Source organism: Thermobia domestica, unplaced genomic scaffold, assembly GCF_964235325.1.
Source record: "Thermobia domestica unplaced genomic scaffold, izTheDome1.hap1.1 HAP1_SCAFFOLD_275, whole genome shotgun sequence".
Taxonomy (NCBI): Eukaryota; Metazoa; Arthropoda; class Insecta; order Zygentoma; family Lepismatidae; genus Thermobia; species Thermobia domestica.
The window spans coordinates 124190-196278 of record NW_027655990.1 but is presented as its reverse complement, the minus strand read 5'-3'; the positions used below and the strand labels follow the sequence as shown (position 1 = coordinate 196278).

At 38.6% G+C, this 72089-nt stretch overlaps 2 protein-coding genes across 2 annotated transcripts; both read left to right on the top strand.

Moving 5' to 3' along the window:
- The first annotated feature begins 47161 nt into the window (after positions 1-47161).
- On the top strand, positions 47162-47788 carry LOC145676663 (uncharacterized). The gene has a single exon (XM_081747507.1). It carries the CDS (start codon positions 47162-47164, stop codon positions 47786-47788), a length of 627 nt encoding a protein of 208 aa, XP_081603633.1.
- Positions 47789-48501: 713 nt separating this feature from the next.
- LOC145676662 (uncharacterized) lies at positions 48502-48846 on the top strand. Its single transcript, XM_081747506.1, has one exon. The coding sequence runs from the start codon at positions 48502-48504 to the stop codon at positions 48844-48846; it is 345 nt and encodes a 114-aa protein (XP_081603632.1).
- Positions 48847-72089: the final 23243 nt, after the last annotated feature.

Sequence of the window (72089 nt, the reverse complement as noted above, 5' to 3'; positions counted from 1 at the left end):
TTCTATATTCGTCGCTGTTCAATACCCCATTATCTTTCCATCTAACTTCACAGACGCCTACCAAATCTAAATTATTTTGTTTCATTTCTTCTTTAAGATTTTCTAATTTTCCTCCCTGTAACATAGTACGTACGTTCCAGGTCCCTATCCTAAACCTTTTGCTCTTCCCTGTCTTCCTTTCTCTGTCTGTCTTCCCCCCATTATTACTTTCTCGTCCAATAGTCCTTCCCAAGCCATCCCCCTCCCGGATATCCGAATGGGGGATATTTTACCTCCGGAACTACATTTTGACCTGCGAAAGACCATTGTTCATATGTTCTACTTTTGCTGCCAGCAAACTAGGGAAAATAGAGTGGTGGTTTCCCGATGCCTTCGACCCCGCAGTATCCTAGCTGTTAAAGTCACTATGACCACGCCTGGGACTAATGTCCAAGTTGCCGTACCAATCACTATGATTTCCGCCAACTTGGCTACTGGAGAACTGCTGCCTTCTCCCAGCAAATAATGTAATTTCACAATATTATTTTATACGAGCATAATTGTTTAAATCTGGGAAATGAGCGAAGTGCATCTGGTTATCTGTTCTCAGCGGTGCTACCCTTTATTGACAATGATGGGAATTAAGCCTTGTGTTTACAGACCTGTTCCGAAGGTAAATCACTCTGAAATTTGCAGGTAAGAGGTAGGTTAAGAAACATAACTTAACCTATAAGAACCTTTAATATTCATTTATATCGTGAATGAATGCCTCAATATTATCAAAGATTCAAAAAAGAATTTCCAGTATCGTACAGGGATACGAAAGGGCCATTTTATTCTTATAAATCTTTCTTTTTACGGAAAAGCCTAACCTTAAAATTTACTTTACAATGAAGTTCTATGCTGAAAAGTGTTCTAAGTTGACTAATATATAGTATCTACAGTACAAACAAGTCAGAAGTTTTAATGTTTAAATTTATCACGGACCAAATAAATCGGTTATTTTTCGATAGACCTCGAAATTGAAACCTTTAAAAATATGAAAGAAAAATATGTGCTACATTTCATGTGGAAATTTATTGTTTTATACTTAAAAGAATATATATATATATATATTTACATCAGCTAATGCTTCTGGCAACAAATACTATTCGAAGCTTTCTTGCACCCACTGGAAAACATGAAGTATATTAATATTTATTTGCATATATTGTTATTGTAGACTGTTCCCATAATGCCCACCGACTTCGATTTTACAAAATTTGAGAAATAAATTTCACTTTTTATTTAGTGGTCAATTTGAAGGCATTTTGTTATACTACCATTAAGAAACCCGTACACATCATATTACCAATCAATTATTATGGAACAATCTCATGTATGACAGGCAACAGTGGTACCAATCTTTGAAAGTTTCATTTACAACTTTTTTCTTTTTTCTTTTTTAACTGATTTTGTGAGTAATGGTGCATTCAGTATAAAGGTACAACAAGATATTCTCTTTCTCTCTCTCTGTCCCTGTGTGTGTGTGTGTGTGTGTTTGTTTCTAGTTTCCGGCGTAAGCGTGTGGATACTACCAGGTATACTTTCGTGTGTACAAATGCTAGTGTGTGTGTGTGTGGCGCGGGTATATGAACTATTAATTGGGATCGCGTAGTGGAACTTATCAATATTAGTACGTACATACAAACGGCTGTTACTTCACACGATAACTTTGGACGAATGCGAATTTTTAAATTCTGCTTTTTGCAATAAATAAGTAGAGTGATTCCTCTCGAGGGAGTTACCCTAAATGGTAGCCCCTACCATGTCCAATTAAATCACAAATTGCCGCAATCGTTTGTACATTGTTTGTACAGAAATGTACAGGCCAAATTTTCGTTTGTACACTATTAGGGGCGCCGCCAGAACGAAAACAAATTGGGGCTGTTTAACTGGTACCCCCCCCCCCACCAACATGTTCTATTCAATCACTAATTATCGCAATCGTTTGTACTTCGTTTGTACAGAAATGTGCAGGCGAAATTTTCGTTTGTACACAATTAGGGGCGCCGTCAGAACAGAAAAAAATGGGGGCTGTCGAAGTGGTAGCCCCCCACCATGTCCAATTGAATCACAAATTGCCGCAATTGTTTGTACTTCGTTTGTACAGAAATGTGCAAGCGAAATGTATGTTCGCACGCAATTAGGGGCGCCGCCAGAACGAAAAAAATTGGGGGTTGTCTAAGTGGTAGCCCCCGACCATGTCCTATTCAATCACAAATTGTCGCAATCGTTTGTACTTCGTTTGTACAGAAATGTGCACCCGAAATTTTCGTTTGTACATAATTAAGGGCGCCGCCAGAACAGAAAAAATGGGGGCTGTCTAAGTTGTAGCCCCCCCCACCATGTCCAATTCAATCACAAGTTGCCGCATTCGTTTGTGCATCGTTTGTACAGAAATGTGCAGGCGAAATGTTTGTTTGAACAAACTTAGGGGCGCCGCCAGAACGAAAACAAAGTGGGGAGCTGTCTGAGTGGTAGCCCCCCCCCCACGATGTCCAATTGAATCACAAAGTATCGCAATCGTTTGTACATTGTTTGTACAGAAATGTGGAGGCCAAATTTTCGTTTGTACACTATTAGGGGCGACGCCAGAACGAAAACAAATTGGGGGCTGTCTAGTTGGTAGCCCCCCCACCAACATGTCCTATTCAATTACAAATTATAGCAATCGTTTGTACTTCGTTTGTACAGAAACGTGCAGGCGAAATTTTTGTTTGTACACAATTAGGGGCGCCTCCAGAACAGAAAAAAATGGGGGCTGTCTAAGTGGTAGCCCCCCCCCCACCATGTCCAATTGAATCACAAATTGTCGCAATTGTTTGTACTTCATTTGTACAGAAATGTGCAGGCGAAATGTATGTTCGCACGCAATTAGGGGCGCCGCCAGAACGAAAAAAATTGGGGGCTGTCTAAGTGGTAGCCCCCGACCATGTCCTATTCAATCACAAATTGTCGCAATCGTTTGTACTTCGTTTGTACAGAAAAGTGCACGCGAAATTTTCGTTTGTACATAATTAAGGGTGCCGCCAGAACAGAAAAAAATTGGGGGCTGTCTAAGTGGTAGCCCCCCCACCATGTCCAATTCAATCACAAATTATCGCAATCGTTTGTACTTCGTTTGTACAGAAACGGGCAGGCGAAATGTTTGTTTGTTCACAATTAGGGGCGCCGCCAGAACGAAAACAAAGTGGTGGCTGTCTAAGTGGTAGCCCCCGACCATGTCCAATTCAATCAGAAATAGTCGCATTCGTTTGTACGTCGTTTGTACATAAATGTGCAGGCGAAATGTTTGTTTGTACACAATTAGGGACGCCGCCAGAACGAAAACAAAGTAGGGTGCTTTCTAAGTAATACCTCCCCACCATGTCCAATTGAATCACAAATTGTCGGAATCGTTTGTACTTCGTTTGTACAGAAACGAGCAGGCGAAATGTTTGTTTGTACACAATTAGGGGCGCCGCCAGAACGAAAACTAAGTGGGGCTGTCTAAGTGGTAGCCCCCGACCATGTCCAATTCAATCACAAATTGTCGCAATCGTTTGTACGTCGTTTTTACAGAAATGTTCAGGCAAAATTTTCGTTTGTATACAATTAGGGGCGCCGCCAGAACGAAAACAAACTGGGGGCTCTCTAAGTGGTAGCTTCCCACCAACATGTCCAATTGAATCACAAATTTTCGTAATAGTTTGTACATCGTTTGTACAGAAATATGCATGCGTAATTTTCGTTTGTACACAATTAATGGCGCCGCCAGAACGAAAACAAAGTGGGGCTGTCTAAATGGTAGCCCCCACCATATCCAATTCAATTTCAAATTATATGAATCGCTTGTACATCATTTGCACAGAAATGTGCAGGCGAAATTTTCGTTTGTACTCTATTAGGGGCACCGCCAAAACGAAAAAAATTTAATGGTTTGTATAAATGGTAGAAGCATTAAAAAAATGTGTCACATTTATGGAGTATTTTTCTAACAGGACTTTGTTCACACTATTGTGTGGTTTGGTTTGTTCACACTATCGTGTGATTCACTATATTGATCTTATCCTAACGATGATGGAATTAAATGTTTTTTTTGTTTTTTTATATTTATATTTATACTTACAATCATTATTGCTGAGTTAGTTTTTCACTCCTCGGCTCTTATTATTAAACTTATTCATTATTTCTTACGTGAACTGAATCCTTATGAGAAAAATTTATTTCTTTTTTTCTTTCTATCTTGCGCAGAAACCGTTATTCTCATCTCGTACAGGAAATTGATAAGTGGAAGATATAACAAATGCACAAAGTAGACTGTTAAAGGGAAAATTATAACACAGTATTTTGTTTTATTTGATCATCTTCATTAAACTCATTTTGCAGAAACTATAGAATGCATGGTGAAATATTTTGGTGCATTCAGCATTCTGATTTACGAGTAGAGTTGCTAACTGGCCGGTATTTGCTGTAATTTTGATTAAGGCCGGTGACCGGTACAAACTTCTTATTAGCACCCTTCTGACCGGTATTTTGGAATCTGCAATCCAGAATATAACATTGAACATCGAAATTTTTCAACACTGCCTTTACAAACACAAATTTCCGTTGTATTATACATTATCGATATTTTTTAACGTATGGCAGTTTTTTTTTATTTATTTAACATAACAAATTTGATAACACTCATATTTTATTGTAAAAGAATTTTATTCATTTATTGAGAGTAGAAAATGACTTTTTAAAGCAATTTCCTTTGTTTGAAGTGAAGTTTATAGAATAAATTTCATTTTATGAATCAACTATTGTTACATAAAGATTAATATCCAGTATTATTCATCTGTTTCGATAATTTTAAACAAGTGGCAATTGCTGGTAAATACAATAACGATCAATACAGTCTTCAGTTTCTCATTTGTACAGAGAATTTTGAGGGTGTGCCGGTAATTTTGTTTTCCTGAGTTGGCAACCTATTTACGAGGTTTTGTTTCAACTCTGCTACGTAGTGGCTCCGTACTGACACTCCGCATGCAAATAAGTATGTAAGGCTACCATACGCCCCGGTTTCTTAAAAGTTGTCCCGGTGTGCAGAAATTTTCCTTCTTGTCCTGTTTTTTTCTTTATTATTATTATTAATTACATATCAAAATTTCTGAAAAGATAATAAAATCGACTTATTCCTTTTGCTTTCAATTCCGACAATACTATAGGAACAATTTCATTCTAATCTTTATTATTATTGCAATCGCTGCTTCCCCGGATATAACATGCAATGTTTAAATCCTCCTAAGTAGCACTCTTATCACTAAAAGTAAGAATGTATACCCCGAGGTGGCAACAAATTCTTGTGACGTTGCAGACCAGCCCCGAAAACACATTTTTTTCTGTTTCAGAAAAACAATTATGCAAATTGCTTTCTTTTAGTTCGCATTTTAGGTTAACAAAAATAAATCAGCCTATTGAAATTTTGAAACAACTTCATAAATCTGGATATTTTTCTTTATAGACATGTAGAGCATGTAAAGGTGGTATGCGTAATAATATTGAAAATATAATTTTTGCCTAAATATTGTATGTTCACTGATTGCGTTTATATTGTATAACAGCTTCTAGCTTCTATAATAATTTTTAGCACTGTTGATTAAGTATGGACAGTGGGGTATTTACGATTTTGTTTCGGGAGGGGCTTTGCTAACTTCCGGGGGTGCTTTGCCTGAAAATATGAAAATTCTGCAAGATATTTCATATACTTTACTATAGTAAGTAAGATTTCGGTGGGGGGCTTGAGCCCGGAAGCCCTCCCCCTAAATACGCCACTGAGTATGGACTATATTAATACATTATTTTAAGTTGTATAACTAGTGCGATACTGTAGTAAAATTCGAAAGATAAAATTAATACAAAATGCAATATTTACTACTAATTTGTAAGATGTCCCGTTTTTTCTGTTTTCAAAAAGTATGGTAGCCTTAAAGTATGCTAAACCATACAAAATAAATTGTACTGTAAATAGTACCCCTCTGATAGTGCTCTCAAACGGGTCGGGTTGTCGGGTCGGGTCAGTCGGGTTAGCTCGTGTCGGGTCACTCGGGTCGGGTCGTCACATTCTTCACTTATTTTCTATACGGAATACTATAAAGAGCTTTGTTGTGGAATTCAATTCGAAGTTGGTGAATGAATGATAAATGTGACTAATTGAAGGTGAAATAGTAATAAAATTTTAATTTTACCTTATATTAACTAATTGGTATTGTAATTGTAATTAATATTACTACTGACTTTTTTCCTTTCTGCGTTTCTATGTCAAGTTAAATGTCACATTAAGTGAAAGTGAAAGGAAATATCTAGTTAACGTCCCACGTTATGCACCAACGCTAAGAAAGACAGTGATGATGAGAAATAATTGAAGTGATTGAATGAAGAAAGTGGGAGGAAATGGGAGAACACCGAGAAAACCCATGCACATGGGGTTTGTCCACCAGAAAACTTACTTGGTACGAGCTGGAATAATACCCATGGACCTTCGGGTCAAACATCTGCCTTTGGGCAGGACACATTATTATTATTATTATTATTATTATTATTATTATTATTATTATTATTATTATTATTATTATTATTATTATTATTATTATTATTATTATTATAACTTTAAGAGTGCCCAAGAAAGTTCCGCCGCCTTTTCACCAACACCTTCGAACATTGGTATGTAACCTAAGACGTACCTGGAATATCAAAAATCGTCTCCATCAGCCTAGACGACCTTCTGAAAACGTTCTGGAAGGCCATGGATTCCATCGCAGTCGAACTTGGTGGGACGTGAAGTGAAGAAGGTATCAAGTGCATATTGAACCTCTACTAGCTGTTTGAATTGGCGTTCTCTAAGGTGATTGTCCAAGGAATGGAACAGGTGATAATCGGACGGTACAATGTCCGTGGAGTATGGCGGATCCAATAGTGCTTTCCATCCAAGGCGTAGAATGATGTACTGGGTCATTTTAGCCACGTGGGGCTTAGCGTTGCCTTGTAACAAGAGGACCCCTTTGCGATTCAGAACTGCTGGATCCAGACAGTACACAGTGACAGTACACAGTTGCATTGATGATCTGACCAGCTGGTAGCAGTTCCCGATGGACGATGCCTCGAGCAGTCCACAAAATGCACAAGAGAACCTTATTCTGGTGTAGTGCTGGCTTGGGCTGTTTTTGAACCGGTTCATGGGATGCTAACCAACAATGACGGCGCCGTGGAGCTTCGTACAGGACCCACTTCCCATCACATGTCAACACCCTGTTCAGAAATTGCTCCTTCCTCAGACGAGACACCAAAGAAACACAGGTGTCTGCTCGCGTTGCTTTCTGGCTCCAAGTCAAATCATGTAGGACCTATCAACCCAACTTGCAGTGCTTCTCAAGTTGATGGTGGTGGTGCCGAATGGTTTCTCCACTTACACTGAAAGGTAGTACCAGTTCCTCACATGTCTGTCTTCGCCTCAATTGCTGCCCGAAGATCTTTATTTTGAACATCTGTTTGTCTTCCGGCACGTGGTGCGTCTTCGAGTGTTTCGTCACCGTCCTTAAACCGTCATACCACTGCACTCTCCGCGTAGTCACGACACCCTCACCAAAGGCCTGTCATATCTTCCGCTCCGCGGAGCAGCAATTTGAACTCGTACAGCAAACAAGCCCTTATGACGCTCTGTGAAGGCCCCATGTTCACTCAGTCCTTACGCACGTTCACGGTGTATCTGAACAGCCACAACCAAGTAGTATGTTGGATATACTTACTAGTGTTGCTCACGAGACCTGGTTTGGGGCATTCTCGTTTCGATAATGTGTCGTGAAGGTAGTCTCGTCTGGAAAAGTGCATATGTTTCTATTGAAAGAGCTCTGTCTCATCTCGTACCCTTTCATGAAAATTCTGTCTCGTCTCGTCTCGTCTCGTCCAACAACTGACCTTCACCTTATATCCATTCGCATTCAACTCACGGTGTGAGGGCCAATTGAACACAGACCTCCACAAAGAGACAGAACTTTCTTGGTCACCTTCAGATTATTATTATTATTATTATTATTATTATTATTATTATTATTATTATTATTATTATTATTATTATTATTATTATTATTATTATTATTATTATTATTATTGCTGATTTGACTTTCTCCGCAATAAAATACTTGTTAATTTTATATAACGTTGCAAATATCTTCTAGATAAATTTATCAAGAAAAAATAAAAGGTAATTCCCTACAGAATGATATTTCAGTGCAATTAGTACCTTATGATTCTATGAAACAGCAACGCTGTTTTTAAATAGAAAAATCGGAATGTTAACGTGATGAAATTGTTGTTTGTTACACAGCAAAAAATATTAAAAGAAGTTCTATATACATTCCTTACTAGAAAATAATGTTGTCTTCAGAACTTTTATTCTTTTAGCCTTCAGAACTTGTCTTCAGAACTCAGTCAAATTTTATTTTGACTTTCGAACTTGATTGCCTAAATTTTAACCTTGGAAATTTGGATGTGGAGTAAAATAAAGAAGGTTAGCAGGGTAGAGAGGAAAACGAATTAGGAAATGCTGAAAAAATGCAAGAGACGAGAGCAATATTAGACGATATAAGGAAGCGAAAAATGGACGGATCACAAGATTTGATCTTGCTAAGGGATTGCATTCTGAGGGATGTAGTAAAGGGGGTGATATCAGGAGAGCGAGAGTGTGTAAGAAGGTTGGAATTGATAGATTGTAATAAGGAGGGTGGTACTTTATGTTGGGTTGCGAGGCAGATATTAGCAGGAAATCGCAAAAATGGAAGCTTCTTACCTAATTCACGGAAACTGGCCTGTTTATTAATGGGAGAACACTGAGGAGGAGGAGGAGGATAATTATACTACAAGTAAAAAAAGCCGAAACAATGGTTTATGCATAAGAATTAGTCAGCATTTTTTTTCTGGTGGCAGTTTTGTAAAGTTCTAGCTCTCTCAAACTGGTTAGATTGTAAGGTCAAGTCACTCGGGTCGGTTGTCGGGTTAAGTCACCTCGGGTTGGTTCACTCGGGTCACTTTGGGTCGGGCCAATCGGGTCAGCTCGGGTCGGGTTGTCGGGTCGGGTCAGTCAATTTGGGTCACGGGTGGGGTCGGGTCGGTCTTCAACACATACAATTTCCACGAAAATTACAATATACCACGGTTTATACCTCATTGGACTTCCAATAAAACGTTTTCAATGATGTGTACACCATGTCACCATTTTTGTATGAGGGAATGTCTAGAGGGATTTTGTGGGGATTTTATGGAGTGTAGATTCCTGTGTGTGTGTGTGTGTGTGTGTGTGTGTGTGTGTGTGTGTGTGTGTGTGTGTGTGTGTGTGTGTGTGTGTGTGTATGTATGTATGTATGTATGTATGTATGTATGTATGTATGTATGTATGTATGTATGTATGTGTGTGATACCTTACAGGATACAAGATGTCGAGGAAGTGTGTAAATAAACCGGACAATGTCTGTTATGTATGTGGGGAGCTGATATTTAAATCACAACGTCGATGTTTTACTCCACTTGTGAGGAAGTGTTATCAGTTATATTTTGGTTGCTGTGTAGGAGACCAGGATAAGAACTGGGTTCCTCACTACATTTGTTGTACTTGCGTGAAACGTCTGACTGGGTGGGCAAATGGTGGACGAAACATGAACTTCGCAGTACCGATGATCGGGAGGGAACCAAAAGATCATTCTTCAGACTGCTACTTTTGTATGACACAGATAAAAGAAATAAGCAGTAAATCTAACCACACAGTACAGTACCCTAATTTGCATCAGCAATTAGGCCAGTTCCACACAGTGCAGAATTACCTGTACCGGTACCTCCTCCTCATCTTACGGTAAATGAGGATTACGTACTTGAGGCAACTATTGAAGTTCCAAATGAAGATGATGATCCTACTTATGTAGTGTTACCATCTCAAGTCGCCGATAACCCTGATAGCCGGGTTTCGATTCTGTTGTGTGGAGTGGGAGCTAGGGGCGGTGACATAGTGACAGGAGACAGGGGAGAAAAATATCCTTTCGGGAACGATTTATTTAAAACTCTGCCTGGCTAAGCTGTGTTCCTGGCCCCTGTTGGCTGTAAGACCGCAGAGCAGCGAACAGAATTATAAAAGACAAAGCAAAGAGGGTCTTGTGCCATTCATGATGGCAGAACGGAATCCAGTTGTAAAGAAAGAACAAGAAAACCCTAAATATATAGATAATAAAATAATAAATCTCAATAGACATATGGTTTCGCCGCGTGGTGTATAGCCTAGCATGGGTTAGTACCATAGTTGGCCGCTAGGGCAACGGCAATGTTAGTTGTACTCTGCTTCCTGCCACGTGTCGACTCCTGCCCACGCGCTCCTTGAAAGGTGCTGGATTGACCTTGGCTATCTGCCCACACACTCCTTCAAGGTGAAATAGAGGTCGTAAAGACAATAGAAAGAAGCTAGATTGGCCTTGACTATCCGCCCACGCGTGGTGCAATGTGGTGCAATATGGTGCAATAAGGTGAAATACGGGAAGTGGTGCAATCGGATGAAACACGGTGAAATCTGATGCAATAGCCACCGCCCCGAGAGTATAAAAGAGGTGAGTTCGACCTTGCCGAGATCCTGTTTTGGCAGGAGCGATAACATGCCAAGAAAAGCTAAAGGGTTACGCAAGTATTAACACCTTACTTGCTGCTCGAGTCCAGGTATTTCTTAAATCTCTTTTCTTTTTCTTCTCTTCACATTTTTACAATATGTAGAAGTTTCGCAAACTGAGGAGCAGTCTATAGGCTAGTAACATATATGTAAGATGGAGTAATGTCAGTTAAACTATAAATAGTCTGGTCACGCTGTATGTAACTCGATTGTACTTCTTTTCTTTTTGATTTCTTTTGTAATAAATACTTTATTATGGAATTCTTATTTATTTATTTATTGGACTCATTTAATGATTTAGGTGCAAGCCAAGAATCCTCACATTTGTACTGGGCGATTCAGGTACAGTCTCAAAATTAAGCCTCTGAGTTACGAACTTCGATGCTACTTCTCTTTCATTAAGGTACCAGTTACTTAATTCCAGACTAGCGGCCGAAGAGAACGCTCAGTTCGAGGTTAATCGCGGATTAATACAGAATCCGTCAGCTAGGAGGAAGAATACGAGAGAGAAGTATAGGTTCATTCCATCGAACCTATCCTGTGCGTATGTTGCACAGGTGGTGGAGCCCCCAAACCAAACTCACACACCAACTTACAAGCAATAAATGTAACAGATTTTGGTGGAGGTGCCTTGGGTACAATATTTTTGGTTTGTATAGTCCTTACATTTACCTTGGCTTGCTTGGTTATGTTATCGCAGGAAATGTAGTTTCTCTTTCTTTTCGTAAATTACTTAGTGCTAATATTATAAGTTGTGCTTCGGAAACTATAGAAATAGACAGTGTTGTTGCGCTAGTTAAAAAAAATATAGCGGAGAAATTTTTTCTTTTTGCGAATAGTCAACGTACTTAGTAGCATGTAATCCCGTGTTTAGTTGAGTGCGTTCCGTGACAGTGTTCAGCCTACTAGCCTTTTAGCGAATTAATATCGGCGTAATTTGAGATACTTATCAGACATTAAAATTTGATAAAAAATAAAAGAAGATAAAATAAAACAGAGCATTAAATTTGGTTTTAAAAATAAGAGGAATATCAATATACTACGTAAATCTTACATTTTTTTAAAGGAATAAAAATATACAGGAAGAAGGAAGTGTGTCTATTATGATAAATTCAATCTAGAATTATTTTTTATTTCTGTACGATTGAAGGAAATAACGCAATGAACCACAACATTTTTGTCTTCTTCCTGTCATTGCTAAAATAAGAAGTAGGTCAACAAGGGCATTGTCACGGACGAGTACTCGCTGAACTGAAAATTGTAAACAAACATGAGTTTTTCGCAGAAATTAAAAACAAAATTGCGGGACATAGGCAAATCACATTGTCCTAAGTCACCAGCGCATGATGGAAAGCATAATTATATTATAGATAGATGGCTAAATGTCTTTTGTACAAATTGCCACAAAATGAAATCGCCAGGATATGGTCCTCCTGAATATCCTCCCCCTCCATTTAATCCGGGGAAATAAATACTTCAGGAGATCTGAATGTTAGTGCCGATAGAACTCTATATCTTGACCCTCCTAGTATTAAGATAGAGGAACCGCCTTCTTCTGGCTGCGTAATGACGCCACTGGCAACATCCAGTCCGGTAGGGACTGAACCAATCCCTGCGACGGTCAACGCAGGAACATGTGAGAAACCGCAACCTTTTCCTAGAGCTTTGTTTACTGAGGCGGAAATGAATGAGACCCCACCGGGAGTCGATCCGAAGACTTTAGCAAACGAATTAAACTTAGCAGAAGAGTTAAAAAGAGCAGAATTAATCGTTGCAGGTCAAATAGAACCTCGCGGGACTATTGAATTAGAATCTATTTCAGGTGTCGTTCCCAATACCGAATCGAACTTAGTTCAGGGAAGTGAAACAGAAATAGAAGTTCTAGAAAATAAGTCAATCGCAGTTGAATCGAGCACTAATAGCGACAAAGAACAAATTTCTTCACACGGGCCTGAGGGCATAGAAATAATTTATTTCCCAATTAAGTATGAACCGTCAGAGATTCCTGACCAGTCTGTTCCCGAACAGTCTGGGCTGGAACCCGTATATGCTAATACTAGTTGTGAACCTTTAGACGCGGATATGAATGAAGAACCTATTTATGCGAGTATTGACGTGGAAAATGAAAAAGAGAGTAAGATAAGTGACTCGATTTCTTTGAGTCAGAGTAGGGATGATGAAATTGTAGACCAAGTTAGAAAATCATTAGAGACAGGATTTTCACCAGTGGTAGGGACCTTAGTTCGACCCTGGGTTAAGCAAATGAGAAATAAGAAAATACAAGTTACAGTATTGCGTCGTCCAGACGTGGGTGATGAGAAAATAGGTCTTGTCTTTCAAACCGATCCTTCAACTGTTATAGAGGGCTTACGCTCTACAGACTTAGTGTTAGGAAAATTTGACGTAGATATACAAACTGAAGCCTTGCCAAAAAGAGATGTTAGTATACAGACAGACTATAGGTTCCCTAAGATGATCCGCATTGAAACGGATCCGGATCTTAAGGTTCTACGATCCGTTGCTTCGCAAACGCATCCTATTATGTTTGACAAAAACATCCCGTTGGAACAAAAATTAGAGCAGCTAGGTGAAATTGATAATTTACTTAGTTCCGTTAAGAGCGTTAGATGGTCGGATGGAAACGTTAGTACTTCGGAATCCGGAGACGACGATATCCTACGGGAATCTTGGTTAAAATACGAACTGAATAGGCTACGACCTGAGGAAGAATCCCTCTCCGAGGAAGAAAAGGAGCATTCCCATAGAAGAAGCCCAGAGTTAACTACCACCTCGTTCAGTAATGAAGGCGCCTCCCTACCTCCGTGGAACCCAGGAGACGACCTCACATATTCAAATTGGGACCCCCTGATAGCATCAACGCCCCAGAGAACGGCCAGGGATCTGATGCTCATTAAGAGTAGTGAAGGAGAGGATGACAACACCTTTGACAGTAAAACAAAATCTTCAGTCGCCGAAGATAAGGAAAATGAGGATCTTTCTTCCGCTCAGTCGCCCAAGCAGGAAGAGGAAAAAAAGGATTCAAACGATAACGAATCATGGTCGGAATCAAGAGTCTTAGAGAACGTTGGAAAAACATTTGAGTACGCCGAATACGCGCCATCAATTGTATGTTTAAAGGAGATTGAAAAACCTAAATCTTATTCACCCCCTTCTTTTTCGCCAAGTACACATCAGTCCAAAAATAGTGTCAGACCCAGTAGTAGTTTATTCTGTGCACCTTTTGTCAGTTCGGAACACAGAATTAGCGATTCACCTGCTACTAAGGAAATGAGGAAGTATCAGGAAACAGGGCGGTATGATCCCCCGAAAATAACGTTTGTCTCTCCACCCAGTAGTGTAGGCTCGCCCACAGATAGTGGCACCAACAAGTTGGAAAATACAGCGGTTAGACCAGAACAAAGTTCGAAATCACCATCACCAAGTAGGGTTGAAAGTAGGTTAAATTCTGCGACGCTTTCGGCAGAAATTGAACCCCCCACAAACAAATCAGAGGATAGAACAACTGAATTCTCCCCGTATGAGAGTGATTCAAAGCAAACATTTAACAGTCAAAGGTTAGGTTCAACTCAAGATACCAGTTCAGAACACAAAGATAACATTAACATAAAATCTGAAAGAGAATTTAAAACTAGTCCGGTTTCAGAACCTTCGTCGCAGCCTAGTTTAGAAAAACCTAAGATCTCAGATTTATACTTAAAGGAAAATACGCAAACTCCACCACCTGAAGGCGGTCCACATACCGCTGAGGCGGATACTGGATCTCAAGCATATCGTATTTACCCAAATGTGAAAATCCCGTTGTTTTCAGGAGGTAGATACGAGGATGTAGAAAATTTTCTATCATCCTACGAACTCACGGCACGTATATATGATTGGACATCACAGGAGATGGCAGATTTCTTTCCTCTTACTTTAACAGGCTCAGCCAGTGCGTGGTATTTTCTGCAAATTGCAACCCAGCCTACGCTTACCTATCCAGAATTAAAAAGTAAAATAATCTCAGCTTTCCCATCCATCCATTATCGTGCTAATCTTGAGTATGATTTAGAAAATAGAAAGCAGGGTGCAGGCGAGTATAGTTTGGCCTTCATTTTTAAACTAATGAAAGATCTCAAATTTCTTCGTGAACAACTAGATAAGACTGAATTGATGCATAAGATCAGAGCAGGTTTGCGGCCCGAGCTTTTAGAGAAACTAATACTTGGTGTTGACGACATGAACGATTTAGATGAATGTATGGATTATCTTAGGAAACTGGAAACTGCAAACCGCATGACATATACAAGAAAACACCCAGAAATACTGTGGTGCAACGAAAGAATAGATTGGCCAGCACTGAAGCGCGCCAACGAACCCTATTACATTCCTGTGTCCCATTGCCCGGAAGATTACGTCGGTGCCGAACCGGCAAAGCCCTCTCTTCTACCCTATAGGAATCGGATTTTTAACAACTATGGGATAGGACGGGGTGGCGGAAGTTTGTGTACCGTATCGGTCAGGATAGGGCCCAATTGGGGCTCTGCGCTGATAGATAGCGGGGCCGCTATCTCACTGGCGAAGGCTGATTTTGTACCTAAGCAGTATTTAACCCCCCAGTTTACAAAGGGCTATACCCGGATAAAAGGGGTCGGTGCTAAGACTAGCGAGTTACTAAGAGTAATACGTGTTCCGTGCTATTTCACGGATCATCTCAATAACACTATGCGACGATATCTAGATTTTGCAATAATTCCACCGGAGTATTGTTCATATTCAGTAATACTTGGGGCTGACTTCCTACACAGACATGTTTCAGTTATTCTGCGGGACCATCTAGTCATTGCCAATGCATTTGGAAACGCGGCTCAAGATCTTTTCTTTGAGCTACCCCCGGAACAGAAGTCCAGGAGAAGACGAAAACAGAATGTTAATTACACTCACTTTAAACAGGTTCCGCATATTCGGAAGAGAAATGAACATTTACACAGAAGGAAGTCGGACAAGCAATATCTGCGCCACAGGTGGAACGAATATTCCGACGTGCATGCAGAACCGGTCCCGAACGCCGTCACTCGCACTACGCCAAGAAACCGTAAACGCTCTCATAAACAGTATACTGCTCACTTTCCACGTTCTGAGTGGACGCAACAGAATATAAATTCTCAAGTTAGTGATAGCACTAGTTTGGCTAATTCAAATGCAGCTAGCGACGCGACGCGAGCCTCGTCACCGTCGCGGCGGTCTCGACGGCGTAAGCGACGCAGAGGAAGGAAGAAGAAATCCTCTTCTTCCCTCATACCGAATGATGACAGTAATCACTCCTCCTGCTCATCTCAACAGGTGGATGCGCAAGGAACGTTACAACCAGCCCGTACGGAAAATCAGGCCCAACCCTTTGAACCGACTGTAAATAGGATCACGGCATCTCCTGAGAAGGACGCACCAATATGGAGAAATCCCAGAATGTGGAAGGACAAAGTCCCGAAATCCTCCTCCCCCGTGACTTCTTCCACTTTGCAGCCAGCTCCCAGTGAACTGTCGGTGCCACCAAAAAGGCAGGGTGCCACAGACAGTCAGGAGCAGGTTGAGAGTGTGAGTTCTACTGGGACCATCCCAGCTGAGGTCACCATGAGTCCTGAAGAGGACGCTAAAACAATACTTACCTCCCACCAATTTGAACAACACGCACCTAATCACCCTTGTACAACTTTACCACTTGGTAAAACCAACGCACAGGAGTTGAATAGCCAAGGGACCATTACTATAACTCGTAAGAATAACACACACCCGGGAGTCACACAAGCTACTCCTCAAAATTTGCCTGCAAAGGAAGGGTCTTCACGACCATCTTCCTCCAAGGAAATTACTAATAATCTTTACACATCGCGAACTAAAGAACAAACTGACTCGGTTAAGGTAACTAACTCGTTAGGGCAACTGCAAATAACTAAGAAATCTTCGTGTTCTGCATTGGACGATCCCAAACAGAAACATTTGACCGTGGTAGCCAATCAGGCGGTAGACGGTCTGCCGATCTATGATATTGCATTACCATATAGTGTTCAACTAAGTTATCATACCGAATGTATAATGAAAATTGACATCCCTCGGCAGGATATATATTACTGGGACTTTCAACCTTCAAGTGGCATACAAACGTGGTACCATTGCGAGTTCCCAAAATTAACAGTTACAAATCCTACCAGACAAATTAGCATACCGCTAGTAAGCATAGGTTCAAAGAATACCGGTCAATTTTTACCAGCAGGCCTAGTGATTGGCCGACTGATTCCGTCCTCGGGAGAGGATCCTGCTACGGACGATTACAGGAACGAGCAAGACATCCCCATTCCCTCGAGATCCTCAACATCAGACTCCGTTCGTGGATACCCACATCAAACGGGAAAGAAACGCCCTAATTTACTATTGCCAGGGGTGAATAATACAGTCGTAAAAGATCCATCAATCGAACCAGAACCGTTCGACTCGCCTGATATACCGAGTCCCGTTACTCCTCCTCCCCTTTCAGAATTTGTAAATAGTTCTGATGAATGGGATACCCTATCAGAATACTCTGAATCCGAAATAGATTGCCTGATGGATGATTCGGATGTAAAGCAAGAATTTACGGGTTGTGTAAATGTACGACCCGTGGAAACTGCGCCGATGGCCCAGTTATCATCTAACAAATTGTTTGACAAATATTTTGAGTCATTATTAGCTCAACACTATCCAGAGATGAGGGACGAACAGCAGCAGGCACGGACAGGAAAGGAAACGAACTCTTTTTATATTAATGCAGTTAAGAACAGTGTTAAGTCAAGCACTAAACCGTGTGGGTTATACCATCAATAATAATACTTCAGTACAGTGCTTCAATTGTAATATAAGTATGTTACATTTTCCTTAGAAACAATAATAGATATAAAACAAAATAAAGAAAGAAAAAGAGGAAAATTATTCAGTTACTTTGTACGTCAGTACCACGGAAATTTTGTTTTTTCTTTCCTCCTATTTATACCTATATAGGAGCAGGAAGCCACAGGCTATCCTCTTTGTAAAAATATGCAGGGCATAGAACCATACACTGACGTTGGTGAAAACTGACAGAAAATGTTGTCATGAACGTTCTAATGAATTCCTGCTTATCTTACTTATTGATACAAAACTATTTAACCCAATTATATTAGAACACACGAGATTATACTTTAGAGACATAACAAACCCACTGCGATGAGTAGCGCTATGTAGTTGATGGCTAGGGAAAGTACTATAATAAACTCGTCACTGCGATATGCATGAGTACTAACCTACATAACATATAAAAAGAAATAAAATAAAACGAAGCAAACGTGATAAAGGAGAACCTACATGCGGTATATTTACCACACACATCTCTAACATGTCATAATCGATATCGTTAGTGTTAGAACGGAGAACTTCGAAAAGGGTCCGAACCACAGCGGGGTGGCCAACCTGCTGGGGTTAAGTGACTAACGGATTTTAAGACGAGCCCAGACACCACGAGAAGTTGTAAGCGCGCGAAATCGTTCATGGTGTGAAGGGAATTTCTTTCGAATGAATGTGGGCGCCCATGAATGTGTTCTTTCTCCTTTTTCTTTTCCCTTCCCATTGCACTATAAGTACGATAATCCCGCATAATAAAGTAAAAGTTAGTCCGGACTGTTAGAACTGCTCGTTTGATACATACAAGTTCTCTCCTTCTTTTTTTTCCAGCTGAATTGTGGTCACATTCATTCATCTGGTGACCCGGTGGATTAGACGATTAAGCTTTAAACCCATTGCATGGGACATACGTAAAATTACTCGAAGGTTCTCTCACACACGTACAGTAATTACAGCAGACTATTACTCCAAGCACACCCTGCTGAAATCCAAGTGTCGCAGTGCTTAGGGGTACTATACATCCTACAGAATTTCGCCACGCCACGCGTGCAAATACATAATAAGTACAATATTTATTATTCACTTACCTTTAGTAATTGAGGTACCAAACACCCCCATCCATGGTTAATTGCACTGTGGAAGAGGGGCAACCAGAACGTTCCACCGTGATGAATTCGCTTAGATCCTCGAGCTGAATACACATCTCCCGTGTTACCGCTAGGAATCCGTCACTGATGCGGAACGTTCCGCGGCACCAAGCCAGAAAACGGTCCCTAGTCCCGGGAGCAAGGGAACACCCGTAATTTTCCGGTGAAAACACTAGACGGCAGATCTGCCTCCAGAAGTGGCTAAATATTCTCAGTTGCATACGACGGATCTCTACTGCCGTAGGCATCCTGTCGCTCTACTAAGTGTAATACCACTGGATTGTACTAACTTAAAAAGCATATACACTTGATAGATTGTAACTTCCGGTTGCACAGGAAGCAGAGCCCTCAAATAGTTATTTTTTTTCTCGTCCGCCGTCTTGCTCCCTCCCTGATTTGCGACCGGATGAAATTTCTCTTCGCGGCTGACGATTCCAAAGATAACGCTGAAACTACTTGTCTCATTAAGTTTTGTATTATAATGGTAAAATTCCAATATAATAGTGAGTTTATAGTCTAAATAAAGTACTCACGTCTATGTCGAAGATATACTGGACTATTAAACTCACATTCTGCATAGTGATACAGTAATTACTCGTAGTTATTTTTGTGTGTCAAATAATCAATTTACATAAACGAAGTTGTTATTGTGGTTACTTTGCACCCTTCATATTTATGGTGTAAAGCACATGACGTACGGTTTCTTTTCAGACTTAACGTACACCCTATTATTTGGATGTTGAAGCCGTCACTGTTTTAATGATGGAACACAACACCAGTATTTCGAAAAGTGCAGGGACGCATATGCCAGTGAGTCCATATGAATCACTTTCTGATGCATATTTTGTAGCGGTCACAGGGATCACTCTGGATCCTGTCCTTTTTATTGCGAAAGAAATTAGCTTTCTTTGCATTAATGAAACGCCGCTTGGAGAGCCTGTTATACATGACGAAGATCATTTTCTTCTTCGACCTGCATTTCCTTCAGCGTGACTTTCTATCACCCACCGTATTAAAATTGCACAATATGAGGCGGAATCACGCATTTCATTTGAGTCGGGCCATTATACATTAGCTATGGCTCTGGATCGCATATCCTCCCATGTACCACACGGTGCAGTTGTCTTTTCCTTTGGATCTACATGCACAACGCTGTTGCGTGCCGCTTGGCCGACGCGCTACGTACTTAACTTACAGAAATACTGCTCATCGGATTGGCATACGTGGATCTTTCGGTCGCAACTTGATCTTTCCTTGACGTGCCCGTTAACATGCCACCAGGAAATTGATCCTATGGCCTGCAGCCATGCTACCTTATGTCATATGTATAAATGATACGTTAACCGGGCATTCCCACCAAGTACCCCGACTTCGTGGGACTCATCAACTCCCGATCCGAATGAAGCCGCGCTTTCCCCCCCACTCGCTAAGAGAGCTATCATTAAATACTATTCCAGAGGAGGATAAAGTTGTTTTTCCGCCAGATGTACGCTCAGAACAGCCTAGTATTGGTGACGTTCTGTCACCCGATTCGGAATGATACTTGCTAGGCATAAACTGAGGATAGTGTGGGCGCTAATTTTGAGCCTCCACTCCCTCCCTGACACAGTACCTGTGTCGGGATAACACTCATCTGTCACTAACGCCAAATCTACTGAACACAATGCTGAAGTCACCATTTTACTCGCTAGTCTACACAATGACATAGGTCACATATTACTGACAGGAGTCTGAGAGCTTGAGTTGCTCCTAGAAATGGACCCATCCAGATTTACATGTTTCATGCTTGACGAACGTTTTCTCTGCCATCTCAAGAACTCCCATGTTGGAGTCGTGGCCGAGAAACGGAATGCCTACGAGGCTATGGCTCTGTTAAGGCGACGCTACGCTCAACACGACTTATACAGAACTCCTATTTTTGTTTAGGGGCTCACACTATTTTTTGTGGTCACCCTGTATAATCACGCAACAATCCAAAATTTATACATACATGTACCTACTTTTTTCTTTTTTTTTAGGGTGTCCCTTTCGTCCACTTCTAAAGTGAGTATTCTTATTACATTCCTTATCTTCTTGCTATAGAACTGCCACAAAATGGCTTGTTGTCTTGAGCTTTCGTCACGTACTGAAACCATCTCTCCCCACTTTCAGGACAAAAATGCTATGCCGCGACAAGTGCTGAAAACTGGTTTTACCCTTAGCCCCCGAGATTGGAATTTTCTCACAGATATTGAAACGCGTCTTTGGGTCCAACTCACCGGCTTTGTACCCTCTCATCAATTATGTTTCATTTTTCCGCACAATTTCCGTTCCTTAATACGGCATTTTCTGGCTCTAAAACTTCGTGAACTACGTTCCCGCTTGGTTTTTCGATATTGGGTGCAGATTTTTAGATCTCGCCTAGCTAATTTTGTACAAGATACCTACTTACAATTTGGTTATAATTTTTGGTTTTCGGTGTCTATCTTACCTAACATTACTTTGTGTCTCCACGTGTTTTCCCGCCGTTCGTTAAGTTGCGTCCCTGTCATTCATAAGACTTTGCGCTACTGATATCGCAGGGATATTGCCTTTGTGTGTGTGCAGGTGCACGTTTATTCTTTTAGCGGTCACGTTAAAATTTGGCTCTCCCTGCTTATGTTAGTACTATGCCTGCCTTGCACAATTAACACTACTTGCTACATCATAATTTTATTGACTATCTTACTTTTTCCGTTTTGTGCTATTACTAACAAGACCGGGTCTTATCTGTGGACAAACTATACATTAAACTAATAAATAATATATATTATGCAATTATCCTTATGGAATTGCGTCTTCCTTTAAAGGAATAAGTATAACACGTGCTGAACACTGGAAAAATTAAAGAAGCGTCTAAGTAATTTTTTTTTGTTTTGATAAAACACCCTTTCAGACCCCTTGTTTCTTTTCCAGTCATTTCCTGCGCTGTCTCTCTCTCTCTCCAGTCGCTGATATTGCCTATTGATGCGATTGCTTATTTACTACTTTTATAATTGTCATTATGAATATTTTGTTTCATATGTAATATATATATTGGACATGTTTATATTTTATATTCTTATATATATTGTAGGCCTATGTATATTGTATATATTATATACTGTATATATTTATAAAAATCTATTATAATAATATAGCCACTGCTATGTAACCATCTAGCTGATAAATAGTTGTAGAACGAGATATACTTCCTATGCACTAGTAAGAAACATTGGACCATTAAGAAAAAAAAATACAATGAACAAATGATATAATAGCCTCATCGGGAAAACTAATGACTCTGACGTGTTCTTTTAGTCTACTTATAGAATAATGTCAAAATAGGGCAACTCACTCATCATCATACTCTCCAGTCGGCACATATCCACCCAAAAATGTTAAAACATACCGTACGAAGCAGGAATCCCATTAATATTCGGTATATAATAAGAAATTTCCTAGCTGGTAAGTGTCTTTATAGGGAAATAGCATATGGTTGCTGAGAAGAACCACCCGCAACTTAAGAAGAAGAGCGATCTACGCTGAGAAGCCAAAGCCGTACAGTAAAGCGAAAGAATCCAGGAAAGCACGCTTAAGTATAATGTATCACACTTTTTTCTTTATTTGTTTTTTTTTTTTTTTTGGTTAAAGTAAGTGGTAAAAAGTTCTTTAACATACTTCATATAGAGTAAAAATGGGGGAATCATTCGATTGCAAAGAAGTAAGTGTATTGGGAAGATTACATTTGGATAGTTAATCAACACCCTCTTATTGTGTTTCATCTTAATTATAGAGCGTTGAGCAAGAAGATTGATTGAAAACTGATAGTACGATTATTTGGAATTGGTATTATAAAATAAATTACTATGAAAATTTCTGGTAGATGCTAGCATATATTTTTCTAAGTTGGCAATTTGAGATGCGAATTACTTGAATAAACAAAATAAGCAAAGTCTTAATTAGCAACATAAATCATAAAAAGAAGGAAGAATACAGAACAGTTTATCGTTGCCTTTCCCTCCTCCTTATTAGGAATGACTAATTTAACCTCATAAGGATAACGAAGAGATTTAAAACCCAGAACAATAGCAACTTATATGAGCCAAAAGATAATGCTTATTTAACGGATGACGGATCTCCCCCCGCTCACCGCGGAGGATCGCTCGCGAAGCCACAGTGAAGAGAAAAGCATCAGCTGAAATGAGAAGAATTCATCGCCCCCTAATTCCGTAACGAGGAGGAAAGTACACTCGCGTAGTGACAAATGCTAAACCTGAAGCAGTTATCGCTTCTTACCGGAAGTGTTGTGTCGCGCTCCTATCTCCTCGCCAGGGATTGCAGTTATGTATCTCAGTTGAAATTCTCCCGGCAACTATAAATCACTAGTCGGAGTGTTTCTCAAACTGAAGCCCGTGACCCATATAGCCAAACCCTTCAATAAGAAATTAGTCTATCTACAACTCCTCACCTACCGTACTTTTTACTTCAATATGTGCCTGCTTATTGGATTACGAATGCCCCTGTGTTCAATAAAAGCTCCATTGCCCCTTTTGTCCCTCCAATGAGTTCAGAAGAACGCGTATATTTGTCTAGTAGAATAACCAAGTGCCGAGTCGTTTTACATCACTAATCACCCATTATTTTCTGATTCGGGAGCTAAAGCAAAGACTCTCCTCCTACGTGATCATTCCACTAAAACCCATATCGCTTCAAAATCCCTTCAGTTTGTACTCATATTTCCGTACAGCAAACCTTCTTGTTGCCCTCTAGCGTTGTTCAATTAAGCAGAACCAAAACAACACCCGGTTCTGATTCTCTTGATGTGTGGTCAGCGCACCGTTCAACACCGTCGGCGAACATTCCGTTAGTTAACATGCACAGTGGAAAACAGCCCGAATGTGTACTAAACGTTAAAATTTTTATGCTTCTTCTTACCAATGGTTTGAATACAGTACAGACGAGAATGTGTGGTCAGCCACACTAGTCGTCCCCCCCGTAAACAAAAAAAAAACAAAAAAAAAGAAAAAAAACCTAATTGCTCTCATATTGACCAACTATAGTGTTACAAAATTGGTAGTTATATAACACTGAGTAAATTTTGAACTCGTACAATATTGAAGTCTCGGAAGCAGTCCTTGATTATATTTCCATTGACCAAACATACTACACCTTCGATTACACATAATACTTCGATACTCGAAAAGCACAGGCCTGCGGTGATACTATTCACACCGATGATGGTTAACTAAACCAAAACTTTTACACTGGGTATACTTCTACCCTAATATCCTATAAGTTTTCACACAAAGAAAACCAAGAATCATCCGATATAATCTTGGTGGTAATAACCGCAGTCGTTAAAAAAAAAAAAATGTGACCATCCCATGGGTCTTTTCATCTCCTCTCTACTGTACTCATTGTTGGTGTCAAATTAAAGCCCAATGACAATACGCATGTTACAAGTTGCCTCATTTCAGAGACCATTTTATTGAGCTGCCCTGATTGCTGCCGTGTGACCCAGAAGGTACCAGGACCCGAGATGACCCGTCGAGCCTAGAGTCAAAGTCTACGAAGCCGAGTGAATTTTCTACAACTGTTCCAGTATAGCAGAGTAGAAAGGTTTATCACCGTCCAGCCTAGCCACATGTCCATGGATGCAGATCCTCATTCATAAGAGACTATGACCATTCAACATGACGCTCCCACACTCAAACGTTAAACGGCATGAAATGTTAAGAAGTTTACCAGATGTTAGCTGAATCAGCGGCGATGAACTTTCATAAAGCTTACACAACTAATGACCTGTGACCCTAAACACTGTGTATGTTTGGTTACTAACTAAGGAACTCATAATAAAGGCAAAAAGTAGCAGTGTCAACTTATCCCAGTGAAAAGTGAATAACATAATAAGACCCATAGTAACCAATGTCTGGAAGTGAACATTTTCATTATCTTCAATCATATCATCTCTTTAAAAAAAAACTAGACAAGGACTATTTCTCTTCATCAGTGTTCTGTCATACGTAAAGGACTGATCTTTAGGAACTTTCAATAAAAACGTCCAATGCCCAAGTTGTTTGACAAAATATCACAGTTGTCTTTACTTCTACGGACTGTCAAACCCAGGAGAGAAACCCATCAGTGGAATCCTAAATGGTTGGAATGCAACTTATAACTACCTTTCCGCATCTTGTATAGCCTCGATGCTGAAGCAGAAGGACAATGAACTAAACCGAATATACATCAATATATTGTACGCGCTTCATTAATCATGTAACTAAGTGAATTGTATATGTGTCATTACGTTTATATTGACTCGTTATCTACTGGTATTATCTTATTTCTTTATAACCGTAAAACCATGTTACACTATGAGGCTAACGTGTTAGAAATATTATCATGTATTGGTCTTTTTGTTTACATCACTGAGGGCCTTATGCTATGTTCGTCGGGATTGAACCCGAAACTTCCTATATATGCATCACTAACCACTATATCACTATGCATAGACATCAGGGATGATAACCGATGATTGTAGGTATCCGGTTTTTCAAGCTAGTATTCTAAGAGATAAAAGAAGTAAATTTTAAATTATGATGTATATTGTAATTTTTAATATTACAATGTTAAAAAATAAGTATCTTAAAAAGGGCTATTTTGTCCACTTGTTGTGTAGCAGTCAGACAATGAAGCGGAAATCCTGTTTGTAACCACAATAACTTGTGTGCTAAAAACTGTTTCCGCACAACAAGATATGTATTCCTTTAATAAAGCAACTTTCCTGCTAGCTTGATTAAGCCACAAGAACAGAAATCTAATCTTGTTTTAGATTATTTTTCTTTTTTTTCTTTTAATATACGAGAAAATCACCTTGGAACCGAACCCCGGACTTACAGGCGAACCCCTTCCCACAGTGCTGACTGATGAAAAACATAGTATATCAGTAATAATAGACACTAATCATAGACTGTGGCCGCCTAGTTATCAACAGTCTCGGGCACGGGTTCGAAGCTGATTCACTCGTATGCACCATTTAATATTACTCAGCCCTCATAAAAATAACAATACAGTGAGAACCTAATCATGCAGGTTGCTAAATAAATCCTAATCATCCTCATCTTATTGGGTTCATTATTACAATTGCGTGTAAACCTGAAATTAAAAAAAAAAATCGATGTTGAGACTAGGACTTCAATTGTTAGAGGAGGAATCCATTAATTCGTTAATCGATTCCATCTCACTACACCTATAAAGTGTTGATACAGAAATTATTTCCACATGAAAATAACTAATAGATCAATGTAATTTTTAACCATTTCTCTCAAACATCGAACTCCTGTACAGCAACGTGAACTCAGTGTCGTTCAGGGTGCTAACGAGGTTCGAAGTCGAACAATAAGATAAGTAAGGTTATATGATTATCTATGCGACTAGTGATTCAAAGCATGGAAATTTCCTGTGCGGCCACTGATCGCATGACTCACATAGCCTTGCTTGCGAAGGGCGTATCATAATATGGTACTTAGTCCGATTCAACCTATGTAATACTTCAAAGTTAACTGTAAAGCGGATCACTCGCCTAATAGTATCATTCCTACCAAGCCATGAATCATATATAACTCAGTTTCACAAGGTAGTATTGTGAAGTAAGATTACACCGCCTTTCACCAGTATGATGTATTGTAATTATCTTAAAATGCTTAACTAACTGTAAGCAGTTAATCCATAATCAAGCAGTGGCATTTCGATCCTTAAGGTTTGGTTCTTATGTATTACAACCTAATTATTAGCATGTAAGATTTTGTAAGTACAAAACCAAGAGAGGGTACATAAATGCAAGGTCTATTATAACGATACTGATTATTAGGTATCCTTGATGTGGAATTTGATTATACCTTCAATTGAGTACTTAAGTTTTATTTAAAAAAAATGGACATAAGGATATTGAAATGTCAACTGCTTGACTGGTTCTAATGGGTGATGAAAGGTCAACTAAAGGTAATTATAAGATAAAATCATGAGCAAGAAAATACATATCGATGTAGTTAGTTTCAAGCTATCCTCTCATGTTCAATTCCTATCACAAGGGTCATAGTATCACTTATTATCTCAGCCTAAATTATTGTATCACAAAGGTAATTAACCTCTTCTAATTGTCATTCTAAAGCCTTTGATTATAACTAACGATGATGCACTTGGTTACGTTTCCAAGGTTTTATATAGGCTGGTCAAATAATAGTGGCCACAATTTGGGTCAAAGAAAATTATAATGCAATAATGTAAGAGTTTCAATACATGACCTACAGGTAATAAGTTTGTGTGTCTCGTTTCAAAGTACACATTGTGTTTGATCTTTCATCGCCACGACTGCTCCGAGGTAGAAAACAAACGTGTACAAACCTCATAAGACAAACTGAAGTTGATATGTTCTAGTCTGGTGTCAAGTATAATTGATTACCAAGTATTGATGTACTACATCAAGGAATTATGTAATTTTCTAAAGCAACACCAATTGTTCATTATTAACGGCAATCATTCCTTTTGTAAGAGGTTTGGCACGTCGCTAATTAGAACTCTCGTTCCTTTCTCACTCATTCAAAAAAAAAAAATACTCATTCTTCCAATGAAGCGTACAAAGGCGTTTTAGGAATTTTTATTTTGTTCAAAGCTCGCCAGCCAATTTAACCCTTTGACGCCGGATGGGCATGTTGAAAAAAAAATTTAACTATACAACGTTAGACTTTTTTTTCTTTCTTTTTCTTTTTTTTTATGGAAGGTTGAGGCAGATGTTACCATCTCAAGTCGCCGATAACCCTGATAGCCGGGTTTCGATTCTGTTGTGTGGAGTGGGAGCTAGGGGCGGTGACATAGTGACAGGAGACAGGGGAGAAAAATATCCTTTCGGGAACGATTTATTTAAAACTCTGCCTGGCTAAGCTGTGTTCCTGGCCCCTGTTGGCTGTAAGACCGCAGAGCAGCGAACAGAATTATAAAAGACAAAGCAAAGAGGGTCTTGTGCCATTCATGATGGCAGAACGGAATCCAGTTGTAAAGAAAGAACAAGAAAACCCTAAATATATAGATAATAAAATAATAAATCTCAATAGACATATGGTTTCGCCGCGTGGTGTATAGCCTAGCATGGGTTAGTACCATAGTTGGCCGCTAGGGCAACGGCAATGTTAGTTGTACTCTGCTTCCTGCCACGTGTCGACTCCTGCCCACGCGCTCCTTGAAAGGTGCTGGATTGACCTTGGCTATCTGCCCACACACTCCTTCAAGGTGAAATAGAGGTCGTAAAGACAATAGAAAGAAGCTAGATTGGCCTTGACTATCCGCCCACGCGTGGTGCAATGTGGTGCAATATGGTGCAATAAGGTGAAATACGGGAAGTGGTGCAATCGGATGAAACACGGTGAAATCTGATGCAATAGCCACCGCCCCGAGAGTATAAAAGAGGTGAGTTCGACCTTGCCGAGATCCTGTTTTGGGCCGGCACTCAACCTGCGCTGGTCTCGTCTCCAATTTGCAGCAGTTGCGCTACTACTTCAGACTCAGGTATGCTGCCGAACCTAGAAATTATTTCTAAGTTCGCCATCAATATGATTTAACTTGAAATTTCTTAAAGAAGCGATAACATGCCAAGAAAAGCTAAAGGGTTACGCAAGTATTAACACCTTACTTGCTGCTCGAGTCCAGGTATTTCTTAAATCTCTTTTCTTTTTCTTCTCTTCACATTTTTACAATATGTAGAAGTTTCGCGAACTGAGGAGCAGTCTATAGGCTAGTAACATATATGTAAGATGGAGTAATGTCAGTTAAACTATAAATAGTCTGGTCACGCTGTATGTAACTCGATTGTACTTCTTTTCTTTTTGATTTCTTTTGTAATAAATACTTTATTATGGAATTCTTATTTATTTATTTATTGGACTCATTTAATGATTTAGGTGCAAGCCAAGAATCCTCACATTTGTACTGGGCGATTCAGGTACAGTCTCAAAATTAAGCCTCTGAGTTACGAATTTCGATGCTACTTCTCTTTCATTAAGGTACCAGTTACTTAATTCCAGGCTAGCGGCCGAAGAGAACGCTCAGTTCGAGGTTAATCGCGGATTAATACAGAATCCGTCAGCTAGGAGGAAGAATACGAGAGAGAAGTATAGGTTCATTCCATCGAACCTGTCCTGTGCGTATGTTGCACAGGTGGTGGAGCCCCCAAACCAAACTCACACACCAACTTACAAGCAATAAATGTAACAGTAGGAAGCACATCTACATTGGATTCCCATCTGATAACTCCGGGTGAACTAAATGACCTCATACGGGATTTAAAACTCTCCAATACACAGACAGAACTTCTTGATTCTAAACTTAAGGCTGGAATCTGCTCCATCGTGACACTAAAGTGTGTATTTTTCGAAACCTTCATACAGAGTTTCAAAACTACTATTCTCAAGAAAATGATTTAGTGTATTGTAATAATGTATGTGCTGTGATGGATAGACTTGGACATGCACATATAAGTACAGAGTGGAGATTGTTTATTGACTCTTTGAAAACTAGTTTTAAGGCTGTCCTTTTGCACAATAGCAACAAATTTCCTTCAGTGCCTTTGGCTTATGCAACTAATATGAAGGAAACTTATGAAAACATCGAAATAGTGTTAGAAAAAATTCAGTATGAGAAATACAAGTGGACCGTTTGCTGTGATTTACAAGTCATTTCTTTGTTAATGGGTTTGCAACTTGGTTATACGAAATATTGTTGTTTCCTCTGCGAATGGGACAGCAGGAACAAAGCGGAACATTACATCAAGAAGGAATGGCCAACGCATGTATTAACTCCTGGACAGAAGAATGCTGTTTATTCCTCACTGGTGAGCCCTGATTAGATAATTCTACCTCCTCTTCACATAAAGTTGGGGCTCTTCAAAAACTTTGTTAGGACAATGGACAAAAGTAATGCAGGATCTTGTTACCTCAAGGAAAAAATTCCTCGGGTTAGTGACGCTAGGGATTTTTGTAGACCCCCAAATAAGATGTTTGATTCGTGACCAAAAATTTGAGGATCTCTTAACTCTGGTTGAGAAAGCAGCTTGGTGTCCATTTAAATGTTTAACAGAGAATTTTTTAGGAAACAAGAAAGCCCCAAAATTACCGTGAAATTGTGAGTGATTTCCGGCAATCATTCAATGAAATGGGTCGCAACATGTCCCTTAAAGTACACTTTCTAGACTCCCACCTGCATTTCTTTCCTGAAAAGCTTGGTGCTGTTAGTGATGAGTATGGGGAACATTTTCATCAGGACATTTTCTCCATGGAGAAGAGGTACCAGTGACAGTGTAGTTCAAAAATGCTAGCTGATTACTGTTGGACACTTAAAAGAGATGTTCCAGAAACCAAACACAGAAGAAAGTCGACAACTAAAACATATTAGTTGAGGTAAGTAAGTGTCCATTTATTAAGAAGATACCACGCACTTCTTTTGTATTATTTATTAAGTAGATATAAAATGGTGACACGGTGTATACATCATTGAAAATATGTTTTATTTCAAATCCAATAAGATATAAATCGTGCTTATATTGTAATTTTCGTGGAAGTTATATGTGATTTTATCTGCACTAATGAATATTGTAAAATGAACAGTACACATAGCATATTTTTTATATAAATATGTTTATTTCTCTAGATAGAATAATGCTATTCTTATGAAACTTTGAGGGCTTACTAAGTATAAATCAGGCTAACATACAATATAATTTGTGCGTTTATATACCTAAGGTACCCAAGCTACAAGTATGAAAATGGTTTAAAAAAAAGAAAAAAGGAAAAAGAACAGAAATTTGAGGGGAAATTTTCCGAAAACACCTCTGTCACGGGAAAACTGAGGGTGATCGAGAAAAACTGATTGCAGATTCGAATTGTACGTGAAAAGTTCTATTAGAATCAGGCATTTTCTTCCGTGTGCCAGAGAAAAAGATTTTTTTTTCAACTAGTGCAATAGGAACCATTTTCAAACTCATCAACCGTTATTCAAACCGGTTAATGTTGATCGCAGATATTAAAAATACTCACATCCGTATATTATTTAATACAAACGAAAATTTTACCTGCACATTTCTGCACAAACGATGTATAAACGATCGCGACAATTTGTGGTTCAATCGAACATGGTGGGGCTAGCACTTAGACAACTCCCCTTTTTTTTCGTTCTGTCCACGCATCTGATAGCTTAGAAAAAAATTTCGCCTGCTCATTACTGCTCAAACGATGTGCAAACAAATGAAATGATTTTCTTTTGAATCGCACGTAGGGGGTGCTACCAATTAGGTAGCCTATACTTTGTTATCGTTTTGGCGCGCCCGCAATTGTGTACAAACGAAACTTCTGCCTGCAAATTTCTGTACAAAACCGTAACAAACAAGTGCGACAGTTTGTGGTTGAATTCGACATGGTGGGAGGCCTATCAATTAGAGAGCCCATAGTTTGTTATCGTTTTGGCGGGGCCACATTTATGTGCAAACGAAAATTTTAGCTGCACATTTATGTACAAAGGCGTACAAACAAGTGCGACAGTTTGTGGTTGAATTGAACATGGTGGGAGGGCTAACATTTAGACAGCCACCACTTTGTTTTCGTTCTGGCGGCGCCCCTAATTGTGTACAAACGAAAATCTCGCCTGCACATTTCTTTATAACTATATTCAAACGATTGCGACAATTTGTGATTCAATTGCACATGGTGGGAGGGCTACCATTTAGACAGCCCCCCCCCTTTGTTTTCGTTCTGAGGTCGCCCCTAATTGTGTACAAACGAAAATTTTGCCTGCATATTTCTGTACAAACGATGTACAAACGATTGCGACAATTTGTGATTGAATTGAACATGGTGATTGGGCTATCACTTAGAAAGCCCCCCACTTTGTTTTCGCCCTGGCGGCGCCCCTAATTATGTACAATCGAAAATTTTGCATGCACATTTCTGTACAAACGATGTAGAAACGATTGCGACAATTTGTGATTGAATTGGACATGGTGGGTGGCTATCACTTAAACAGCCCCCCACTTTGTTTTCGTTCTGGCGGCGCCCTTAATTATGTACAAACAATAATTTACCTGCACATTTCTGTACAAACGATATAGAAACGATTGTGACAATTTGTGATTGAATTGGAAATGGGGGGGGCTATCATTGAGACAGCCCTCACATTGTTTTCGTTCTGGCGGCGCCCCTAATAGTGTACAAACGAAAAATTGGCCTGCACACTTCTGTAGAAACAATGTACAAACGATTGCGATACTTTGTGATTCAATTGGACATCGTGAGGGGAGCTACCACTCAGACAGCTCCCCACTTTGTTTTCGTTCTGGCGGCGCCCCTAAGTTTGTTCAAACAAACATTTCGCCTGCACATTTCTGTACAAACGATGCACAAACGAATGCGACAACTTGTGATTGAATTGGACATGGTGGGGGGCTACCACTTAGACAGCCCCCAATTTTTTTCGTTCTGGCGGCGCCCTTAATTATGTACAAACGAAAATTTCGCGTGCACATTTCTGTACAAACGAAGTACAAACGATTGCGACAATTTGTGATTGAATAGGACATGGTCGGGGGCTACCACTTAGACAGCCCCCAATTTTTTTCGTTCTGGCGGCGCCCCTAATTGCGTGCGAACATACATTTCGCCTGCACATTTCTGTACAAACGAAGTACACACGATTGCGACAATTTGTGATTCAACTGGACATGGTGGGAGGGGCTACCACTTAGGCATCCCCGACTTTGTTTTCGTTCTGGCGGCGCCTCTAATTGTGTACAAACGAAAATTTAGCCTTCACATTTCTGTAGAAACGATGTAGGAACGATTGCGACAATTTGTCATTGAATTGGACATGGTGGGGGGTATCACTTAGACAGCCCCACTTTGTTTTCGTTCTGGCGGCGCCCCTAATTGTGTAAAACAAAAATTTCGCCTGCACATTTCTGTACAAACGATGTACAAAACGATTGCGACAATTTGTGATTGAAGTGGACATGGTGGGGGGCTACCATTTGGACAGCCCCCACTTTGGTTTCGTTCTGACGGCGCCCCTAATTGTGTACAAACGAAAATTTCGCCTTCACATTTCTGTAGAAACGATGTACAAATGATTGCGACAATTTGTGCTTGAATAGGACATGTTGTTGGGGGGCTACCATTTAGACAGCCCCCACTTTGTTTTCGTTCTGGCGGCGCCCTTAATTGTGTACAAACGAAAATTTCGCCTGCACATTTGTGTACAAACGATTGAGACAATTTCCGATTGAGTCTGATAAGGGGGGGGCTGTGTAAATGGACGTCTCCTTTTCACCTCTACTGTAATTAAATTCTTCCTCGAGAAAATCTGTAATCAACGCTGTCAGTAGCTACGTCCTCGACTAATATACCTTAACAAGTACAGCTTTATTTTCGTATATTTTTCAACAGTTAACCAATTTAAAACTATCGCAAACAAGAATATGTAGTCAACTTCTTAAATACTTCGCTCGCCGAAACACGTTCAGCGCGTGCAACAAGCAAAAACAACATGTTTGGCGTCTCACAAATGGAAAAAGGGGGAAAAAAGAGAAGGAAAAGCAGCACGGCAGTGCCTTATCGCAGTCAGAGCTGACAACATAGTTTCGGTCGTCACTAACGCGAATAGACCTACTAGCGGTGTACAAGAGTTATACAGTTACCATATACGTTGTGCCACAGTAGCGCTACAGGAGGAATGTGCACGAACTACAAATGAATATGTTTCTTACAAGTATCCATCACTGTTGAACCCTCTTTACATTCTACACATCAATTTTTCTCCCACTTTTTGACTTTGACAAGCAGAAGTACCAGGCTTTCCGAGTTCACAACCATAATCTGTTTGTGTACAGAGTACGTTTTCAGTTCTTCGAATGACCCTGCGCGCGAAGAACAGGGGTGATGATCGGGCTACCGAATACGGCAGTCAGAGACACCCGGTTGCAACTTTAAATGTAAAATACAAATATAGAGCCTTGACAATGTCGTGAGGATGAATATATATATATATATATATATATATATATATATATATATATATATATATAGGGTGTCACAAACAGATCGGGACGGTGGAATATCTCGAAAAATACACGCCTTATCATGAAATACGAAAACACATTGCAAATATATTTTTAAATTTTATTTCGGGGAAGAAGGGCAGAGGAGGCAATTTGAAAAGTTTAAATGGAATTCCACAGTTTTTAGTGTAGATTCAAATGATACACACAAAAATACGTATTATTTCCTCGAAACATATTTGTGTATTCTTGATAGATGGCACTGTAATCGCAAAAAATCTGTTGTATTTACTGACGCAGCAGAAAGATCGGGATAAGAAAATATCTCGAGAAATTCACGTCCGAGTATTAAAAAACAACATACTGTCAAATTAATCCAATATTCTCGGGATTGCTGCTGGATTGCGTGTTGTTCTGCTGAGCTTTCGTTACCATACAGCGGAAACACCTTCAGAAATATGTGTTGGAGTGTGCTGGTCGTACAATTTATATTGTAGTATTTAGGAATTGCCGTGTTTATATTCGTTGTTTTTGTTGGCCAATGGCGTGCTCTGGTTTTGCTGGTGGAAACTACTCTCTGATTGGCTGATGGTTCTTTTCGTACTGAGAAGATGGATCCAGATGTCAGGTAGATGATAACCTTCGTCTCTGTTGATGGATGGCTTGTATGTACGGATCAATAGAGATTCATGAATTTTCCTGTCCCAGAACTGTTTGTTTTTCTTTAGTACTTCAATTTAGTCCCACATGGCCGCATGATTTTATTGTATGCAGTGTTCGGCTATTGCAGATTTTCCAGGTTGTTTAAGCCTGGGGTGTCGCTGGTGTTCTTTCATTCTGTCTTCAATGTTCCGTCCCGTTTCACCTATGTAAGCGGCGTTACATTCACAGGTGATCCCACAGATGCCCGGCGTCTTTAATCCCAATGAGTCTTTTCCAGTTGTTAGTAAACTCCTGATCTTCGGTGGAGGGCAGTGTACAGTGTTGATGTTGAATTTCTTCAATAGTCTTGTTAGTTGGTAGGAGGTTTCCCATATATGAAATAACTGCAATATTTTCCGTGTCTGCCGTGTTGTCCTCTTTGTGCTGCAATTTCTGCTACTGTATTTTCTGATGGCTGTCTTGATCTGTTTCGACGAATATCCGTTGAATTTGAATACCGTTTCCAGGTGAGACAGTTCTGTGCTTATAAGATCTGGATTTGCTATTTGGTATGCTCTGTGTATTAGAGTATTTAACACCCCCTATTCTGTACAGGATAATGAAAACTGGTCGCATCGAGGTAGAGATCAGTGTGCGTGAGTTTCCTGTAGATTGAATGGCCTAGACTTCCATCTGGTTTCCTGTAGATTGAATGGCCAAGACTTCCATCTGGTTTCTTGTATACGAGTACGTCCAGGAACGGGAGTCTTCCTTTTGTTTCTGTTTCTATTGTGAACCTGATGTTGCTGTATAGAGAATTCAGATGCTGTAGGATTTCATCGAGCTTCTGTCTGCCATGGGGCCATATGACGAATATGTCGTCTACATATTTGTAGAATACTTTAGGTTTGTATGTTGCTGTTTTTAGCGCTTTGTTTTAAAAATGCTCCATATAGAAGTCCGCTATTACTGGAGAGAGAGGAGAGTCCATTGCCACACCATCGCTTTGTTCATAGAAATTGTCTTGGTAACTGAAGTAGGTGGACGTTAGGGTGTGTCTAAATAGATGTACTATATCCTTTCTGAAGTGCGATTCCAGGAGTTTAATAAGTTCTTCTAGTGGTACTCTCGTAAAGAGGGAAACCACACCAAAGCTGACGAGCATGTCATCTGCGTTTTTCTTGATGCTATGTAGTAGACGCCAGCAATGCTTCAAAATCATATTGACAAAACTCTGCGGGGAGGATATTTAAAGGAAGATAAAAACAGACTCCAGACACTCCGCCGAACAAAAGAGAAGTTGTTATCTCGATTGGGCATCCTACTACAATGCAGAGACCAAAGTATCATACCAGATTTTGCGAAGGTAACCAGTCACATCAATTCACACAAGGCAAAACGGGTCCTTATCAGGGCCAGCCACGCTCTAGTTAGGGAACAGATACAGTAACTTCACAGAAGACTAGACCAGCACGACAGGGAAATGAAAAATCTACTTCTGTATCTACCAACAGTGCTCCACACCTGGGATTGCGAATGGGTAGATTTCATCACGTAAGCATATGGTAGCAGGCAGCGTGAATTGCACACAGCTCACCTTAACAAGACATTCGAAAAATTTAACCGAAGAGAAAACCCTGAACCACCTCATCCGAGCAGAGAAAATGCAGTGGTGAATCTCTCCATTAAAAGACTAAGTGAAGCAACTACAAGTCTTCTATGCAAAGGCCTGAAATTCGCTCCAACACCAAAACACATTCCCATCACTAAAACTATAAGCGGTATTGAACAAGCAATAGAAGAATTAGACCAAGAAGCAGCAGCCCACATACGCACACAAGCCGTTACGGTCCTTATGAGGGAAAAGCAGCAGAAGCCGAAATGCAACCTATCCAGAGAAGAAAGGAAAGCCCTCAATGACCTACGAGTAGATGACAGCATCATAATATTATCAGCAGACAAGGAGAATTGCGACCGTCATTCTCAACAAGGAAGACTACCACTCCAAATTGACATCCCTACTGGAAGATCTAGCATACAGAAAAATTGACAGAAATCCAACCGAGGTCATCGAAAAGAAAACCTTCAGATCAATACAAAGTGCCAGTCTGAATGAAGAAGAAAAGAACAGACTTAAACCTTCCGGTTCAATACCACCCAGGATTTATGGCCTTCCGAAGATACACAAGAAAGAAGTTCCATTACGACCTACAGTTAACGCCATACGAGGCCCCACGTACAACCTGACCAAGAAATTAACAGGACTGCTACAGCCACTAACAGGAGAGTGTACACACCACATCAGAAACTACAGCCATTTCGTACAACTACTACACAGCATCAAGACAAACGCAGATGACATACTCTTCAGCTTTGATGTGGTTTAGCTCTTTACGAGAGTACCACTAGAAGAATCTATTAAACTCCTGGAATCGCACTTCAGAAAGGATATAGTACATCTATTTAGACACACACTAACGTCTACCTACTTCAGTTACCAAGACAACTTCTATGAACAAAGCGATGGTATGGCAATGGACTCGCCTCTCTCTCCAGTAATAGCGGATTTCTATATGGAGCATTTTCAACACAAAGCGCCAAAAACAGCACCATACAAACCTAAAGTATTCTACAGATATGAAGACGACACATTCGTCATATGGCCCCGTGGCAGAAAAAAGCTTGACGAAATCCTGCAGCATCTGAATTCTATAAACAACATCAAGTTCACAATAGAAACAGGAACAGAAGGAAGACTCCCGTTCCTGGACGTACTCGTATACAAGAAATCATATGGAAGTGTAGGCCATTCAATCTACAGGAAACTCACGCACACTGATCTCTACCTCGATGCGACCAGTTTTCATCATCCTGCACAGAAGTGGGTGTGATAAATACTCTAATACAAAGAGCATACCAAATAGCAGATCCCGATAATATAATCACAGAACTGTCTCACCTGGAAACGGTACTCAAATTCAACGGATATTCGTCGAAACAGATCAAGATAGCCATCAGAAAATACAGTAGCAGAAATTGCACCACAAAAGAGGACAACACGGCAGACAAGGAAAATATTGCAGTTATTTCATATATGGGAAAAACCTCCAACCAACTAACAAGACTATTGAAGAAATTCAACATCAAGACTGTACACTGCCCTCCACCGAAGATCAGGAGTTTACTAACAACTGGAAAAGACTCATTGGGATTAAAGACACCGGGCATCTGTGGGATCACCTGTGAATGTAACGCCGCTTACATAGGTGAAACGGGATGGAACATTGAAGACAGAATGAAAGAACACCAGCGACACACCAGACTTAAACAACCTGAAAAATCTGCAATAGCCGAACACTGCATACAATACAATCATGCGGCCATGTGGGACTAAATTGAAGTACTAAAGAAAAGCAAACAGTTCTGGGACAGGAAAATACATGAATCTCTATTCATGCGTACATACAAGCCTTCTATCAACAGAGACGAAGGTTATCGTCTACCTGACATCTGGATCCATCTTCTCAGTACGAAAAGAACCATCAGCTATTCAGATAGTAGTATCCAAGAGCAAAATCAGAGCACGCAATTGGCCAACAAAAACAACCAATATAAACACAGCATTTCCTAAAGAGTACAATATAAATTGTACGCCCAGCACACTCCAACACATAGCTCTGAAGGTGTTGCGGCTGTATGGTAACGAAAGCTCATCACAACCACGCTCCTTTCCTTTAGCAATACCGAGAACATTGGATTAATAGTAGACGCCAGCAGAGCTTCAAGATCGTATACGTGTTAAATATTTGTTCTATTTCCATTTAACTGTGCGCAAATCAATGGTCCTTGGCGCACACTTTTATGATAACTTTAAAAGTTTAAATTGGACCCAAGATGTCAGTGCAGATTCAGATGCTAGATACAAAAATACATAACTTCTATCTGCAACATATTTGTTTGTTTGCTCGATAGATGGTACTGTAATCGCAAAATGTCTGTTTTATCGAGCAAAGCAATACAAAAGTCGGGACAGTACAATATCTCGATAAATACGAATCTGGGCAGGAAATTTAACACACATATATGCGTTTAATACCTTTGGTCCCTAAAGTTTGTGTGTTCAAATGAAAGGACTTGGTCAATCCCTAGTGGAGCTTTATGAAAGCGGTACTTAGAAATCTGACATGGAAACCTTCAATTGTTGTTGATTCAGATTCTGTACACAAAATCGAGGTAACGTTTATGGGAAAAGTTGTTTTGTGTTCTTTACAGATGACAATGTAATATTAAAAAGTTTTTTTTATCTATTAACGCATGAAATGTACTTTAGAGTAAGAGATACATATACTGTATACCTGCCCAACATTCATTTGAATTTTTTTTGTGTTAGTTATCGTTACTGCAAGCTGTAGTCATGTAATCATGAGCGTTGACAAATAGGGAATTATGGGGCATTTGCAAACTCTGGACTTTAAATTGCTCCTGATTTTGTTAAAGGAGGACTCATTGTGCACAATTACGTTCTTAATGGTGGTTTCGCATCCTGCCCCCATTTTCTGAAACATCGGTTTACTCAGTAGTGGCCTGTTACGGCTGAGAGACAGTAGCGAGTAGTGCGGAATGAGTGAGAATCGAAATCCTGCCAGAGACTTCCTTATCACGAAGTCTTATTGTGAATCCAATTTTTGCTGTTCGTTGTGAGTGAATGCCTTTTAAATTAAATGCACTTTAGTGGCGAAGGTAAAGTCAAATTGTGGTGACCTCGAAGTTCTGGACAGATATTAACTCCTTGACATGTTTACTCTTTCTGAGTACGACAGAATAATTATTTTGATAATGCGCGGATGGGGTTATCGCCAAAGCTCAAGTTAGGGCGCTAGTTAACCAAACACTTCGCGGTCCAAACTATCTCATTTCAAAGTCGACTTTCGAGCGCACCGTCGGGCTTTTTGAAGAAACGGGAAGTGTAAAGAATCGTCGAAATCCTGGGCGACCGAAGTCATCGACTACGGCCGAAAAACATCTTGACGTTGCATTTTCCTTCGTTGAAAATTCCCACCTTAGCACCCGTAAAGGTGCTCAACAACATGATATCGGTTGCATAGCTGTCTACAGAACTTTGAAGCCAATCAAATTTCACCAGTACAAACTTCATCTGATTCATGAGTTAAATGAAAATGACTTCGACCGTCGTATGGATTTTGTGAACAGATGATGAGGATCCTAACTTTCTCACTAGAATTGTTTTTCAGACGAAGCCACTTTCGAATTAACCGGTCACTTTAGTAGGCATAACTGTAGATTTTGGGCTATCAACGATCCTCATTGGTCGGTTGAAGCACATACCCAATACACTCAAAAATTGAAGGTCTGGGCGGGAGTGGTGAACACCTCCATAGTTGGACCATTTTTCATTACGGGAATTTGAGTGCTGGAAAGTATGAAGATATTGTGCGGAACGACGTACTTCCAGCAATCAGGGAGATTGTAGCGGATAACTTAGCCGAAACGTTGTTCCACGTTGTTTAGGCAATTTCTGAAAGTGCAAATCCCCCAAAGATGGAATGGCAGAAGAGGTGAATACTCTATAAACAGTGCAGAACTCAACAGCTTCAGAGAAAAAGAATCTTCAGACTTCGTTTCCGCAGATTCGAAGACACGTGTCTCAAGATTTTCGATAAATACACATTTTCTGCAAACATGCCCATCTATTTTGAAAGAAGATGTGAACTTTCAACTAGGGTTGAATATATTGAAAAACATTGTGGTGATGAATGATGTTGTAGAGAGAGGTGTGAAACTGATACAAGAATACGGAATATTTTTACAAAGGACGAAAAAGAGAAGCAATACATATTGCAGATAGTCAGTGAACACAGAAAAAAGTATAAAGATGCTACAAAAATTGGGTTAATAATGCAGTAGAATTTGACTAGTTATCCTCAACCTTCAGGTTCGTTTTATTATCATTTTAAACATTCATTATATTATTTATGTAATTTCGTTTCATATAAATAATTTCAATTTAGGCAGGTGTGTATTTCGAAGGAATGTAATTATATAACGACATATATAGTTATTTCCTTGTTACATGTATGTAATAGTTTACCAACATTTCAGTAACCTATAAAGAAAAAAACAATATTGAAAGATAATAAACTATTATTTCAAAGCTAAAAAGTATTAAATGACCAGAAATAAGTTGAAAATATAGGAAGATATGTTTTTATATTGAAAGGTTACCCAAAAAAATGTCACAAAACATCATTTACATTTAAAATTTTGGGTCCGAATACAAAATTGCGGACTTCAAAATGACCGCCATCACGTTATTTCTCAGCGTCAGATGTGGATTACTTCCAATACCTGTATCCAGGATGTGGTTCCTTTCTCTTCAGCCGCTTTAAAGTAAGAAGGGCTTATTCCAGACTTTTCCTATATATTAACATATTGGATATGCATTCAAACTTTAGGTCGCATGGGGGTCGTTTAAATGTTCTTTGAGCCCTTTTTTCATGGATAAATTGGGTCTTACATGGAACGAATTTAGCGGCTGAGAGCAAAGAAATTCGGAAATAAATTTCGCCATGTAATTAAGGACTACCCTAATATATATATATATATATATATATATATATATATATTGTAGCGGTGTATGGATTTAGGATTTTATTTTGGTGATGGAAACTAAGATTTATTGGAATTAAAATTGAAGTGACAATGTAATGTTATGTCATATGAACACGTGCATTTGTTTGTTTACGTAAATGGTTGTGTTTATGTTGTGTTGTCACTGAAATAATGGCGAGACGCTAAATCGTCAGTTTTGTTTCGTTTTGTAAAGATGTAATAGAAATCTGTAATGTCATCAATGTGCAATCTCGTTTGTTAACATTGACACAATTTGAATGTGGCACAACTTTCAGATCTGCAGCGATTGTTAGTCTGGGAATTTGATCACGATGTAATACGGGTTGAAACCAATGTTTCACAAATGAACGACGTAGCGAATTCCAGTGTCTGGAACTGTGTACAAAAACCCATTGTTGGAGAGGATCTGGATCAGAAGTGGATCAGACGAATCAGATACACATTTGAAGTGTATTAGCAGCCTAGCAGTGGTCTGTGATCCATTACGACCACAAGTAGATCAAGGGTGATCTACTCTCCAGTCAACGTCCAACCATAGTCCGCTAGTAATGGTTGGCTTTTAGTTGGTATTCCGTTGGAGACTACATACAGCAAACAATCCTGTCCAGGAGATCCAGATCTGCGGAGTACAACCATCTATAGAGACACTCATCGTATAAATCAGGTATGTGTGCCTCAGCTATGTGAGTGTTGATCGTGATACAATTTCTAGCTGTTTGCAATTTGTGATCTGATTTGTTATGCTACATTCACACCAAACATACACACAGAAAAATCACCTGATCTTAAAGAAACTTTTTGCGCTGAATTCGAATATGCACTCGGTTTCTCTCCATCACGTAAAGTTTTCCCGTAACAGAGGGATTTTCGGGAAATTCCCACAAAAATTTCCCTTTTTCAGATATTTTATTCCCCTAGCTCCTGTCCCCTTACACATAGTAACATAGAAATTATACCTAAGTATACCTTGATTTATATTTAATAAACCCTAAAATTTAGTAAAACTCACTTTGTTCTTTGTAGAGAAATAAATATATTTGTATGTATACTGTGTGCACTGTTTACTGCACCTGATAGTAATGCTTTCAGATCTCCTGAGTTGGGGTAAAAACGATTTGCTTTATTACTACAAACACAGACATAAAAATGAATATTTACAATAGTCAACAACACACTTGTATTGCTCTCTGTAAATTAGAAACGTGTATAAAAATAGAATGTACTTCCAACGTATATTTTTTTAAACCTACAGTATATGTATATCTTAATACATATATATACAACTCTCCAAGTTTTTTCGTTTTGTTCATGAAATGGTTATCAATATTTGTTATCAAATGTAACAGAATGCAAAAGAAAGAAAGAATGGAATACAGACTCATTGTTGACAACAATGAACTAATGCAGTCTGAATTTTCCACTACGGTATCGTTTCCCCCTTCCCCCGCGCATTTCTTTCTTTTTTGTGTTCTTGACACCTGGTGAGGGAGCTTTGTACATTTTTATATTGACGTGTGGTTTAACACTACTTCACTTTCAAAGTTGTCTTTGCTGCTAAGAGTGCTTTCATGTTTGATCTTAACGGCATTATACCCAACTAAGACCAGAAGTTTAGTTTGAGATCAGTACAATGGCGTCAAGAGGACGGCGTTCGTGTGTTAACTCACCAAATAGTTTTTGTTATGTGTGTGGCCAGTTTGTAGTTAAAGGACAGTGTTGATCCATTACGCCATCGGTGAAATTAGCATATTATATATATTTCGGATGTCGTGTGGGAGATCAGGACAAAACTTGGGCACCCAACATAATTTGTGCGTCGTGCTACGTCACTTTACTTGCATGGGCCAAAGGGAAACGGAGGTTCATGAAATTTGCTGTACCAATGGTGTGGAGAGAACCCACCAACCATCTGGATGATTGTTATTTTTGTCTCACAGTAGTTAAGGGACATTCTAAAAAAAGCAAATACACAATACGTTATCCCAACGTTAAATCCGCAATTAGACCTATTCCGCACGGGGATGAACTTCCACTTCTCGAGCCCCCTACCAACTGGGAAGAGATATGGCCAAAAGACTCTGATGATGATTATGACCTTGATGAACCATCGACATCAACATGTACATCCAAGGATCCAACGTTCATCCCTGACTGTGTTCGCGAGCCACATTTCATCCGGCAATGTGAACTTAATGACCTAGTCCGTGATTTGCACCTGACAAAACAAGAGGCGGAACTTCTGGAATCAAGGCTCCAGCAGTGGAACTTATTGGATGCAGAAACGAACATATCAGTGTACAGGAAAAGGCATGTTCAATTTTCAAGCTATTTCTCAATGCAAGATAATGTGTGCGTATGTACGGATATAAATGGGTTGATGGCGGAGCTAGGAATTCCTTAACTTCCAGAAGAATGGAGGTTATTTATCGACGCGTCAAAGGTCAGCCTTAAAGCTGTCCTTTTACATAATGGAAATAAAAAACCTTCTATACCACTTGCGCACTCAGTGAAGATTAAGAAATCCTATGACACCATGTCAACTTTGCTAAATCTTATAAATTACAAGGACCATTGTTGGCAAATATGTTGTGATCTCAAGGTAGTTGGTATTTTATCAGGACTGCAGTGCGGTTACACGAAGTACCAATATTTTTTTATGTTTATGGGATAGCCGAGCTGATGACAAACATGAAGTGAAGGAATGGGAACCTAGAGTGAATTACGTACCTGGAGAATGCAACGTCAAATACTCTCCTTTGGTAGATTCTAATAAGATATTACTAGCGCCACTTCATATCAAGTTAGGACTTATGAAAAACTTTGTCAAAGCCATGGACGCATCTGGTGAAGGTTTCAAGTATTTGCGAGATAAGTTCCCTAACCTGAGTGATGCTAAGATTTCAGCGGGAGTGTTTATTGGTCCCCAAATTAGGAAATTAATGCTTGATGATAGCTTTGACAGCAAGTTAAACAGTGCTGAGCTAGCTGCCTGGACAGCATTTAAGTGTGTTGTGCGCAACTTTCTGGGCAATAACAAAGCTGAGAGTTACACAGAAATCGTACAGGACATGATACAGAAATACAAAGAGTTGGGTTGTAGGATGTCTTTAAAAATCCACTTTTTGCACTCCCACCTCAGCTTCTTTCCTCCTAACCTAGGTGCTCTCAGCGACGAACAGGGGGAAAGATTCCACCAAGATATAATGGCAATGGAGAAAAGGTACCAGAGACGATGGGATCCTTCAATGATGGGGGACTTTTGTTGGGGTCTTGTTAGAGAATCAACATTTCTTACAAAAGAAGGAAGTAGTGTACGTTTTTGTAACCCAATGGAAGTTTCATATATTGTGATAGTTTTGATTGTCTTTTCATGACCTTTTGGTACATTTGTATTATTGTTTATTGTAAATTGTCACACTTGTAAATTATATTGTATTATATTTTATATATGTGTTTGTAGTAATAAAGGAAAACGTTTTACCTCAACTTAAGAGATCTGAAAGCATTACTATAAGGTGCAATAAACAATGCACACTGTATACATACAAACATATTTATTTCTCTAGAAAGAATAAAGCGATTATTACGAAACTTGGAGGGTTTGTTAAATATGAATCAAAGTATACTTAGGCATAATTTCTATGTTAGCATATGCAAGGGGACAAGATCTTGGGGTGTAAAATAAACGAAAAGGGAAATTTTTGAGGAATTTTCCAGAAAATCCCTCTGTTACGGGAAAATCGTACGTGATGGAGAAAAACCGAGTGCATATTCGAATTCAGCGCAAAAAGTTCCTTTAAGAACAGGTATTTCCTTTTATGTATCAAAACCTTTGTTAACTAGTGTAATGAGTAGTAGCAACTTCTGAACGTCACATTTTGTTCATCCCCATGCTTTTAGGACACGACGTTAGGAGGTTGTTATGGTGGAGATAGCTGCGAGGCTTACGCCTTGTAACGACCCCAGGCCTTTTGGTTCGATCCCCGGTGCGCTTGTAAAGCTCTTAATAACATATCCAACCCCTGTAATGGTGGAGACACTCTTGGTTCTAGTCCCAGCGCGATTAGAATAAGATTAAGTTATTAATAGTATGATAAAGAAAGGTCAAGTTGAATCCTACGTTCACCATTGGTATGATGCGAATTTTTGGTTCGAATCCCGACAAACTTAAAAACGACTCATATAGTGCTTAAGTTAACAGGTTAACCCTCAACACCCTCCCTCACTAAGTTATTAAGTTAAGTGTAAGTTATTATAAGTGATAAATATATTTTTAGATGACTGAAAGCACAGTGTTAACGAGGGCACAGAAAGCAAGTAAAGGCATTCGAATAAACTTTAACGATTTGTTTAGTGTGAGGACACCTGGAAGACAGATAAGTAGTCAGGAAACAGCCGTCGAGCTCTCGAGTCCAAAAATAGTAATAGTTAAAGACCCAGTATTTAATTTCCCGAGTAGCCCGGTGATGAAATCTTTTTCGGAAGACTATCCATCAAGTTTAAATATAGACGAAAATTTGATTAATAGACACAATAATACCGAGAACGTAAGCATGGCGTCCAATGTTACATTCTATGCTGATGTCAATAAGCTTCCGAAATTCAATCTGAAAAATGACAGGGATATTGTTTCTTTTTTCGATGAATTCGACGACGCATGTCAGATGGCAGGCGTCGCCGAAAAGTAAAGAAAAGAATTACTTCCGAGTATATTCAAAGGAGTTGGGAGACAGTGGATGCAACTGTTTCTTAAACGTAAAAATGTTGCCGAAATTTCATACAAAGATTTCCAGGCCGAAATAGTAGAAGAATTTACAAGATCAAATGTAACGCTTGACATAGAATATAGAATACGAGAACGGTTGCAACAAAAAGAAGCAATCATAAACTATGTTTATGATATGCTTGTTTTATGTGAAAGACTAGATTCGAATATGTCGGACAAAGAGAAGATTGGTATAATAGTGAGTGGTCTACACCCTTACTATATGGAAAAGGTAGGGACTGTGGCCTACTCAAGCTTAGATAAATTTGTTGACGATTTACAGAAAATAGAACGTAATAAGTGTAAAATTCAGAAACGGGTGAAACGGGTAAAGTCACGATAAAAGATTTGGTAAGGAAAATTCGTGAGCAAGTTGAAGACGATGAGAGCGATTCAGAATTAGACCGTGTAATTGTTCGAAAGAGTAAAGACGAAAACAAAATAAAGCAAGAACCGCAGAGTTTGACGCAGCTTGCCGAATTAGAGAAGAAAATCGATCAACTCCAAATTGCATTATCAGCGAAAATCGAGGATGATGGAAAACGTGAAAATAGGGACAGTAAGCCAACAAAAAATCAAAATTTTAGAAATAACAGAAAAATGAAATGAAATGTTTGAGTTTTACGTCCCACGGATATGCCGGTTAGGCTAAAGGAGACGGTGATGATGAGAGATGAATGAAAGGGTGGAATGAAGAAAGTGTGAGGAAACGGGAGAACCCCGATAAAACCCACGCACACGGTGTTTGTCCACCACAAAGTTCACTTGGCGGGAGCAGGGTTTGAACCCGAGACCCCAAGCACCGGACGTGGACGCTCTACCACTGAGCCACCGCAGGACCCAGAAATAACAGACAATATAGAGGTAATGGTAGGAATAATTACCGAAATAATAACAATAGGTTTTGGAACAATAATGGCAACGGAAGAGGCCAAAAATAATTTTCGAGGCAATAGAAGCAGCAACGGTTTTTCTAATAGACGAGGAAACCGGAACGGATATTGGCGAGGTAACAGAGGTCGAGGTCAGCAAGGAAACTGGCAGAGAGATAATCATTGTCACCATACGTGCTGTCATCAAAGTCGAAACTCACAAGAACAGAATCCGCAAAGATTCGTGCAAGTGGTACCTGCACAGGTAAATGATACAACGTACTATCAACCGATGGGTACGCCAAATTTAAACTAGCTAGGGCTGTAAATGGAAGAGGCACATTTACAGGGAATAGAAGTGGCAGAATACGTGAAGTAATAGCCTCTGTAGTACTGGAAAATAACATGGAGTATTTGCCATTAGAAATCAAAAATAAACAAGTCAAAGCTTTATTGGATAGCGGATCGCAAATATCCATTATTAACGAAAAATTACTTCCACCAAATGCGAAAGTTATACCTAAGCAAACTAAAATACGCGGAATAACCCAAAATGTTCTTGTGATTAATAAATTGGCTATTGTAAACTTCAAAATTTCAAATCAAACTTTTCATCAAGAATTTAGAGTTATTAAAGACTTTCTTTATCAAATGTTGAAAGGAAACGATTTTCTAAAGTCTCAGAATTGCCAGATCGACTACGGTAATAGTAAAATTTTGGTGCAAAGATTTGGAAGACCCACAAAGAAAATAGAAAATGATCAGGAACCAAGATCAGTTTCTGAAAACACTGCAATTAGTATTAGAACTAGTCTAAGACCGAAATGGGCATTAAGTCATAAAGTGAGGTTATTACCGAGAACTAGGACGACCGTTGAAGTCAATTTAGTGAACTCTTGGAATAAAGTTATTATGCTAGCGAGAAACATGAAAATTGGTGATGCTGAGGAGTGCATGAGTGAGAGAGAGTTAAGGCTGGAAGGTTTGACAGAGGATGATGGGAAAGGTGTTCGAGGCAAGAAGGAATTATGATAAATCTAGATTGAAATTTGGAGTAAAGACAAAACCAGAAATTAAAAGTAAATTAGAAAAATTATGTTTCGGTACGCGGACGTGTTCGCATGGAAGGAGAGTGATCTAGGTCGTGTGAAAGGTGTAGAACACAAGATAGAATTGGAGACGGAAGTTCCTTTCCGAAGACAGCAATATCCGGTCCCCATTGCACTGAAAGAAAAGGTCAAAGAACAGATCAACATTTTACTAGAGCAAAATATTATAGAGGAAAGCAACAGTTCATATAATTCTCCTATGCTTTTCGTCAAAAAACCCTCTGGTGCGATCAGAGCTTGTTTCGACTGTCGGCATTACAATTCCCACGTTAGGTTCCATTCCGTAACATTACCGCCTCGGGGTGGTCACAAATTTTTCAGCACCTTGGACATCAAAAGTGCATATCATACTGTGTCTATAACGAAGGACTCTAGGCAATACACGGCATTTAACATCTCTGGAGTCGGCGCATACACATATAAAGTGCTTCGCATGGGGTACATACAATCGCCCGCAGTGTACACAAAGATCATGGCTATGACACTTGCTAACGTTAGTCCGGAGGCGGTGTCATATTACATGGGTGATGTTTCGTATACGTTAACGAACAACAAAAAATGGTGTCAGTATTGAAGTCCATCTTCCAAAGATTGCGTAAATATGGTTTAAAGTTGTCTGTTGAAAAATGTCAATTCATGGAGGAGAAAGTTTTCGCACTACGCCATATTGTAAGTGAAGCAGGATATGAAATCAGTCCTAAGGTAATTCAGACGATAAATGCATGCAAACCACCGAAATCTGCTAAGGAATTGAAATCATTTCTAGGTCTAACGAACTATGTTAGAAAATTCTGCAAAGAATATGCAGAAATTTCAAAAGTTTTCCAGCCATTGCTTAGAAAAAATCACAAGTTCGTTTGGACAGATGAACATCAAAAGGGTTTCGAAAAATTGAAAGATGCGTTACAAAATGCACCTTTACTAGCTCCTGTTCGTGAGAATTTAGAGACACGAGTATATACAGATGCATCGACTCCATAGGTGCGGTGTTAATGCAAAAGCAAGAAAATAATGAATGGACTCCGATCGCGTACTATAGTAGAGTATTGCGACCGCAGGAGGCAAAGATCTTAGAACTAGAAATCTTAGCCGGCGTGAGTGCATTTAAAGCTTTTAACTATTATCTATATAATAAACAATTTGAATTATTCACGGACTGCCGGTGTATAAAATATCTTCAGACTACACCGAAACTCATTGCCCTGGTGAGAAAAACCCCAGTGATGTGTTATCACGAAACACCGATATCCAACCTATATCGGAAGACGTGGATGTAGATGCTTTACCAATTAATAAAGAAGATCTAGCAGTAAACATAACGTTTAGCGATGACGTGGATGTGGCGGAACTCCAAAGGAAGGATACGTTTTTTTGGACCGATCACGAATGCTATTGAACACCCAGAAACAGCAGAGACGAAGGCAGAGAAGCAGGCACGTTGGTACGTAATAAAGGAAGGAAAACTCTATAGAATGCAGAGGATGGGAAGTGGAATGAAGTTCCTTTTGTGTATTCCATTTGCATTAAGGGAACAAGTTTTCAGAAACTTGCATTGGTCAATCTACGGTGGAGGTCACTACTCCTACACCAAATGTTATAACAGAGCACTAAAATCGATATATTTTCCCAACATGAAGTAGTTCTTCCAAGAAAAGGTTAGTCAATGTGTAAGCTGCCAAATTCAGAAACGGAAAGCCATTACACCCACAGACATATCCCAGTTACATGCTGTTTCTGTATGTAACGATGGATGAAATCGGACCTTTTAACACTAGAACGGCGGTGTTTTTGATACTCTCTAGAACGGCGGGAGTGGGTCAAAAATGACCCATTCCATTTATATTAGATATTTGTATTCTAAACCACTAATATTTATTGCATAATAAAACGTGACTTTCATTCAATAAAACAAAAAATTTCTTTGAACTCTAACTTAATATTTATTGATCAATGTGTTTTTTGCCAATAATACAAATTTAAGAAAATTGCTATTTTTTATGAATATAATATTATTAGAATGATATTAATAAACGCATTATATACAATGTCGGTTTATTATATAGTAATGTTATATATCATTCTAATTCCTAGATAGTTATTATTCTTAGATAGTTTGTTCAAATGCAAGACCTAACTGAACTTAACTAACCTAATCTACACACATCTAAACTTGACGTCTTACACACAACAAAGTTCAGTCACTCCTCTACAAGGAGACGGGTCATACAAAAACATTGTTCACAAATAAAAACGTGACGTATTACACAAAAAATTTTACTACCATGGTTGTAATACGCAATTCTGCATTTCTATAACACTCTTCTCCCTATTTAGAATTGGTGGAAACACATAACCAGATATAACCTAAAATAGCATACACAGTCGTAAACTTGCAGTAGTTCAAACCAGAAAAAGTCAGTATAGAGTGATTGTTTTATAAATAAGGTATTCTAAGTTCTAATCATGAAAGCTCTGACATGAAAAGAATGGTAAACTACCTGTTCATTCGAACTACTCCTTTAGAGATTCTACCTCTTTTGTTGAAATATAATTCATCCAAACATACGAGAAAGTAAGTTGTCTTCCATTTAGACCTCTAAACTTTTTAGTTTCGGTAGCTTTGAAATTTCTAGTTACGCCACAGGCTAGTAGTCTAAGAATTCTTGGCAGCGCCGGAAATTGAACTCGGGATCCCTCAATCCGTACTCAGCCAAGTTCACCACTAGACCAGCGGGGCAGTCATATAGTGGCGATCACAGTGAGAGCTTCGGCTTTCTTCTCCCAACCCGTCTGGTATATAGGAATCTTGTCCCAACCCATCTGGTCAGCGTGGGAGCAGTAGACCAAGTCCTCCCTCCGGGGAGAGGCCACATCCAATAGTGGATCGAATATCGCTGTGGTTTATTTATTGTTATTTATATGTGCTATAAACATCTTCCCATGAAACATTTCAACATAGTGATACAAAAAAAAAACACTAGCTATATACTTTCACAATAGCATGCAAACTGTTTGCAAATTTTTTGTTAAAATGATTGAAATTATTATGAATATTTTGTTACGATGTAAGACATATAATTTGTGTTTTAATAATAATAATAATAATAATAATAATAATAATAATAATAATAATAATAGTAATAATAATAATAGTCTTAACTATTTTACAACGCTTATTTGCAGAAGTATGGTTTTCTGTGCTTATCTTTTCCTCTTTCAATATTTCATCCGAATCATCATATTCGTTGTTATTCGGCAGGTACTCTTCATCTGAAGAAATATCAACGCATTCAGCGTCAGACTCGGCCTCACTTATATCATTGAAATTTGCAAGTATTTCATACAGTGTCATCAGTTCCTTGTTCATAATGAGTATTTGAAATAGCACATCAGTCCGAAAATAATGAGATTCTCGTAATCAACAGACTTTCTAAAGTATTACTAACTCCAACTGAACTGACAAAATTGCTGAGAAGCTGGTCTTGAACACGAGGTGGAATAGGAGAGTATTGTGAAAAAGAACGGTCGCAAGATAAAGACGGTAGCCAGCAGTGTTGCTACAATGCAACAAAATATCACTAACAAAAGAGTTGGGTCAAAATTGACCCAGGCCGCTGTTCTAGTATAATTGTTTGTTATTTCAAAAGGCAAAGTGTGGATAAGAGTGATACTTACTACAAATATTTCTTCAAGAGAACGAGTAAAAGTCACAAAAATTTGATCCGATTCGTAAGAAAATAGAAAAGTTGTTAAAACGTAAAGTTCGAAATGGGTCAAAAATGACCCAGCCGCCGTTCTAGTGTTAAACGTTCAAGGAATCCCCGGAATAAGTATGTTATTGTATTCGTTGACAGTGGTACGAGATATGCTATCGCTAAAGCAGTTTCAGCTATTACGTCCGAAATAATAGCTGAAGCAATTTTTGAGGAATTACTCACAAAGAATGGTATTCCCGAAATCCTATCCATGGATAGACATAGTACTCATCGCAGCAAAGTAATGGAAGAATTACCAGAACGTTTCGGTATGAAGTTGAACTTCGCAAACACCGATGCCCACTATAATATAGGTACCGCTGAACGAGCAATAGGATCTATTAAACAGGTAATGAAGCATTACATCGATAGAGAATTCACAAACTGGGACGAGATTCTTCCATGCATTGTGTTTACAATGAATACTCAAGTTCACGATGGTACGAAAAATTCGCCATACTATCTACTGACAGGACGTGAACCCAGAACGTTCCTAGAACAAGATCTGGACATTTCCTGTGAGTACGTTGAGAACGATGTGCGAATCCAAGCCGTGAAGGAAGGAAGAAAGGTAGCGTACCAAAATCTACAGAAAAGATTTAAGTCGCAGAAAAAACAAATAGAAAAGAAATTTTCCCAACCTAAGTTTGATTGGACAGAAAGTTTGGATAAAAGAAATGCCAAGAGCCGGAATCCCAGCTTTTTTTGGGGAAAGGTTTAACATCCGAGGCATTATATTAGAACGAATGAACAACAATTCGTATAAGGTGAAACATGAAACCAAGAAGGGTCAAGAGAAAATTAATACAGTGGACAGTCGTAGATTAAAACCTTTTGTTGGACCGAAGGATGGAGAAACTGACAATGAAGATGATGATTCAAGTTCAGATAGCGATGACTAGAAAAAAAGGGAAATTTAGCGTGAACCTCAGGGTTTCACAGACTCGATTACCATGACCAATAACGATTGTTGCGGTTGAAACGAAAAAAAGTAAACAAATTAAATTGTCTATGAGTTTGAATCATTTCAATAGGTCATTTGTAGACAAAAGACGTTTATCAGTGAACGGCGAGCTGGACCACCGTTTATCAACCAAAGTCCGTCCGAAGCCGAAGGAAACATCGGTTTTCATCAGAAAATCCTGAACTGGTAAACATGTTTTGATTACAGAAATTAGAGAAAATAGGAATATAGAGTATTTTTAATTAGACAATTCATAATCTTTTGTGTAGTAAATTATCTAAGGTACATATGCAACATAATAAAATTAAATAAAAACATGGTTAAATAAATAAATAAATAAACAGTATAATTAATAGCTAAATAAAAGATTTAAAATTTATTAAAATAAAGTAATTCAATATGTAGAAGAGAATAACTAATTTCAGGTTTTAATAATTTACAGTAAAAGCCATGTTAAAGAATATCATTTTGGGAATGATAGAGATGACGGTGTGCATAGCAGAAAACGATCATCAGCAGGTCACTTTGCCAGAGATTGGGTTGGCATTAGTGCAGAACGCGTATGCCGTGCACTCAACAAGCATGGTGTACACTACTATAAAATTGCATTTAAACTTTCAAGAAGCAGTGCCGGTGCATGATAAATGTACCGATGCGTATGATATTTTAAACGAATACGCGACTAAAGAACGAGAATTTAGGAGAAACATTGTAAATTTATGACCTTGTCATTTTGTGTATGAAAATGGAAAGACTAAGTGTATTAATAATTATAGAAGTAAAAGATTTATATTCTCTTGGTTACTAGGTTTGTCATCTATTGGTTTATCTACGTATAATTTGGTGCATAATCAACAATTGTCACATTCGGTAGAAAAATTGCTAAACATGAAAACTTGCTAACTAATGAAATTAAAAACTTAAAAGCATTCTTTAATAATGAAATTTCTCTGCTACACGGCATCGTAGTAAAAGTACAAAATGTTTGGCAAGGGTTTAAAAGTAAAATTCAGGAATTATATTGTTATTTACATCAATCACAGCGCAAGATACTTGCGAATTTATTCGCTTATTTAGTTCAAAAAAGGGTGAATAAAATCATAAATAGGATATTAAATAATCAGTTGTCATACTACATACTATCAAACGAAGATATGAAAAGATTAGTAAATCTTCATGATGTTTTAAAACACACTATTTATAGGTCAGACATTGGAATGTTCTACCAAATGTCTAATGTATGCCTAATGAAGTACCATTATGAAGAAAATAATGTCGATTTGTTAATAAAAACTACGATCATATACGATAATAGCATTTTAATTATGTATAATGTAATTTCAATGGGCTATTTAATTAATAATACAAGAATATTCTATGAATTACAGAAGCAGTATATTTGGCAGAAGGTAAATACCACTCATTGGATAAAACGAAGTGCGAATTTAAAAGTTTCTTATATTTTTGTGAAATCATTACATTAGACGACGAAGCAAAATGCTTAAATAATATTCTATTAAATAATTCTTTAGAAGGGTGCCAACAAAATTCAGAAAAATTTTTGGGGAAAGGAATATTCAGATATACACATGCAGGTGTTATGTACTCATATGTTGAACAGGATGCGTATATGACAAAGGTAGGTGTGCATCAGGAAATTACTTCCAGAAAATTGGAACAGACGAAGAATAAATCATATTTTATAAATTTCAATAAATTTGATAACAAAACTATAGGTGAATTAGTAATACCGATTAGCAAATAGTACAAGTTCGTAATAAGCACATTAAATTGATTGGAATTTGGACGAAGAAACAAATAAATTTTTCTTTGCATACGGAAGAATTAAACGGATTAATTGAAAAACTATTAAAATTGAAAGTAGATACAACAATGCCAGAATTAAATTTAAAAACGGATTACATTATGTATGTTTTAGGTGCAATCATAATAGCTCTAATATCAACGACTACGTTGCTTATAATATTGTATTGTAGACTCTACAAGTCGATTCGTCAATATAAAATTCAAAATCAATAATAACAACAACAACAATAATAATAATAATAATAATAATAATAAATAAAACGAATGACGTAAAACCATGTTGTATGTACCTTGGGTTTAAAAAAAATTGACATTTAGATGTATGGAGAAGAATTTTTTTTAAAAAAAAATAATAAAATAACATGAATGTTAAAACGGTAACCTGGAAGAGAAACACTGTATTAGAATAGTAAACAATTGGCAAATGAGTGTATTTACTTACCGACCAAAAGTGGTAAACATGAGACAATAAGCCTAGATAATAGGAGACTCTTAGACATTCCAGTGTCAGAGTAACCATAGGTGGAACGGAAAGGTTAAATGAACGAAAAGAAACACGCGCGAAGTAAAACGAAAACACCCTGTACTTCGGTTATACAAGAGAAGCATTAAGAATAGTAATAGTAATGGTAATAGAATATCATAGATAAAGCTAGATAACATCATGCAAATAGAGTACTGACTAGGTTTAGTAACATCAGAACATCAGTTATTTTACTAGCTGAAAGCTACTTGAACAGCGAAAATAAAAATTAAAGTCTTTTAAAAACAGTGATAGAAGCTACATAATACATAAAATAGAGAATAATAATAGATAATATAAGTATAAAAATATAGAGGGTAAGCTTACTAGTGAAAATAATAAGTCGTAAAAAGTATGTGAAAATTTAAAGAAAAATAGATAAACACCGAGAAGAAAATAGTAAAATGAATAGTTAAAAGAATGGTTAATAGACCGTAAAATAGTCAGAATAGGATCCGTACATATTGCATCTTTTCTAAAATATTCAAAATTGGTATGTAGACAATGTATTTTGGTAGTTTATTTTCTAAATTCAATTTATTTAAAAAAATGAGTGATAATTATAAATAATTAATAATCGATAATGTAATCTATTTGCATATTGATATTTATCAATAAGAAGCAAATTATTCATTATATTAGATGTTTAAGTTTATATTTGTGTAAAAGACTCGATAGACGTTGATCGCTCCCGAGCATAAAATAGAATGAAGTGGCATCATTGCAGCCATCTCGCACAGCGTGAGCGCCGCATTCTCTCATCATCAAGGAGGCATGACTTAGCAGTCATCATGGAAGCTTGCTTCGCTACCCACGCCCACATATAATGAATACAGGATTTTCACGCGAATTTCGATGCAATATGTATAAATTCTAACTGAATAAAGTATTGTAATGTTATAGAAAGGTAGAAGAAAGATCAATACGTATATTAGTACTTAAATATATGCTGATAAGTAGTTAGAAAGTGTATTTAAGTATGAATATGAATAAAAATGTCTCGGTACTACGACTTTAAAAAAAGTAAAGAGAGGAGAAGAGAACTAATATGTAATGAAAATGACTTTTAGCATTAAGATAGATTACATAACAGTAAGAAACTAGTTCATTGTAAAGAAATATGCATCCTTTCTGCATTAAAAGTAGCAATAAAAGAATTTAAGAACAAAAAAGTAGGCCTTGGGGAAATATAATGTAAGATTTTACTAATACTAACCATAGACACAAATATAGAAATATAATAGCTCAAAATAGACGAAAATAGAATCTCACGCCTAGTCATTTATATTTTGCAGAACTATGGAAAAGAAGACTATGGTATTAGTTATAGTATTAACAGGGTTGGCAATTTTTGTTGCGTTGGCTCTAATGATTACAGCTTATTTAGTATATAAATTACAGAGAATAGACAATAAAAGAGGAAAGATTAATGGTATAAAAAATAAGAACACTGTCTACGAAGATGCTACACACGTTAAACACTATGCAAGCACGCCCATATATTTAATGATTCACAAACTTAACACTGAAAAACACAAAACTGAAAACTCAGTAGATCACAATTGTAGGAGGATGGAACATGCACGAGAGAACACAATCATAAGTGGTACACATATGGTAACGAACACTGCCGAAATCCAGAGTATTGCACATAGTATCTCGGATTTTGAAAATGCCGATACCGGAAAAACGGACGAGCGTTTAACCAAGGAACCGAACAATGCGACGTCGCGACGTCGCGACGTCGTGATTCTGTAAAAATCTCCAAATTTTGGACAAAATATCCACAAGCTGAATTTCACGGTCAATAACGCACGTCGGAAGGAAACGACTGAGGAAGCAACGTGGAAGTTCTTCAAGTTCACGGCCAAAAATACTCAAAAATACGGAATCTGCATTTTACGGAATGAGTTTTGAGCATAGTTGCTATCCTCAGGAGTGAAACTTGTAACAGTGGTGAAGTGATTAATTAGTGGTGTTTTATCTTTAGCATTCTTTAAACACGTTATAAAATGCAACAACGTAACAACGACGTTGCTATTAAGCATCAGAAGTGTATGAATGCATTTTAGAAAGGTGAATTGTGTTTCAGTGAGTGAATCATTCGTGAAATAAATCAGTGATTAAAACACTGATATTTACTACAAAATTGGTACATTGAGAAACTATGCAGTGGACTTTGATACCACATTGAATGGAAAATTACTAAAAAGAGACATAAAAAGTACATATATATAATTTTGCGAGAGCATTGAGTAGTACGTACTTCTATATAAAAAATACTACATGGCATAAAGCTACACTTTAACTGAGATTCATGCCATAGATTTTTTTAAAAAAAGGAACAGAGTGAAATTAAAATCTACAAGATAGAGAGAATGTATATTTTTTAAAATTAAATGTGAAATATTTTATATTAATAAAGTACAATATGAGTATAATAATATCTATATAGGTGAAGGAAAAATATGTACAATTTTAAAAATATTGATTCTTGTATATTTGTATTAAATGTTAAACCAATTTCTATCCAGAAATTTAGGCGAGAAGAGAGTTCCCTCGTTTTGAAGGAGGGGCATGTAACGGTGTATGGATTTAGGAGTTTATTTTCGTGATGGAAACTAAGATTTATTGGAATTAAAATTGAAGTGACAATATAATGTTATGTCATATGAACACGTGCATTTGTTTGTTTACGTAAATGGTTGTGTTTATGTTGTGTTGTCACTGAAATAATGTCGAGACGCTAAATCATCAGTTTTGTTTCGTTTTGTAAAGATGTAATAGAAATCTGTAATGTCATCAATGTGCAATCTCGTTTGTTAACATTGACACAATTTGAATGTGGCACAACTTTCAGATCTGCAGCGATTGTTAGTCTGGGAATTTGATCACGATGTAATAGGGTTGAAACCAATGTTCCACCAATAGCTGAGGTAAACACAAATGAACGACGTAGCGAATTCCAGTGTCTGGAATTGTGAACAAAAACCCATTGTTGGAGAGGATCTGGATCAGAAGTGGATCAGACGAATCAGATACACATTTGAAGAGTATTAGCAGCCTAGCAGTGGTCTGTGATCCATTACGACCACAAGTAGATCAAGGGTGATTTACTCTCTAGTCAACGTCCAACCATAATCCGCTAGTAATGGTTGGCTTTTAGTTGGTATTCCGTTGGAGACTACATACAGCAAACAATCCTGTCCAGGAGATCCAGATCTGAGGAGTACAACCATCTATAGAGACACTCATCGTATAAATCAGGTATGTGTGCCTCAACTATGTGAGTGTTGATCGTGATACAATTTCTAACTTTTTGCGATTTTTGATCTGATTTGTTATGCTACATTCACACCAAACATACACACAGACATCATGACATTATTTAGACCAATACATTTATTAAACGAATCATAGAGTTTGTTATCATTTCCTCTCACTTAATGTTAACCTACTCATTCTGGATAATGAGTAGTTGCAACTTCTGAATGTCACACTTTCTTCATCCCCATGCTTTTAGGGCACGACGTTAGGAGGTTGTAATATATATATATATATATATATATATATATATATATATATATACATCCTCACGGCATTGTCAAAGATCTATATTTGTATTTTACATTTATTATTGCAACCGGGTGTTTCTTACTTCCGTATACGGTAGCCCGATCATCACCCGTGTTCTTCGCGCGCACAGTCATTCGAAGAATTGAAAACGTACTCTGTACACAAACAGTTTATGGTTGTGAACTCGGAAAGCCTGGTGCTTCTGCTTGTGAAGATAAAAAGTGGGAGAAAAAAGGATGTGTAGAATGTAAAGAGGGTGCAGGAGTGACTGATGCTTGTAAGGGAATATATTCATTTGTAGTTCGTGCACATTCCGCCTGTAGCGCTACTGTGGCACAATGTATATTGAAACTGTATAACTCTTGTACACCGCTTGTAGGTCTATTGGCGTATGTGACGACCGAAACTATGTTGTCAGCTCTGACTGCGATAAGGCACTGCCGTGCTGCTTTTGCTTTTCTTTTTTCCCCCTTTTCATTTGTGAAACGCCAAACATGTTTTTGCTTCTTGCACGCGCTGAACGGGTTCCTGCGAGCGAAGTATTTAAGAAGTTGAGAACATACTCTTGTTTGCGATAGTTTTAAATTGGTTAACTGTTGAAAAATATACGAAGATAAAGCTGTACTTGTTAAGATATATTAGTCGTGGCGTAGCTACTGACAGTGTTGATTACAGATTTTCTCGAGGAAGAATTTAATTACAGTAGAGGTGAAAAGGAGACGTCCATTTAGACCCCCCCTTATCAGACTCAATCGGAAATGGTCTCAACCGTTTGTACACAAACGTGCAGGTGAAATTTTCGATTGTACACAATAAGGGGCCCCACCAGGACGAAAATAAAGGGGGGCTGTCTAAATGGTAGCCCTCCACCAAAATGTCCAATTCAATCACAAATTGTCCCAATCGTTTCGACATTGCTTGTACAGAAATATGAAGGCGAAATTTTCTCTTGTACACAATTAGGGGCGAAGCCAGAACGAAAACAAATTGGGGGCTGTCCAAATGGTAGCCCCGCACCATGTCGAATTCAATCACAAATTGTCGCAATCGTTTTGTACATCGTTTGTACAGAAATGTGCAGGCGAAATTTTCGTTTTACAATTTAGGGGCGCCGCCAGAACAAAAACAAACTGGGGGCTGTCTACGTTGTAACCCCCCACCATGTCCAATTCAATCACAAATTGTCGCAATCGTTTGAACATGGTTTGTACAGAAATGTGAAGGCGAAATTATCGTTTGTACACAATTAGGGGCTCCAGCAGAACGAAAACAACGTGGGGGGCTGTGAAAATGGTAGCCCCCAACCATGTCCAATTCAATCACAAATTATCGCAATCGTTTGTACTTCGTTTGTACAGAAATGTGCAAGCCAAACTTTCGTTTGTACACAATTAGGGGCGCCGCCAGAACGAAAAAAAGTGGGGTCTGTCTAAATGGTAGCCCCCCACCATTTCCAATTCAATCACAAATTGTCGCAATCGTTCCCACATCGCTTGAACAGAAATGTGCAAGCCAAATTTTCGTTTGTACACAATTAGGGGCGCCGCCAGAACGAAAACAAGTGGGGGCTGTCTAAGTGGTAGTCCCCCACTATGTACAATTGAATCAGAAATTGTCGCAACCGTTTGTACATCGTTTGTGCAGAGATCTAGAAACAAAATTTTCGTTTTTAGACAAGTAGGGCGTCGAAAGAACGAGAAAAAGTGGGGGCTGTCTAAATGGTAGCCCCTCCACCATGTCCAATTCAATCACAAATTGTCAAAATCGCTTCTACATCATTTGTACAGAACTGTGCAGGCGAAATTTTCGTTGGTACAAAATTAATGGCGCCGCCAGAATGAAAACAATGTGGGGGCTGTCTAAGTGGTAGCCCCGACCATGTCCAATTCAATCACAAATTGTCGCATTCGTTTCTACATCGTTTGTACAGAAATGTGCGGGCTAAATTTTTGTTTGTGCATAATTAGGGGCGCCGCCAGAAAGAAAATAATGTGGTGGCTGTCTAAGTGATACCCCCACCATGTCCAATTCAATCACAAATTGCCGCAATCCTTCCTACATCGTTTCTACAGAAATGCGAAGGCTAAATTTTCGTTTGTATACAATTAGGGGCGTCTCCAGAATGAAAACAAAGTGGGGTCTGTCTAAATGGTAGCCCCCACCATGTGCAATTCAATTACAAATTTTCGCAATCGTTTCTACATCATTTGTACAAATACACTATGTGCAGGCGAAAGTTTTGTTTGTACATAATTAGGAGCGCCGTCAAAACTGAAACGAATTGGGGGCTGTCTGAGTGATAGCCCCCCCCCCCAAATGTCCAATTCAATCACAAATTGTCGCAATCGTTTCCACATCGTTTCTACAGAAATGAAAAGGCTAAATTTTCGTTTGTACATAATTAGGCGCGCCGCCAGGGCGAAAACAAAGTGGGGGCTTTCTAAGTGATAGCCCAATCACCATGTTAAATTCAATGACAAATTGTCGCAATCGTTTGTACATCGTTTGTACAGAAGTATGCAGGCAAAAGTTTCGTTTGTACACAATTAGGGGCGACGCCAGAACGAAAACAAAGTGGGGGCTGTCTAAATGGTAGCCTCCCCACCGTGTGCAATTGAATCACAAATTGTCGCAATCGTTTGAATATAGTTATACAGAAATGTGCAGGCGAGATTTTTGTTTGTACATAATAAGGGGCGCCGCCAGAACGAAAACAAAGTGGGGGGCTGTGTAAATGGTAGCCCTCCCACCATGTTCAATTCAACCACAAACTGTCGCACTTGTTTATTGCGGTTTTGTACAGAAATCTGCAGGCGAAATTTTGGTTTGTACATAATTGCGGGCGCGCCAAAACGATAACAAAGTAGAGGCTGCCTAATTGGTAGCACCTCCCTACGTCCGATTCAAAAGAAAATTATCTCAATTGTTTGTACATAGTTCGAGCAGTAATGCGCAGACGAAAGTTTTTTTTCTACGCTATCAGGTGCGTGGACAGAACGAAAAAATGGGGAGTTGTCTAAGTTCTAGACGCACCATGTTCGATCTGAACTACAAATTGTCGCGATCGTTTATACATCGTTTGTGCAGAAATGTGCAGGTAAAATTTTCGTTTGTATTAAATAATATACGGATGTGAGAATTTTTAATATCTGCTATCAACGTTAACCGGTTTGAATAACGGTTGCTGAGTTTGAAAATGGTACCTTTTACACTAGTCGAAAAAAAAATGTTTTTCTCTGGCACACGGAAGAAAATACCTGATTCTAATAGAACTTTTCACGTAGAATTCGAATCTGCAATCAGTTTTTCTCCATCACCCTCAGTTTTCCCGTGACAGAGGTGTTTTCGGAAAATTTCCCCTCAAATTTCTTTTCTTTTTCTTTTTTTTAAACCATTTTCATACTTGTAGCTTTGGTACCTTAGGTATATAAACGCATAAATTATATTGTATGTTAGCTTGATTTATACTTAGTAAGCCCTCAAAGTTTCATAAGAATAGCATTATTCTATCTAGAGAAATAAACATATTTATATAAAAATATGCTATGTGTACTGTTCATTTTACAATATTCATTAGTGCAGATAAAATCACATATAACTTCCACGAAAATTACAATATAAGCACGATTTATATCTTATTGGATTTGAAATGAAACATATTTTCAATGATGTATACACCGTGTCACCATTTTATATCTACTTTATAAATAATACAAACGAAGTGAGTGGTATCTTCTTAATAAATGGAAACTTACTTACCTCAACTAATATGTTTTAGTTGTCGACTTCTGGGTTTGGTTTCTGGAGCATCTCTTTTAAGTTTCCAACAGTAATCAGATAGCATTTTTGAACTTCACTGTCACTGGTATCTCTTCTCCATGGAGGAAATGTCCTGATGAAAATCTTCCCCATACTCATCACTAACAGCACAAAGGTTTTCAGGTAAGAAATGCAGGTGGGAGTCTAGAAAGTGAACTTTAAGGGACATGTTGCAACCCATTTCATTGAATGATTGCCGGAAATCACTCACAATTTCACGGTAATTTTGGGGCTTTCTTGTTTCCTAAAAAATTCTCTGTTAAACATTTAAATTGACATCAAGCTGCTTTCTCAACCAGAGTTAAGTGATCCTCAAATTTTTGGTCACGAATCAAACATCATATTTGGGGGTCTACAAAAATCCCTAGCGTCACTAACCCGAGGATTTTTTTCCTTGAGGTAACATGATCCTGAATTACTTTTGTCCATTGCCGTAACAAAGTTTTTGAAGAGCCCCAACTTTATGTGAAGAGGAAGTAGAATTATCTAATCAGGGCTCACCAGTGAGGAATAAACAGCATTCTTCTGTCCAGGAGTTAATACATGCGTTGGCCATTCCTTCTTGATGTAATGTTCCGCTTTTTTCCTGCTGTCCCACTCGCAGAGGAAACAACAATATTTCGTATAACCAAGCTGCAAACCCATTAACAAAGAAATGACTTGTAAATCACAGCAAACGGTCCACTTGTATTTCTCATACTGAATGTTTTCTAACACTATTTCGATGTTTTCATAGGTTTCCTTCATATTAGTTGCATAAGCCAAAGGCACTGAAGGAAATTTGTTGCCATTGTGCAAAAGGACAGCCTTAAAACTAGTTTTCGAAGTGTCAACAAGCAATCTCCACTCTGTACTTATATGTGCATGTCCAAGTGTATCCATCACAGCACAGACATTATTACAATACACTAAATCATTTTCTTGAGAATAATAGTTTTGAAACTCTGTATGAAGGTTTCGAAGAATACACACTTTAGTGTCACGATGGAGCAGATTCCAGCCTTACGTTTAGAATCAAGAAGTTCTGTCTGTGTCTTGGAGAGTTTTAAATCCCGTATGAGGTCATTTAGTTCATCCGGAGTTATCAGATGGGGATCCAATGTAGATGTGCTTCCTACATAAGTAGGATCATCATCTTCATTTGGAACTTCAATAGTTGCCCCACGTACGTAATCCTCATTTATCGTAAGATGAGGAGGAGGTACTGGTACAGGTAATTCTGCACTGTGTGGAACTGGCCTAATTGCTATTGGCAAATTAGGGTACTGTACTGTGTGGTTAGATTTACTGCTTATTTCTTTTATCTGTGTCATACAAAAGTAGCAGTCTGAAGAATGATCTTTTGGTTCCCCTGCAGATCATCGGTACTGCGAAGTTCATGTTTCGTCCACCATTTGCCCACCCAGTCAGACGTTTCACGCAAGTACAACAAATGTAGTGAGGAACCCAGTTCTTATCCTGGTCTCCTACACAGCAACCAAAGTATAACTGATAACACTTCCTCTCAAGCGGAGTAAAACATCGACGTTGTGATTTAAATATCAGCTCCCCACATACATAACAGAAATTGTCCGGTTTATTTACACACTTCCTCGACATCTTGTATCCTGTAAGGTATCACGCACACACACAGGAATCTACACTCCATCAAATTCAAACAAAATCCCTCTAGAAATTCCCTCATACAAAAATGGATGACATGGTGTACACATCATTGAAAATGATTTATTGGAAGTCCAATGAGGTATAAGCCGTGGTATATTGTAATTTTCGTGGAAATTATACATGTTGAAGACCGACCCGACCCCACCCGTGACCCGAATTGACTGACCCGATCCGACAACCCGACCCGAACTGACCCGATTGGCCCGACCCAAAGTGACCCGAGTGAACGAACCAGAGGTGACCTAACCCGACAACCGACCCGAGTGACCTGACCTTACAATCTAACCAGTTTGAGAGAGCTAGAGCCTTACAAAACTGATACCAGAAAAAAATGCTGACCAATTCTTATGCATAAACCATTGTTTCGGCTTTTTTTACTTGTAGTATAATTATCCTCCTCCTCAGTGTTCTGCCATTAATGACTGGCCAGTTTCCGTGAACTAGGTAAGAAGCTTCCATTTTTGCGATTTCCCGCTAATATCTGCCTCGCAACCCAACATAAAGTACCACCCTCCTTATTCTAATCTATCAATTGCAACCTTCTTACACACTCTCGCTCTCCTGATATCACCCCCTTTACTACATCTCTCAGAATGCAATCCCTTAGCAAGATCGAAACTTGTGATCCGTCCATTTTTTCGCTTCCTTACATCGTCTAATATTGCTCTCGTCTCTTGCATTTTTTCAGCATTTCCTAATTCGTTTTCCTCTCTACCCTGCTAACCTTCTTTATTTTACTCCACATCCAAATTTCCAAGGTTAAAATTTAGGCAATCAACTTCGAAAGTCAAAATAAAATTTGACTGAGTTCTGAAGACAAGTTCTGAAGACTAAAAGAATAAAAGTTCTGAAGACAACATTATTTTCTAGTAAGGAATGTATATAGAACTTCTTTTAATATTTTTTGCTGTGTAACAAACAAAAACTTCATCACGTTAACATTCCGATTTTTCTATTTAAAAACAGCGTTGCTGTCTGATAGAATTATAAGGAACTAATTGCACTGAAATATCATTCTGTAAGGAATTACCTTTTATTTTTTCTTGATTAATTTCTCTAGAAGATATTTGCAACGTTATATAAAATTAGCAAGTATTTTATTGCGGAGAAAGTCAAATCACTACCGCAGCAATAATAATAATAATAATAATAATAATAATAATAATAATAATAATAATAATAATAATAATAATAATAATAATAATAATAATAATAATAATCTGAAGGTGACCAAGAAAGTTCTGTCTCTTTGTGGAGGTCTGTGTTGAATTGGCCCTCACACCGTGAGTTAAATGCGAATGGATATAAGGTGAAGGTCAGTTGTCAGACGAGACGAGACGAGACAGAATTTTCATGATGGGGTACGAGATGAGACAGAGCTCTTTCAATAGAAACATATGCACTTTTCGAAACGAGACTCCCTTCACGACACATTTTCGAGACGAGAATGCCCCAAACCTGGTCTCGTGAGCAACACTAGTAAGTATATCCAACATACTACTTGGTTTTGGCTGTTCAGATACACCGTGAACGTGCGTAAGGACTGAGTGAACATGGGGCCTTCACAGAGCGTCATGAGGGCTTATTTGCTGTACGAGTTCAAATTGCTGCTCCGCGGGGCGGAAGATATGACAGGCCTTTGGTGAGGGTGTCGTGACTGCGCGGAGAGTGCAGTGGTATGACTTTTTAAGGACGGTGACGAAACACTCGAAGACGCACCACGTGCCGGAGACAAACCGATGTTCAAAATAAAGATCTTCAGGCAGCAATTGAGGCGAAGACATATGTGAGGAACTGGTACTACATTTCAGTGTGAGTGGAGAAACCATTCGACACCACCACCATTAATTGGGAAGCATTGCAATTTGGGTTGATGGGTCCTATATGATTTGACTTGGAGCCAGAAAGCAACGCGAGCAGACACCTGTGTTTCTTTGGTGTCTCGTCTGAGAAAGGAGCAATTTCTGGACAGGGTGTTGACATGTGATGGGAAGTGGGTCCTGTACGAAGCTCCTCGGGGCCGTCATTGTTGTTTAGCATCCCATGAACCGGTTCAAAAACAGCCCAAGCCAGCACTACACCAGAATAAGGTTCTCTTGTGCATTTTGTGGACTGCTCGAGGCATCGTCCATCGGGAACTGCTACCAGCTGGTCAGATCATCAATGCAACTGTGTACTGTCACTGTGTACTGTCTGGATCCAGCAGTTCTGAATCGCAAAGGGACCTCCTGTTACAATGCAACGCTTAGCCCCACGTGGCTAAAATGACCCAGTACTTCATTTTACGCCTTGGATGGAAAACACTATTGGATCCGCCATACTCCACGGACAATGTACCGTCCGATTATCACCTGTTCCATTCCTTGGACAATCACCTTAGAGAACGCCAATTCAAATCGCTAGTAGAGGTTCAATATGCACTTGATACCTTCTTCACTTCACGTCCCACGAATTTCGACTGCATTGGAATCCATAGCCTTCCAGAACGTTGGCAGAAGGTCGTCGAGGCTGATGGAGACGATTTTTGATATTCCAGGTACGTCTTAGGTACTTCGTACGTCTTAGGTACGTCTTAGGTACCAATGTTCGAAGGTGTTGGTGAAAAAGGCGGCGGAACTTTCTTGGGCACTCTTAAAGTTATAATAATAATAATAATAATAATAATAATAATAATAATAATAATAATAATGTGTCCTGCCCAAAGACAGATGTTTGACACGAAGGTCCATGGGTATTGATTCCATCTCGCACCAAGTAAGTTTTTTGGTGGACAAACACCATGTGCATGGGTTTTCTCGGTGTTCTCCTATTTCGTCCCACTTTCTTCATTCAACGACTTCAATTATTTCTCATCATCACTGTCTCTCTAAGCGTTGGTGCATAACGTGGGACGTTAACTAGATATTTCCTTTCAATTTCACTTAATGTGACATTTAACTTGACATAGAAACGCAGAAAGGAAAAAAGTCAGTTGTAATATTAATTACAATTACAATGCCAATTAGTTAATATAGGGTTAAATTAAAATTTTATTACTATTTCACCTTCAATTAGTCACAATTATCATTCATTCACAAACTTCGAATTGAATTCTACAACAAAGCTCCTTATAGTATTCCGTATAGAAAATAAGTGAAGAATGTGACGACCCGTCCCGACACGAGCTAACCCGACAGACCCGACCCGACAACCCGGCCCGACTCGTAACCCGACCCGTTTGAGAGCACTATCAGAGGGGTACAATTTACAGTACAATTTATTTTGTATGGTTTAGCATACTTTAAGGCTATCATACTTTTTGAAAACAGAAAAAACGGGACATCTTACAAATTAGTAGTAAATATTGCATTTTGTATTAATTTTATCTTTCGAATTTTACTACAGTATCGCACTAGTTATACAACTTAAAATAATGTATTAATATAGTCCATACCTAATCAACAGTGCTAAAAATTATTATAGAAGCTAGAAGCTGTTATACAATATAAACGCAATCAGTGAACATACAATATTTGGGCAAAAATTATATTTTCAATATTATTACACATACCACCTTTACATGCTCCACATGTCTATAAAGAAAAAAATCCAGATTTATGAAGTTGTTTCCAAATTTCAATACACTGATTTATTTTTGTTAACCTTAAATGCGAACTAATAGAAAGCAATTTGCATAATTGTTTTTCTGAAGCAGGAAAGAAATGTGTTTTCGGGGCTGGTCTGCAACGTCACAAGAATTTGTTGCCACCTCGGGGTATACATTCTTACTTTTAGTGAAAAGAGTGCCACTTAGGAGGATTTAAACATTGCATGTTATATCCGGGGAAGCAGCGTTTGGAATAATAATAAAGATTAGAATGAAATTGTTCCTATAGTATTGTCGGAATTGAAAGCAAAAGTAATAAGTCGATTTTATTATCTTTTCAGAAATTTTGATATGTAATTAATAATAATAATAAAGAAAAAACAGGACAAATTTTAAGAAACCGGGGCGTATGGTAGCCTTACATACTTATTTCCATGCGGAGTGTCTGTACGGAGCCACTACGTAGCAGAGTTGAAACAAAACCTCGTAAATAGGTTGCCAACTCAGGAAAACAAAATTACCGGCACACCCTCAAAATTCTCTGGACAAATGAGAAACTGAAGACTGTATTGATCGTTATTGTATTTACCAGCAATTGCCACTTGTTTAAAATTATCGAAACAGATGAATAATACTGGATATTAATCTTTATGTAACAATGGTTAATTCATAAAATGAAATTTACTCTATAAACTTACACTTCAAACAAAGGAAATTGCTTTAAAAAGTCATTTTCTACTCTCAATAAATGTATAAAATTCTTTTACAATAAAATATAATGTTAAGTGTTATCAAATTTCTTATGTTAAATAAATAAAAAAACTGCCATACATTAAAAAAATATCGATAATGTATAATACAACGGAAATTTGTGTTTGTAAAGGCACTGTTGAAAACTTTCGATGTTCAATGTTATATTCTGGATTGCAGATTCCAAAATACCGGTCAGAAGGGTGCTAATAAGAAGTTTGTACCGGTCACCGGCCTTAATCAAAATCATAGCAAATACCGGCCAGTTAGCAACTCTACTCGTAAATCAGAATGCTGAATGCACCAAAATACTTCACCATGCATTCTACAGTTTCTGCAAAATGAGTTTAATGAAGATGATCAAATAAAACAAAATACTGTGTTATAATTTTCCCTTTAACAGTCTACTTTGTGAATTTGTTATATCTTCCACTTATCAATTTCCTGTACGAAATGAGAATAACGGTTTCTGCGCAAGTTAGAAAGAAAAAAAGAAATTTTTCTCATAAGGATTCAGCTCACGTAAGAAATAATGAATAAGTTTAATAATAAGACCCAAGGAGTGATAAACTAACTGAGCAATAATGATTGTAAGTATAAATAAAAATATAAAGAAACAAACAAAAAAAACATTTAATTCCATCATCGTTAGAACAAGATCAATATTGTAAATAACACGATACTGTGGAAATATCAAACCACACAATAGTGTGAACAAAGTCCTGTTAGAAAAATACTCCATAAATGTGACACATTTTTTTAATGTTTCTACCATTTATTAAGTCCCCCACATTGTTTTCATTCTAGCGGCGCACCTAATAGAGTACAAATGAAAATTTCGTCTGCACATTTCTGTGCAAATGATATAAAAGCGATTGATATAATTTGTGATTGAATTGGATATGGTGGGGGCTACCATTTAGACACCCCCACTTTGTTTTCGTTCTGGCTTCATCCCTAATTGTGTACAAACAAACATTTTGCCTGCCCGTTTCTGTACAAATGAAGTACAAACGATTACGACAATTTGTGATTGAATTGGACATGGTCGGAGGCTACCACTTAGACAGCCCCCACTTTGTGTTCGTTCTGGCGGCGCCTTTGATTGTGTACAAACAAATATTTCTCCTGCACATTTCCGTACAAACGAAGTACAAACGATTACGACAATTTGTGATTGAATTGGACATGGTGGGGGGGCTACCACTTAGACAGCCCCCAATTTGTCTTCGTTCTGACGGGGCCCCTAATTGCTTACAAACAAATATTTCGCCTACCCGTTTCTGTACGAACGAAGTACAAACGATTGCGACAATTTGTGATTGAATTGGACATGGGGGGGCTACCACTTAGACAGCCTCCCACTTTGTTTTCGTTCTGGCGGCGTCCCTAATTGTGTACAAACAAACATTTCGCCTGCACACTTCTGCACAAACGACGTACAAACGTTTGCGAAAATTTGTGCTTGAATTGGACATGGTGAGAGGCTACCAATTATACAGCCCCCCTTTTTTAAGATCTGGCGGCGCCCCTAATTGTGTACAAACGAAAATTTTGCCTGCACATTTCTGTACAAACGACGTACAAACCATTGCGACAATTTGTGATTGAATTGGACATGGTCGGGGGCTACCACTTAGACAGCCCACTTTGTTTTCGTTCTTGCGGCGCCCCCAATTGTGTACAAACAAACATTTCGCCTGCTCATTTTTGTACAAACGAAGTACAAACGATTGCGACAATTTGTGATTCAATTGGACAAGGTGGGGGGTATTACTTAGACAGCCCCCACATTGTCTTCGTTCTGCCGGCGCCCCTAATTGTGTACGAACAAACATTTCGCCTGCACACTTCTGCACAAATGACGTACAAACGTTTGCGAAAATTTGTGCTTGAATTGGACATGGTGAGAGGCTACCAATTATACAGCCCCCTTTTTTAAGATCTGGCGGCGCCCCTAATTGTGTACAAACGAAAATTTTGCCTGCACATTTCTGTACAAGCGACGAATAAACCATTGCGGCAATTTGTGATTGAATTGGACATGGTAGGGGGCTACCACTTAGACAGCCCACTTTGTTTTCGTTCTTGCGGCGCCCCCAATAGTGTACAAACAAACATTTCGCCTGCTCATTTTTGTACAAACGAAGTACAAACGATTGCGACAATTTGTGATTCAATTGGACAAGGTTGGGAGTATTACTTAGAAAGCACCCTAATTTGTTATCGTTCTGGCTTCATCCCTAATTGTGTACAAACAAAAATTTTGCCTGCCCGTTTCTGTACAAACGAAGTACAAACGATTACGACAATTTGTGATTGAATTGGACATGGTGGGGGTCTACCACTTAGACAGCCCCCACTTTGTTTTCGTTCTAGCGGCGCCCCTAATTGTGTACAAACAAACATTTCGCCTACCCGTTTCTGTACGAACGAAGTACAAACGATTACGACAATTTGTGATTGAATTGGACATGGTGGGGGGCTACCACTTAGACAGCCCCCACGTTGGTTTCGTTCTGGTGGCGCCCCTAATTGTGTACAAACGAAACTTTTCATGCATATTTATGAGCAAACGAAGTACAAACGATTGCGACAGTTTGTGATTGAATTTGACATGATCGGGGGCTAGCACTTAGACAGCCACCACTTTGTTTTCGTGCTGGCGGCGCCCCTAATTGTGTACAAACGAAAATTATCATGCATATTTCCGAACAAACGAATACAAATGATTACGACAATTTGTGATTGAATTGGACATGTTGGTGGGAAGCTACCACTTAGACAGCTATCACTTTGTTCTCGTTCTGGCGACGCCTCTAATTGTGTACAAACGAAAAGTTTGCCTGCACAATTCTGTACAAACGACGTACAAACGATTGCGACAATTTGTGATTGAATTGGACATGGTCGGGATCTAGCACTTAGACAGCCACCGCATTGTTTTCCTTCTGGCGGCGCCCCTAATTGTGTACAAACGAAAATTTTCATTCATATTTATGTGCAAACGAAGTACAAAAGATTGCGACAGTTTGTGATTGATTTGGACATGTTGATGGGAAGCTACCACTTAGAGAGCCCCCAATTTGTTTTCATTTTGGAGGCGCGATTTATTGTGTACAAATGAAAATTTTGCCTGCACATTTCTGTACAAACGACGTACAAAAGATTGCGACAATTTGGGATTGAATTGTACATGGTCGGGGCCTACCACTTAGACAGCCCACTTTGTTTTCGTTCTTGCGGCGCCTTCAATTGTGTACAAACAAACATTTCGCCTGCTCATTTTTTACAAACGAAGTACAAACGATTGCGACAATTTGTGATTCAATTGGACAAGGTGGGGGGTATTACTTAGAAAGCACCCTACTTTGTTTTCATTCTGGCGGCGTACCTAATTGTGTACAAACAAAAATTTTGCCTGCCCGTTTCTGTACAAACGAAGTACAAACGATTACGACAATTAGTGATTGAATTAGACATGGTAAAGGGCTACCACTTAGACAGCCCCCACTTTGTCTTCGTTCTGGCGGCGCCCCTAATTGTGTACAAACAAACAATTCGCCTGCACTGTTTTGTACATACGAAGTACGAGCGACTGCGAAAATTTGTGCTTGATTTTGACATGGTGAGGGGCTACCAATTATACAGCCCCATTTTTTAAGATCTGGTGCGCCCCTAATTGTGTACAAACGAACATTCTGCCTGCACATTTCTGTACAAAAGATGTACAAACGATTGCGACAATTTGTGATTGAA

Excerpts from the sequence above, each read along its gene's own strand:
- LOC145676663 (XM_081747507.1), top strand. The coding sequence starts at position 47,162 with ATGGAGTATTTGCCATTAGAAATCAAAAATAAACAAGTCAAAGCTTTA.
- LOC145676662 (XM_081747506.1), top strand. The coding sequence starts at position 48,502 with ATGGAGGAGAAAGTTTTCGCACTACGCCATATTGTAAGTGAAGCAGGA.